The sequence below is a fragment of the Trifolium pratense genome, linkage group LG1 (assembly GCF_020283565.1).
Source record: "Trifolium pratense cultivar HEN17-A07 linkage group LG1, ARS_RC_1.1, whole genome shotgun sequence".
NCBI lineage: Eukaryota > Viridiplantae > Streptophyta > Magnoliopsida > Fabales > Fabaceae > Trifolium > Trifolium pratense.
Window position 1 is genome coordinate 19305304 of NC_060059.1, and position 70458 is coordinate 19375761.

The 70458-nt window shown below is 34.4% G+C and overlaps 8 protein-coding genes across 9 annotated transcripts in view; 6 read left to right on the forward strand and 2 right to left on the reverse strand.

Annotated features, from left to right (window-relative positions):
• LOC123920997 (protein HUA2-LIKE 3-like) overlaps positions 1–12879 on the forward strand; it is a 13177-nt gene extending 298 nt beyond the window's left edge. Inside the window, exons 1-12 of one of the 2 annotated variants that reach the window (XM_045973376.1) lie at positions 1–203; positions 1337–1413; positions 5724–7751; positions 8265–8718; positions 10347–10455; positions 10538–10650; positions 10756–10940; positions 11057–11519; positions 11616–12030; positions 12127–12294; positions 12405–12453; positions 12533–12879. The exon at positions 1–203 is cut by the window's left edge and continues 298 nt beyond it. In XM_045973376.1, the coding sequence (XP_045829332.1) occupies positions 81–203; positions 1337–1413; positions 5724–7751; positions 8265–8718; positions 10347–10455; positions 10538–10650; positions 10756–10940; positions 11057–11519; positions 11616–12030; positions 12127–12294; positions 12405–12430 (4161 nt within the window). In that variant the 5' untranslated portion in view covers positions 1–80 and the 3' untranslated portion in view covers positions 12431–12453; positions 12533–12879. Of the gene's footprint in view, positions 204–1336; positions 1414–5723; positions 7752–8264; positions 8719–10346; positions 10456–10537; positions 10651–10755; positions 10941–11056; positions 11520–11615; positions 12031–12126; positions 12454–12532 lie in introns of both variants that reach the window. The other variant, XR_006813893.1, reaches the window with a different exon arrangement.
• Positions 12880–18328: 5449 nt separating this feature from the next.
• On the forward strand, positions 18329–21542 carry LOC123883610 (probable glutathione peroxidase 4). The gene is made up of 6 exons (XM_045932500.1): positions 18329–18470; positions 18716–18792; positions 18892–18953; positions 19200–19318; positions 19646–19816; positions 21246–21542. Exons 1-6 carry the CDS (start codon positions 18417–18419, stop codon positions 21276–21278), a joined length of 516 nt encoding a protein of 171 aa, XP_045788456.1. The 5' UTR covers positions 18329–18416; the 3' UTR covers positions 21279–21542.
• A 16770-nt stretch (positions 21543–38312) lies between these two features.
• Positions 38313–38937, forward strand: LOC123924882 (small polypeptide DEVIL 4-like). Its single transcript, XM_045930043.1, has one exon. It carries the CDS (start codon positions 38454–38456, stop codon positions 38610–38612), a length of 159 nt encoding a protein of 52 aa, XP_045785999.1. The 5' UTR covers positions 38313–38453; the 3' UTR covers positions 38613–38937.
• Positions 38938–45010: 6073 nt separating this feature from the next.
• Positions 45011–50426, forward strand: LOC123889733. Its single transcript, XM_045939218.1, has 3 exons — positions 45011–45234; positions 49795–50121; positions 50414–50426. Exons 1-3 carry the CDS (start codon positions 45011–45013, stop codon positions 50424–50426), a joined length of 564 nt encoding a protein of 187 aa, XP_045795174.1.
• A 7568-nt stretch (positions 50427–57994) lies between these two features.
• On the reverse strand, positions 57995–63276 carry LOC123922008. The gene is made up of 10 exons (XM_045974755.1): positions 62958–63276; positions 62762–62829; positions 61883–62045; positions 61547–61741; positions 60706–61445; positions 60204–60377; positions 59973–60089; positions 59576–59755; positions 58940–58986; positions 57995–58519 (listed from the first exon to the last, which is right to left on the reverse strand). Exons 2-10 carry the CDS (start codon positions 62807–62809, stop codon positions 58204–58206), a joined length of 1980 nt encoding a protein of 659 aa, XP_045830711.1. The 5' UTR covers positions 62810–62829; positions 62958–63276; the 3' UTR covers positions 57995–58203.
• A 1007-nt stretch (positions 63277–64283) lies between these two features.
• On the forward strand, positions 64284–66385 carry LOC123889740. The gene is made up of 3 exons (XM_045939228.1): positions 64284–64548; positions 64666–65473; positions 65554–66385. Exons 1-3 carry the CDS (start codon positions 64284–64286, stop codon positions 66326–66328), a joined length of 1848 nt encoding a protein of 615 aa, XP_045795184.1. The 3' UTR covers positions 66329–66385.
• Positions 66386–66547: 162 nt separating this feature from the next.
• LOC123889751 lies at positions 66548–67434 on the forward strand. Its single transcript, XM_045939240.1, has 3 exons — positions 66548–66873; positions 67012–67144; positions 67414–67434. Exons 1-3 carry the CDS (start codon positions 66548–66550, stop codon positions 67432–67434), a joined length of 480 nt encoding a protein of 159 aa, XP_045795196.1.
• A 1586-nt stretch (positions 67435–69020) lies between these two features.
• LOC123889760 (uncharacterized mitochondrial protein AtMg00810-like) overlaps positions 69021–70458 on the reverse strand; it is a 1529-nt gene continuing 91 nt past the window's right edge. The window contains exons 1-2 of the mRNA XM_045939251.1: positions 69357–70458; positions 69021–69162 (exon numbers count right to left, since the gene is read on the reverse strand). The exon at positions 69357–70458 is cut by the window's right edge and continues 91 nt beyond it. Coding sequence (XP_045795207.1) covers positions 69021–69162; positions 69357–70458 — 1244 coding nt within the window. The remainder of the gene's footprint in view (positions 69163–69356) is intronic.

A 70458-nucleotide genomic window follows, 5' to 3' on the forward strand; every position in this document is an offset into this window, starting at 1 on the left:
TCACCGCCAAAGTTCCAATCCCTTCATTTCTAAACCGATTTCGGCAATCGATTCACTTCAAATCACTTTAGCGGCCTCCGATGGCCCCTAGCCGTAGAAAGGGAGGCAGCAAAGCAGCGGCTATTGCTGCCGCCGCTCGTCAATGGAAAGTTGGCGATCTCGTTCTTGCTAAAGTTAAAGGGTTTCCTGCATGGCCTGCCACGGTAACTGCTCTTTCATTTTTTTCCAATTTTTTGTTCAAAGATTATATTTTTATGTTGATTTTGTAGTTTTGACTTTGGATTGTCTTTTTTTTTTTTTCACTTGTATTTGAACTGCATGTTGGCGGAGTTTAGAATTATTGGTTCAGCGTGTTTGTTTTTTGTGTGATTTTTCATCATTTTTGTGGATCCTAGTATTAGAATTAGTTTCTTATTCATCGATTTTACAATCTTTTCGATTTCGTGTTAATTATACCAAGTGATTACTGCAAGCTTATAAAGGGTTTTATTTGGAGAAGGTAATTTCTTATCCGTTTGGTAATTGTGATGGATAAGATAGAAACTAGTGACAATAGGCTGAGACCACCCTTTGAATTCCCAATTACATCTAGCCCCTTGTTGCGAAAATAATGATAAATAGTTAACTATATGCTTACTTGGTAATACTTAAAATTTACGGTAAAACTAAAAAAATCTTATTTAAGTTTTTGTTTTGTGATAAGAAAATGACAAAGATGGGTATAAATTTATGGCCGTCCTTGAATTTCGGACTGTTCAGTAGTAAAGGGAATTTGTGATTTATCGAAGCTGTTTCCCATTCTTTTGTGTGCTAGAAGCTAAAATATTGCTATATGTCCTATGCTTGTCTCATAGACAAATTGAAGTGCGAGAAAGATGTAAGCATGAGTGTGACAGAAGAGAGAGTGCATGACATACCTTCAACTTCCGATCTGGCACACTATCAATGTTTGTTTGTATTCATGGTTGAGATGTTAAGAACTGATTTTGCTCCCAAATCTTTGTTTGACTAGAAGTGATAAAAAGTAGTTTGGGTTTGGTTGTCAAATTTGTACAAAGTTTTATGTCAAACTTGCTTTTAGAGTAAAAGTGTCAAAGCACAAATTATGGCACTCCAGATTCCATTTTTGACCAAATCGATTTTACAGAATTAAATTTATTCAAATTCACATTTATCTAATGCAATTCACATTTGTCTAACGCACACCCCAAACACACAATAAAGGTGTAAGAGGAGTTTGGCTTTTGGTTAAAATTCTGATTGGAAGAAATTGCTTTTTTATTTTTTCTCTTTGTTGATACATCATTTGACATTTCATGTTTGTTGCTTGTGGCAGGTCAGTGAGCCGGAGAAGTGGGGTTACTCCACCGATTGGAAGAAAGTGCTTGTTTACTTTTTTGGAACTCAACAAATGTAAGTATGCTTATAACAATTGATATGCAAACATAAAAACTTTTGTAATGAAATATGCCATTTGCAAATTTTGTGACCAAGGCAATTCAAGCTTAGTTTAAGGACATTTGATATCGATAGTATTATTATAACTTATGGATATGCTGTTAGATGGTGTTAATTAAGCTTTCACTTCTTTTCTGACATTATTTCTTGGAGCTTGACTAGGCTGATTTGCATATTATAGCTTATGGTGTTTATATGCAATGCTAATTTCCCGATTTGTGTGCACAATTGTATTATTTGAGAACACATTTTTTGTTGCTTTATCCAAATATGGCAAAAGATTATTCATCAGAAGTTACATTAGAGGCACTGCATGTTTACACGGCACACATGTAGTTTGGATATTTTAATGGTAGAAACAATAAACAAAGATCTATTCTGGTTGTACGAGTCAGCTTGTCAGACAGTTAGACCTGATCGAAATATAATGTCAGTATTATATGAGCGACTATTTTAATATTCATTTTAGCTTATCAATTTTTGGCTTACTTTTATGATGTAGTGGTAGAAAATATGAAGTTTAAAAGTGTCTTACTATTAAACCCCATGTTGTACTGTTACCGACTTATTGTTAATAGTTATGCCTTAGGTTATCGATTGTGTCTTTTACGCTGTGTAGTTGAGCATTTATGAAGAATTTGTCTTTAATCTATGCCTTTTGAGTATTGTTTATTAGAATATGATACTACTTCTAGAGAGCAAAGAAAGAGAGAGAAGCAGAGGAAACTGTTTCTGAATCTATTAGTTATTCTAATGCTACAAGTTTAGTGAACTCATACTTATAGGTACAGCGAGTCAGCCTCAGTAACTAAGAATGCGTAGTTGTATCCTAACTGAACAACTAACAGCTATAATCACATACAACAGAAACCAGAACAAGATGCATAAGTTCACACAGTCTAGTGTTCACTGGAGATGAGTTCGCCAGCTAAGACCCATAGCAAATAGTTAAGAACAGGCTGTCTCACTTCCAGGTGCAGGATGTGAGGAAATTGGATCTGTCTGGATAGGAGGTTGTGATGTAGGAATCTCCATATTTTCCTCCAAAATGGAGGAAATTGTGAAGGAGGATCCAGAGCCATGGAATTTGATACCACAGATTACCGTATTAGAATTTGATACCAGAGAGAAAAGAGTGAGAAACTGAAAAACTGTTAATTGATTATTGTTTTTCTAATTCTAAGAGTTTGTTGAACTTCATTTTTATAAATTATATGGTAAGTTGATTCAGTTGCTAGCTAACAGTGCTGAGTTGTAATAATCCTAACAAAATGTCTAGCAACTGTAATCACATACAAGAGAAACCAGAAGAAGATACATAAAGCTCACAGTTATAAATGTTTTTTTGATTTTATTCTGTTTTTAATGTGCTGGCTGCTATGCACTCTGCTGTACTACTAAATCAGTTTTGACGAGCCACTCCTCTCGACTATATGGTATTAACTAAATTAGATGTTCTTCTCCATTATCTAGTTCTTTATCAATTATCAATTATCATATTGTTGCCTTTGGTGAACTATATGGTATTAACAAGACAAAAACCAAGAAATGAGGCCAACCTCTGGACTTATAAAAATGTTAGGTGGTTCATGTTCTGCAACTTCAATACTCTACCTGAAATTGTCCTTTATAAGCCTGCCCATGAGGGGTTGGTGACTAGCAATTTTTTCGATAGACTAACTTGTGACTTTTCGTAGCTGCTATTTGCCTGTATCTTTGTTTATGCAATAGGAGTTGGGTAGGATTTAGTTCTTTTGTGGACCCAATATGGCATTTTTGGAATTGTAACCAATGTTGTCCAATGGTATCTGTTACTGTACTTTTGCCTTTAATTATAAAACTCCATTCTGAGAGGTCATGGCAGAATGGATTTTACATGGTCATTGCTATTTCCATAGTGACCAGGATGTCCATTGTGGCCATGGAGCAAAATCAAACTTAGGATGAGTCACACAAAACTTATCTGTTTTAAACCTAAATAAACCCAACTAACAGCGCACATCTCCGGTGCATGGCTAACTTATGGCAAGCTCAGTTTTCTTTATGTATTATTTCTTTGGCAAACTGCATTTATCTTGTTTTTATGTTCTTTATTGTCCTATTTATTTATATTTATTTATTCTCATTTTTGTTTTTTATTATATTATTGTCCACATGTTCTTCTGTTTTTCTCTTTGTTCCAAGTTTTTTTCCCCCTATTTTGCTCACTATCGGGAGTGGCATTATGTTTTTGTATGAACCCAATTTTTTTTTATGCAAATTTATATTTCTGAGAAATTTGACGTGAGATGACGTGAGAAGATTATGGGAAGAGAAAGTAAAATGGAGAGAGAAATTGAGAGAAAGTTTTGAATTATAAAGTCTTTGCTTACAACAACTGAGTGACCATGATGTCCATAGTGGCCATGGAGGAACATTAAAATACGGATGAGTCACACAGAACCAACCTGTTTTAAACTTAAATGCCCCCAACTAACAGCGCACGTCTCTTAATCACACATCTCCGGTGCATGGCTAACTTAAGGCAAGCTCAGTTTTCCTTGTGTATTCTTTCCTTGGCAAACTGCATTTTAGTTGTTTTTCTGTTCTTTATTGTCCTATTTTTTATTCTCATTTTTGTTTTTATTATATTATCACTGTCGACATGTTGTTCTGTTTTTCTCTTTGTTGTTCCAATTTCCCACCACCCCCTCCACCCTCCCTATTTTGCTTACTATTTGGAGTGGCATGGCATTTTTTTTAAGGACCCAATATTTTGTTATGCTTATTTATATTTTTGAGAAATTTGATGTGATAAGATTATGGGAAGCGAAAGTGAACTGGAGAGCGAATTTGAGAGAAAGTTTTGAATTCTAAAGTCTTCTCTTACAACAACTGATTACGCGAGTACAATATTTACCAATCAAGATACAGTTAGAACTGTAACTGACAAAAATAACAGTTAGAATTAATCTACATGAAGCTCATCCTACAAAACTAAGTGAAGCTGCTTATAGTAAGTGAATCAATAAACCCAAGGACCATTCTGCTAACAGAAAGGTTTACTTCCCTTCGTGACAAACACACAGTGTTTGACAAGCTAACTCATAGTAATATTACAAGTATATTTATGCGCATTGGTCAGAGTGGAAAATTAACCTTTCTGCATCTTATATGCCTTCCTTAAATGCTATCAACACTGTAATTCCACACACTTCCCCTTTGTTTTCCCTGTGGCATAATATATTTGGCCATCCTAGCTTTAGTACTCTTCAAAATGTACTCATGTTGGGTACGTAATAGAGTAGGCCATCCTTCTCAATTAAGGGCAGATTTATTAGGTATTGAAATGCTACATGATTTGATAACCTTCCTCAATTCTCATGATGGGGCTGGCCTTGTCTATAATTCCACGTGAAGATAAGATGAGGCAGGCGTATGTTCGATTTGTTAATTATTTGCAGAAACTGAATTAAAGGGAACTGAGCTTATTGCAACAAAATTTATTTGAATTCCAAATGGGAGAAATAGTTGTGAAAATTATTTAAAGGAAATTTTTTATAGTGGTAGATAAGTGTTTGGGAGAAAAAATTGTAGTCTTAATTTATTATTCCATCAACTAATTGGTAACAAATAACAATTAGCACTGTTATATTTGTAACTGCATACTGAGTGAGTACTAGTATTGTATTGTTTTGTTCAGTATTTTGTTTATTTATTTATTATGAGTGCGGTGGAGTAGGGTTTCAACAGTTGTATTTGAGTGGACAACTGTGAAGAATAATTATGACATAGCATTGCACAGTCTTGAGCTGATTGTGGGAAGATTGGTCAAGCAAATTTTGATTTTGAAACTAGCAATTTATGTATGTATTTGAGAATTGCTGCTTATAACTTACTTTTGGCCATCAAATGATAAATAAGGTTGGATTTGATTGAATTTGTTCAGTGTTAAATTTGATTAAATGCTCTTTTGGGGGAATGAAGTAATTTAAACCAACCTGATAGGGTAAACAGATAAGTATTGAAAGTCTATTTTTTTCATTGGTGATCTGGTTGAAAAAGTGGCCATAGTTTCTATTAATCTTAAGCCAACTTTGTGGGCCTTATCAAAGACTCTTTATGTGTTGCAATGTAGACTGCTAAGTAATTTGAGTACTGATAAAGCATTTTTTTTTCCTTTTTTTTTTTAATGATAAAAGAATGAAATTATTTTGAAACTTTTGTACTCTTTATCATCTAGTTTTCCACTTGCACATGACACCTTACATCTTTTCTGTGTGCAGTGCTTTCTGTAATCCTGCTGATGTTGAAGCATTTACTGAGGAGAAAAAACAGTCTCTTGTCAAACGTCAAGGAAAGGGTGCTGACTTTGTTCGTGCTGTTAAGGAGATTGTTGATAGTTATGAGAAATTAAAAAAAGAGAGACAACTTGGTGAAGCTAACTGTGGCAATGTTGCTGATGCAAATATTTCAAATTCTGTTATTAACTCAGGAGCATCTGATAACTCGGTTTCTTGTGAGGTAACAGCTACTTTACCTATAAAATCTTCAAATTCTGTTGTTGACAGACATGATTTGGTATGTCCAGCTGAGGATGACTCAGCTGATGTATTGAAAGACGAATCTAATGATAAGGAGGTGTCAAAGATGGAACTTAGTGATAATGCTCCTTCTGTACAATCGCCTAAGCCACTTACTTACTCTTCTCGAAAGAGATCTGCTGGTGACTTATGCCCACAGGGCTTCATAACAGATAGACATATGCCAGTACGAAGGAATAGAAGCACATCACGGGCCCAAAACTTTTTGTTTCCCTGTAATGACAGTGGAAAGAATGCTGGCAGCCAATTAACCAATGCAACACAGGGTGCATCTGTAAGACGGAATCAACGTCTTAGGAAGTCACCTGATCTTGCTGGCCGTAATGATTTAGATTCATCTGCTTCAGTCTTGAATGGTAGTTTGGAGGACAAAGACAACAGCTCTGAAATTCTCACAAATGATTCTGATGAATTTAGCTTGAATGAGGGTAGTGCAATGGATTCAAATTATAAGCACACTGAAACTATTGAATGCCCTGAAGAAGTTGAGCTGAACAAAGGCCTTGATCTTAAAATAAAGGGTGTGGTCAATAAGAAGAAAAGAAACCCAAATAGGAAGAGGGCAACCAATGATTCTTCCAAGTCAACCATTAAACTTGAGGAGGATCTTGGTGTGCGGAATTCCAGTCAAAGTTCCCAGAATATTTGTGGAAATTCTGAAGAGAAATGCTTTGAGCAAGATGGAGATGAACACTTGCCCCTTGTGAAACGAGCGAGAGTCAGAATGGGTAAATCATCTTCCACAGAGGGAGAACTCAATAGCATACCACATGCTCCAGGGAAAAGCTGTAAGGAAGATATTAACTCACCACCGCAGATGATAACATCCTCAAATTGTGAGAATGGAAGCTCTGCTGATGGAGGCTCATCTGTCCTGATTGGAACTGTGGATAATGTTTCTCCTTCAAAGACTGTTGCTCCATGTTTTGAAAATCAGACAGGTAATACTAAGAGAGATCAACCATTTTGCTCCGTGGATGATGAAGCTGCTTTACCTCCATCTAAGCGTCTTCATCGTGCTTTAGAAGCCATGTCAGCTAATGCTGCTGAAGAAGGTCAAGCTCGTATTGAACCATCATCCTCCAGAATGACATCAATTGGTATATCGGCTATCAAGACGAGTCCAGATATAACTATTAATAATCATGAAGGTGGTGGTTTAGAGTTGCAAAAGTCTGATGCCTGCAATGGCAATTCTTCTCATACCATTGTGCATAGTTTGTCAGCCAATTCAAATCCAATGATTTCAACGGAGAATGATTCATCTAAACAAGTGGATAAGCTGTCAACCAGATTCCAAGCACAAGAAACTGGCAAGGTTGTTCTCCCATGTACTGCAGATCATGTTGAAGAACTTGGTGATTTTGTGGTTTGTCATACTACTAATGCAGATTTGAAAATTCAGGCGCATAAGGAAATTTCTCCAAATCTTGATTCAAAATGTTGTGAAGTTGAAAGCAATCAAGATTCACCTCACCTGTCATTACCACCAAATAATGAACACAATATTATAACAATGAATCATTCAAATACATCATCTGATGCATCAGAGGACAATGGAATAAGCCTTCATTCTGAAACAGATGTGGCAAAGAAAGAAATTATTTCCCCTCGAAATAATATTGATCTGCCTCGGAATGAGGTTGTTATTTCTGATGATACGAAGTGTTTGAAACCAGCAATTGATGATGTTAACAGAGCAAATGAAATGTAAGTTTAGTTGTGGCTTTTTATAGTTCTTGGCATTCAATATTTTTCATACAATTCTTCACATAAAAATTAGAAAAAGAATGAACAACAATCTCTATAGTCTTAAACTACTATAATTTTCTGCTTTTCTCCCCTTTCTGTTATGATATTTTGTTAGATCATATTTAGTGGATCTGGCTCCTCTAAAGTTTGCAACTCAATTTAGAGTGTAAAGTGAGTAATATCTACTATTAATTACGAAACTAAAGGTTAGATATTGTAGGTACATCATAACAAATTACATGTTTGCTAAAATAACAATCCTTATTTTCTCACTTAACACTTCACTCATTTTTAGTGGATCCCAATTCATATCTATTTCACTATGGTGGAATCCTTTGGAGTAAATTGTTATTTTTTATTCATGTTTCAGTGATTAGTCAATAATAGTAAATGACATCATTTAATGAGTAAATGTTATTTATACTCCGTTTCTTTTATTCAAGAAAGCTGGTGACTGTTCTTGAATTTCAGGGGTGAGGTCGTAAAAGAGGTAGAACGTGAAGTACCAGAGGAGGATTTGAATTCTGTTTCAACGTCTGACTGTCCAGGTGAAAAGGTTATTTCGGGCATTCGATCAAGTACTTCCTTGACAGATGGGGGAGATTGCATTCCACAAGGTTCACCTCCAAACACATCAATTTGCAATGTTTCTACATCAGACAGTAGTAATATCCTTCACAATGGTAGCTGTAGTCCTGATGTACATTTACACCAGAAACAAAGTTTATCTGGTCCTGTTGATGAAAGTAAGTATGGATCTGAAGCAACTCAACAATCAAGATCAATGGGCAAGTCAACTGAAGCGGCACGTGCTGCTTTGCTGTACTTTGAAGCAATGCTCGGGACGTTGAAAAGAACAAAGGAAAGTATTGGCCGAGCAACACGCATAGCTATTGACTGTGCAAAGTTTGGCATTGCAGATAAGGTAATGCAATTTTTTTTTCCTTTTTGAAAAATTCTCTCTCCTACTTTGAAAAGGTGCTACTGTTGAATCTAAATACTTGTTGATTTATATTAGATCTACTTTTATCCTTGCAATTATGTCTATTTAGGATTTATTTTAGGGGAAGTTTTTCAGACCATTGAGCCCTTGCAATCTGGATTTTCCATGTGCATTATTATTGTCAACAAGTGAAAGATTATGCTGATATGAGACTAGCTTTTATAGTTTATATAGTCTGTATTTAGTCTGCTGGTTCTGTTGTGGCTTCCACTTTGAGGGAAGAGGGCATATTGATAAAAAAAACATGGGTGCAATTCAGCTGTAGTCAGTAGCCGTTGTGAGGTCACTATAGTATAGATGTGTTGTACAGTGTTGGGGGCCCTATCTGTTATTTTGGGACCCCTAGTTGTTTTGTATAACAATGGGTTTTGGTTATTAGTTACAAATATTTCCTTAATTTTTTGCATTCTTCTATTTTTTGAGTTTTTATGAGTGTGGTACTATGGTATAAGTTTCTTCTGTTGTTTCCCTAAACTTTGAGGGTATGCCATCTATGAAGCACAAACACTCCTTGGGTTAGGCGTGTCCTGGTGTTGGACACGCATTGGTGTCCGACACATGATTCTATTGAATTATGTCATTTTCTCAAATTATTATCAGTGTCGACGTGTCCATGTTGTATCCATGCTTCATAGTATGCCCACTATCTGCCATTGGCTTCATGTATCATTGAAAGATGTTTAGTTTCTTGCAAAATTACTACAAGTATAGGTTCTTGGCAAATTGTTTCTATCCTTTGTTACCTTTGTTAGGGCGAACGTTTCATGCATTTTACACCTGGTATGGCTGGAAATGTCATGCATGTGCTTATATCTACTTGTTGGGTACTCCCTTAGACCACAAAAGGGTTTTTAATATTTGATGTTTAAACAACTAAATTTTCAAATTGATGCTGATTTGTTGTTTTTTCCCCCTCAATACTATCACAATAATGGGACCCTTGGTTTTATATTTCAATTCCGCCAAATGCAATTTTTTTTTACCATTACTAAATAGCAGAAACTTGTCATTAAATATTGAATATGCATAGTCATTTAGCCTTTTTCACAAGAGGCTTTTCTCTTAAAGCATTTTTTTTTACTATTTAGTTTCAGATGTTCCATAATAGATTATGATTAGCATTATTTTTTACTATTTAGTTTCAGATGTTCCATAATAGATTATAATTATTTCGCACTGCATTTTTCCTTTACATTTTGTATTCAATTGCTGGTTTTCTTCTACTGTAGAGAAATACACCAAAAGTCATTTGTTTATCATTGATTTACTTGTTGAGTTGGAACCAAAAGTGGCATGTTATAATGTGGGAATCAGGTTGGAATGCTTTGGAGTTCTAACCACATTGGGGTTTCATTGAGTTTGCTTTTCAAAGTGTAACGTAGAATTTGTAGCATGTAATGTTATTATTCTTCTTGAATCCGGGCATCGATGGGAGTATAAATCATTGAATGGTTGTTGCTGTTATTTCCTATGTAAAATTGTTTTATAGAAATTTCCGTATCTTATATTGATACCATATGCATCTTTTGGAACCTTGGCCTGTGTTGCAGGTCATGGAAATTCTTGCCCATAATCTTGAAACTGAATCAAGTCTGCATCGAAGGGTGGATTTGTTTTTTCTTGTCGACTCTATTGCACAGTTTTCTCGAGGTTTAAAAGGTAACCTGTTTATTGCTTTGCTACTCTTTAATCTTGTTGACCAAAAGAGAAGAAAGAATATTTAAGATGTCTTATTTTCCAGGTGATGTTTGTTTAGTATATTCATCCTCTATCCAAGCAGTCCTTCCTCGACTATTATCTGCTGCAGTTCCTCCTGGAAATGCTGCACAAGAGAACCGTAGGCAATGTCTTAAGGTGAGTTAATTAAGTTTCAGTTTTAGTAGAGTTAAATCTGTATGCATTTATTTCTTACTGCTGTGTATAACTATCTTTTTTAACATCATCTTTAACATTGTATAGGTTTTAAGGCTGTGGTTGGAGAGAAGAATCCTACCGGAACCCATGATTCGCCACCATATCCGGGAATTGGATTTATATAGTTCAATTTCTGCAGGTGTTTTTTCACGACGATCATTAAGAACGGAGAGGGCTTTGGACGACCCTATTAGAGAAATGGAGGGTATGCATGTTGACGAATATGGAAGGTTTGATTTAGTTAGTACATCTTTTTTTAATTATTATTGTACACTGTTGGGAGTGTATTTTTTTTTTTGGTAATCAGGGGAGTGTATGTACTTAAATCGTTCATTTGATCTTGTAGCAACTCAAGTTTGCAGCTACCTGGGTTTTGCATGCCCCGGATGCTTAAAGATGAAGATGACAATGAAGGGAGCGATTCCGATGAAGGGAATTTTGAGGCTGTCACACCTGAGCATATTTCTGAAGCACATGAAATGACTTCTACAATTGATAAACACAGGCATATCTTGGAAGATGTTGATGGTGAGCTTGAAATGGAAGATGTGGCTCCCTCTCGTGATGTTGAAATGAATTCATTTTGCAATGTTGATAGAGGAAATACCACAGCGCTTGAGAAGAATCTTTCCCTGTCCTCTGCTCCTCTACCTCAGCTTGCACCTCAATGTTCCGCACCACCAGCATCAGCCCCACCACCACCTCCTCCACCACCACCTCCTCCTCCACCACTTCCCATAACACGCCTTTCAAATTCCTCGGATCCATGTCGTTCTGTATTTAATTCAACAGGTCATACAGAATCACAGGTATGGTTTCACAACTTTCGCTTAAGATTTTACTATTTAAATAACAGTGCACCAAGAAATAACAACTAATGTCCTTTCTACTTGGTTCTTTTGCAGTGTATGAAAGACAACACACTTTGCCCTATGGCTCAGCCCTCGGCTGCACCAAGTAGTAGCCAACCTATTAGTGACTATCATGTCCCAGAATATAGAGAAATGCACGTGCCCGAGTCTAACAGTTTCCCCGTACCACCTCCCATAAATTATCGGCATTCTGATGGTGTTTCTATGCATAATAGAGGGCATTCTATAAGGCCGCCTCGCCATGTGCCGTCAAATCAATTTTCCTTTGTTCACGGGGAACAGCATGTGAGACATCGAAGGGAGGTTCCGCCACCTCCTCCTTACTCCAATAGGCAACACTTTGTGGAAAACATGGAGAGAGAGCACTTCTACCATAATAATCATGAAAGATTTAAACCACCTCCATATGATTACCGAGAGAGATGGGATGTTCCCCCACCTTATCCTGGTAAGATGGTGATATTAGATCCATATTTTGATGGTAGTACTGTATATTCATATTGATTGACCATGTTGAATTTTTTTTTTTTTTGTTGTTGGGTAGGTCCTATGTATCATGACGAAGATATGCCTTCCCCATATGGGTGTCATCCATGTGAACCACCTAGAATACCAGATCATGGGTGGAGATTTCCTCCCCGGTCAATGAATCACAGGAACAACATGCCATTTAGACCACCCTTTGAAGACGCAATTCCAGTTACAAACAGAGGTTCATCCCCCTTACACCACTATTTTTCCTGTATCATGATAACTCTATTAGATGATCTTTTTGGACCCTTTGACTTATGAAATTACTGGAAAATTATGTTTGCATGTCAGGTCCAAACTTTTGGCGGCCTAGGTGATAGCAACCAAGGATCCAAGTCTGGTATGCTTCTGATTAACTGTTGAGCTGTTCTTCAACTATTAGTGTTTGTGGTGCTTATATTTCCCTCCTTGATTGCTAGGTATAACGGCCTGAACTTTTGTTTAGGTGTTTATGGTCCCATCATTCTGTACATGCAGGACTCCTTTGAGGATGATTCAACATAATCTGCACAGGACATGTGAATGATCTGCTAGATTTGTTGTACATATGTATTTAAGCCTGTTCTGCAAAATGCAGGGCAGGAGTCAGTGTAGAGTTGTTGGAAAGGTGTAACTTTAACTTAGGTTGTGTCAAAATTTTCGTCCGCTAAATGTTATAATTTATTTCATGGAAGCCCTTATAGAATTTAGATCAGTACAGTATATATAAATTTCATTGGATATTTCCTGACATTGTTCTCAATATAAGGAAAAACTTCTCTGCCAACTCAAATGTATTCTCCCATTCATTGTTTGCTTTGATATTTGGTATGCCAAGTGCCAACACAAGCTGTGTGCCATGGGCCCTCTTACATAAAACCGTGTGGGGCAGTGGTTTGTTAGTGAAATTCCCTCAAGCATCGGCCAGTTTCAAACCTAAAAATATCAAACCTTTTAAAACCACAACCACTTAATTTAGACCGGCTTTGGTTGTTGGCCCATATGGGTGATCTGTAGAATAGGTCGGGTGATATAGGTTAGATTGAAATTTTATTGTTATATCCAGGATTCTGTTGATTTAGAAATTCTTCATTCTTCAAACAGTCCAATATCTCTATCTCTATCTCTGATACACAATAAAGGGTAGAATAACTAAAGGAACAACAAAGGGAGTGAGAAGTTTCAAGTAGTTACATTGTTTCACATATGTAGAATTAAATCTAGCAAATGAGACGTAAAAATTAAAATAGATTTAGAATGTCTGACATTCTTTCACTTTATCAACAAATTACAAGCTTGCAAATTTTAATATTCCAGTGCTCTCTTAGAGATGTACAAACATAGAGAATAGAGAATAAGAGATTGAGAGAGACAAAAAGTGGTATAAACTGAAGAAAAAAATTGTTTTGCATTTTAATGGTTGTTCGGTTATTAATATATTTTGATGTTAAAAAAAAAAGAAGAAAGAGTTTGCAACGTGTATAATGCATTTGTATTATAGAATACTAGCGGATCAGACAGACGCGTTTCGCGGCGGCTGCCTGTGTTTAATTTGTGTCAAAAAAAGAAAAGAAAAGATGTGTTATGTTTTTGTGAGTTTGTTAATAAAAGATTTTTATTGCTACTAAAAAAATTAAGAGTATTGTTGGTATTATGAAAAGTCCATACTAAAACTATGTATTCTCTTTATATATAGTATAGATATAGATGAGCACTTCATATATATGGTTTGGACGGTGGCTCAAATAATGTTAGTCGATGGCTTGCTTTGATTGGTGTTTGCAAAGGCGATGCCTCTTATCCATATAATCGATTGTCTTGCTCGTGTCTATAAATATTGTCTATTATTCTCCCTATAATTTACATCTTTCGTTCTCTTATCTCAACTAAATATTTCATTCTCCCCGTATTTGATCAGTCATAATGTTATCATTATTTTTTATGATAAGGTGTGAGAACAATAAGTTGATAAATTGAAGACTCTTGGACCATGATGATTGGGAATGTTATGATTGATCATAAAACAAAATCTTCCTAGTTGCTTTAAAATCGGCACACAAATGAGACTTTTCTTGTGGTTGATAGTTTGCTTTGCTACCTTTTTGGGCGTGAACAAGAGTTTTATCCAACCTCAAAAGTGGAAATACTCAGATTTCTATTATTATAGAAACCAAGCAGGATGTTTTGGAATTCTAGGAGGCATAAGAGGATTATAGAATTTGGTTTAATATATGGATTTACACATTAAATTTCACAAAAAGTATTGGTTAAATAAATTAAATTGAAAACATATTCAACATTTAATTTAAACAAAACATGAAGTTGACGAACAAAATTCGAAAGAATATGATTATTTTTTTATCAACCAAGCTAAAAAAGAAGTTTAATTATGTGAGCAAATATATATATCAAACAAAAAAAGTAAAGGAAAAAAGTGTTTATTGCAGTCTCTTATTTTTTTGAGTGGGCTAAATTATTTTTGAGAGAATTTTTAGTGTGTTTCTTAATATATACCTTAGAGAGTGAAGCATATCATTTTTTATTTATTTCTTTTCATATGTTATCCCGATTTTTTTAATATTATTTATGTGTTTATTTTGATATATTATTTAAATAATTTTGTTTAAAATTCTACGATAAATTTGAAATAAATTTGAGATAGAGCAAGATGAAGAATATCATTTTTATTCCTGTTCTACACTATTATGAGATAGATTCTTTCTCTCACATTCATTCCCGAGATTATATAATGACCTTATAAATATAAAATAATTATAAACTCGATTCTCAAATGAACATTTAATTAGTCAAGAAGTATTTTTAATAGTGGGGTAGAAAGTGCACTGCATTTGTCATTCTACAACCGTGAGAGATTATCTCTTCCTCTCTATTTCTATATCTCTCCCATAGGATAATCTTTATTTTTTAATAATATTTATTTTCTTATGTTTTTTTCTTCTTTTGAAGGTTGGTCTATGTCATTTTTCATTTTATCTAATTTTGAATGTTGTATATATTTTTCTTTCAATTGTTTATAAGATTGGTTTAATTTAATTTACTTGAGTATGAAAATACGATATATGTTTAAGAATGTTACAGGGCATAGTGGGGTGGAAAGTACTCCCCCATTCCTCGTTCCACGTTCAACAAAGCTGAGATTTTTTTTCTCTCTCTCTCTCTCTCTCTCTCCCTCTCTCTCTCTCTCACACATCTCCATCTCCCAAGACTCTGTATGGACTCCATCAATAAAAAATGGCAAATGCTAAATAGTGCCTCAGGGGCACTTGTTAAGGATTCAAATTTAGAAAGTTTTACTTGAAAATAGTGTAGTCAATACAACAAAAATCTATATTTTGATGTTTTCCATGCACAACTTTTATTTTATTTCTTTTTTTGGTTCCTTCACTAGTGCCCCCGGGGGCACTGGTTAGCAAGACCCATAAAAAATAACTATAAATTTTATACTATTTTTCAAATGAATATTAACATACTTTGACCATTGTAACATAAAGAAGCAATTTTCACGCGTGAACGCTTAATGGAAAAATCTTTGTATGGATCTCCACTCACCTGATGGAAAACTTAAAATTGGAATTATAAAAAAAATTCCATGGATTATAAAAAAATTAAAATAATTTATTTTAGGTTTCCTATAAATCTCATCAGCCGGATGTAATCTAGTGAAAGTGCAATGACACAAAATTTGGAAAAATTCGCATAGTCGGAATCCAAATTTTAATTAGTCAATTTGTATTTACAATAGTGAAGTGAGAAGTGTTTCTCCGTTTTCCATTCTACACCACTGAGAGATCCCCCCATTCTCTCTATTTCAATCTCTCTCACGTCTCTGTTACAAAACTCTATAGGGGCTCCATCAACCAAACATAATTGTTAATTCTTTATTATGTTTTAGTGAACATCAATAAAATTCTTGGACTCTGTTCTCACTAACATCTACATATACTTTTCATCATGGGGATCATGTGTTATAATGCTAGATAAGATTTTGATTAAGTAATCCCCGTGATAACATATTAAATATGAAAATATGGATAGCTCCCGCAGTCGACATTCAAATTTTAATTATTTACTAGTGGGGTGAGAAATGCTTCTCGTTTCTCATTCTCTCTCTTTATATATATAATATATATATATTGATATTAATTATTTTTTAATGAATATTAATAAATTTCTCATTCTTGGTTCTCCCATTGAAATAAATACACTTATCATCATGGGATCACTATTCATCATGCTAGATGAAATTTTGAATAAGTAATCCCCATGATAAAATATGAAAACAAGGATAACTCTTGCGGTTAGAATTCAAATTTTAATTATTCGATGTATGTTTTTAATATTGGGTTGAGAAATGCTTCCCGTTTTCCATTTTACCCTACCGAATCTCTCTATTTCTATCCATCTTCCGTCTCCATTATAGAACTCTATAACGCTCCATGAACAAAAAATAGTTGTTAATTCTTTATTATTTTTTAATGAATATCAATAAAATTCTCGTGCTTAGTTCTCACTATCAATTATAGACACTTTTCATCATGGGGATCGCTTTTCGTCGTGCTAGATTAAATTTTGAATAAGTGAATCCCCGTGATGAAATATTAAATACGATTTTAATATGATTTGAATTAATTTTACATTAAATCAGCAATATGACATGTAATTGAATTATTGAATAATGGATATATGCCAAACAAATTTTAGCAGAAGTGTTCACCTGATTTTTATATGGAAAATATATAATATTTAATTACAGATTAAATAAATTTATCATCTTAAAAATATTGCGAATTTTGAATTTACTCCCTCATAATAAAAATGAGATGTTTTAGTCCTCTCAAAATCTTCTATTTTTTGTCCCTAACGAACATAATTGTTTCTTCAAAATAAAATAAAAATATTTTTACGTAGATCATATAACTTTGTATAAGCTTATGTATAATAGAACTATAGAACATAACTTATATATAATAGAATTGTCTATATAATAGAACATATATCTTTGTATAAACTTATGTATATCCGATTAATTTAGTTGTTAATAGAACATATATCTGTTGTATAAGCTTATTTATATCCGATTAATTTGTATTTCACAAATAATTTAAACATTCACCTTAGCCAACAAAATTGTGGTGTGCACTGAGGCTGCACAATGAATGAGTTTTGTATATATATATAATAGAACACAACTTTGCATAAGCTTATATATAACCTATTAATTTAATTAGTTGTTTTTTTTTTGTTACAGATTAATTTGTATATATCCAACAAACAATCAAACAAATAAATGAGATACGAAGATCCTTGTTTTTTTGGGATATGAAGATTTTTTTTCCTTTTTTTTTTAAATCTTTTTTTGAGAAGGTTTTTTTTTATTCCTTTTTTTTTAAAATCTTTTGTTGAGAAGATTTTTTTTTTACATAATAGGCTAGAAAAGATTCAATTGAATGTCACGTAAGCAAACTCTTTAATTAAATGATACCTAAGCAATTTATATGAGAATGTACGAGAGAGCTCCATGTAAATCTCACCATAATAGAGATAGAGATAGAGATTTCAGATTAATTTGGAATATATTTATAGTGTCTTCTTAGCTGATTGATAAATTTTAATATTTTCTTTTAATTATTTTTTGTTGTTGCGTACATTAGGTATCCTCGGCGTGCAACTCTCCCTAAGAGTTTTATCATTGCTGAACTTTGTTTAAGCTAGAAGAAACGGCACCATCTTTTCTAATTGCTCTTGAGTTCTTTTATTATTTTTAAATATTATACAATTTTAAAAAATCGTAGCTCCGGATATTACAAAGTTGATGTGGCATATCCAGTCTCTTACTTTTGAAGTATACTTAGAAAACAAAATAAATTAATAAATATCAACTAATTTTGTAAGTAGATTTGTTTCTTCCTAATCCAAAATATAAGATCATGGTAGCCATGTTATGATTACAGGGTGTAAAGCTGACCAATCAATAGTTTTAAAAAGATGAAGTGCGCAACCTTGTTTGTTTCATTGATGAAATAAACATGTTGGTTGTGATCATGTTATTAGAAAAAAAATGAAGTTTTGTTAAAATATTAGTAACTGTTGATGCATGTTAATCAATCAATTGAAAAATGTTGGAACTAAAATTATTTGTTGACTTTATCATAAAAAAGATAGGACTATATATAATGGAAATGTGTGCTATGCAAGACATAAACATAAAACAAAGTTCAACTCTTGCATATAAATTTGGAGAAGAGAAAGAGTACTAATTAATAAGAGTGTTTGTTTGTTTAGCTCTTGAAGACAAAGAGAGTAATGGGTGCTTCACAATCAATCTCAGAAAATTCTATTCATGAATTCAAAGTCAAGGTATGTAGTTGAATTTTCGATAATACACATCTTATTTAAATATGTATCGGTACACCGCTGAAGTGCATAATTCTAATAAATTCGCAAATAATATTTATTAATTTTTGGATCTATTAGAATTATCTATATCAGCAGTGTACTAGTATATATCCAAATAAAATGTATACCGAGTGTTCATCATATATATATATATATTATGCTTTTCTTCATATACATAAGTATAATATTTTACTCCGTCAATCCAGGATGCAAGGGGCAAAGATGTGGACCTTGGCAAGTACAGGGGGAAAGTTCTTCTTGTAGTTAATGTTGCTTCAAAATGGTAATTATTTTCATTTTCTAACTCTACTTTCTTTTTGTTTTTTCTCCTTCTTCAGTGGCTAACTAATTCATGCATTTTTTTTGTTAAAAAATAAAACAGTAACTTTGCAGATGCCAATTACACTCAGTTAACTCAGCTTTACACCAAATACAAGGAGATAGGTATGTTCTTTATTATCTATTATATTAATTGATGTGTTCATGGGAAATGGTTATAATGCTATTAGTAGTATCAGTAGTTTCACATAGTTACGGTGTTATTGACAGTCAATCTTGATTGAATGACTTTAAATTATTGAAATTAAATTAAAACTGTCTGATCTTAATCGGACAGAGACCAATTCCGTGCAAGAAAGAAATTTATTTAAGTTGAGAATATTAATTGTGTTAGTATGTTGATGTGATCAGGTCTTGAGATATTGGGATTTCCATGCAACCAATTTTTGAGGAAAGAGCCAGGGACTAGTCAAGAGGCACAAGATTTTGCCTGTGACAAATATAAGGCTGAGTATCCCATTCTTGGGAAGGTATTATATCTATATAAGATTCTTATTGTTTGTTTGTTTGTCTAAGCATTTTCATGTTCCTGTTTAACATAAATAGATCGATGTTAAACAATGATTAACTCAATAACATTAGTTGCATTAGATAAAATATGGTTCTAAATTGTGGTTGAAGTTACGCAACCAACTTTAATATTGGAACAAATATGACCTCAATTGCCGTTGCGATACTTTTGCAGACTTTTTTATATTGCAGTTGTAATTGTAATTACGGACTGCAATTTAAATTATGATAAATTACATAACACATTAACTCATTAATTTTAGTGACTAAATTTGTTTTATATTTAGATACGTGTGAATGGAAAAGATACAGCACCTGTTTATAAATACCTCAAAGCACAAAAAAGTGGAAGTTTGGGATCAAGGAGAATAAAGTGGAATTTCACTAAGTTTTTAGTTGATGAGAATGGTCATGTCATCCAGCGTTATAGTCCAACCACCCAACCATTGGCCATTGAGGTACTTTTTCTCTTGACTATTCGATAGATCAGTTATTCAGTTAACCTAAAAAATGAATCTTTGATTATATATGAGACTAGAGGTAGATGGAGTATATATTTTAATTTAAGGTAACTAGAATATTTTTTTATTAGTTTCGGTAAGTTGTTTGTCCAAATTCAGTCTTTACTAATTTAAAAATTATTTCTTACTCCTTAATGTTAGTTTACTATATCGTGTGCCGTGATTATATTGAATCGCGTATGACATCAAAGACTAAAAAATCAACAGTTTTTTGAATTTGAATTAACTGAAACGAGTTAAGATCCTCTCCATTTCCAATTATTTCCATTTCTTCCATTATTATATAGTTTTGGGAATATGAGTAATGCTACGGACAAACGTTTAGACACACGCTTTTCGTCACACATTCAATTAGTGGTCCACGTTGCTAATCACTCACCTGCCGACCGGTTTTGTGTGTGAACCTTTTTATATTTTCTTTTTCGTTTTTATACTTCCTTCCTTTGATCTTCAAAATTTTCAATATTGAAAAAAAAAAAAAACTACATCACCCATCTCATCCAACATATCTCCATAGCACCCAACCTCCTCCGTCAATGTCCTTCATCAATTTTATTTTTTCTCTTCTCTACACTAATCTCTTCCCCTCTAATTTTAAACTTGTTGTTCTTCTACTTACATTAATTATGGTCACTGAGAACGACCCCCCGCTCTCTCTCTTTAAAGTTTGTCACTTCTCTCTAAATTTTTGACCGCCACAATCATCGGTTACACAATTAAAACTCAGATCTGAGGACTCCACTGTGACAGACTCCATCTCTCACAAGCATTTTTCAACAATTGTTCGCACTATAAAAAATCACGTTTTTAAGACCAAAAAAAAAAACCACGTTTTCTACACCACTGGCGAAAACTGAAAACCAGATTTCGAAAGTAAAAATAAGTTTTACCAAAGATCTGTTATGCTTGCCTGGTGGGATGGTGCCATGGTGGTAACTGGTTTGAGAGAGAAAGCTGAAAAGGTGGACAATGTTGAAACCGGTTGTACAGGTTGCCAATTAAACCATTTAGTGAAAATAATGATGTGGCAGCAAAACAATGGGTGTGTTGATAGGCGAGTGTTTAAATGTGTGACGCTAGCGGTGCTCTTGGGAATATAAATGCAAAAATGTGACATCAAGTGGGTTCAAATGTCATTTATACACCCCAAAATATTTAAAAACTTTGGTAATGGAAGAAATGGAAAACATAAGAAATGGAGAGGATCTCAACTCAACCGAAACTAAAATAATTTACAAAGACTAAAAAAAAAGTATAATTACAAGACTAAAATTGTATTTAAGTCTGTTTTAGTTATTCATTACGCATATTTAGAAATAGTTGAGAAGTTAAATTAATTCACATGTTACTTTGTCATCTTTGACAGGATGATATCAAGAAGGCATTGAGAGTGGCTTGAGAGACTCTCTACAATTGCTTGTGTTGAAGATATACACATCTTATAACCCTCCAAGAAAGAAAAAAATGTTTATTTTAATTTGTGTATTTATTGCATATATTCACGTCTAAAGTTTAATATTGTTTGGTTGTTTGAATGTATTCTTTATATGTTGAGGTGGATGCCAGTAGGGAAATTTATTCAATTTGTTTATTTTGTAAACTAAACATCACCATGACCATGCTTGGTTGAGGTAGTGGAATCATTTACAAGTTATTGCAATAAAATGTGTTTCATTTCACTTTTAAAAATAATTGTGTACTAAGTAATCCCTCCGTCCCATTTTATAAGAGATAATTTGACTAAATGATACTATTCACTTATTTTGCTTTGACCATATTTTTTTTAATAATACTAGTTTAAAGACTCGTGCATTCGCACGGGTCCATTGACTTTTATTCGATATATAAATTTGTCATTATATTAAGGTAGAAAATTTATTTAGAATTAAATATTTAAAAAATTATTGTAGAATATTGTTAAAATATAAGTGAAATTATTGTGTTTTTTCTTATAAACTTATTTATTCAATTTTTATATTTCATTGATGAATAATGATCCCTGTATATTTTTAATGAAAAATTATAAATGTTATCAGAAATATTTAGGGTAATTTAGTAAGTTTGATATTAATTAAATTTGTTTATATTATTATTATTATTATTAGTGGTTAGTAGTAAACTTGGTAGTAATATTGTTTATGTTTAATTTTTTTATGAAAAATATTCTTTATTTTTTTTATAGAGCATTGTTTTTTAATTATTTCTAAAAAATAAAAGTCAATGTATCTTTAAAAAAATTTATTTGTTATGAATAATTTGGTGGATGTCCATTAAGCATTGGCCCATTCCACTGGCCCATTATATTGTCCTATAAATAGGATTTGTATTGTCATGTAAACTGACACCTTGATGAGAATAATACAATCTCTATTCTTTCTCTCTTCTCTTCTTCTCTCCTCTATACTTATATATTATTACTATTACTTATATTTCATAACACGTTATCAGCACGATGCTCTAACCAACTGAGGTACGCAATTCTTATTCTATGAAATCACAAGTAGTTTTTATTTTTGATTATTATATGATTATGAATCGTTTGAACCTTGTATAGTTATAAAGATCAAATAATAATAATTAAAATTAAATAAATAAATAAGCATCATTTCTTTATGTATTTAATTGATTCAATGTTGTTTACGCTTCGTGATATCCGACATTTGTATGGTAAAGCATAACACTTTGATCATTAATATTACATAAAATGTTGATCAACTATTTATTTATTTATAATATGTATCTTGGATGTTTGATATTGTTTGAGTTTCGTGACCGACAATAGTCTGGTGAAACAACATTATGCTTCGTGACCGACACCTGTATGGTGAAACATCGACACTTCGATCATCCAAAAGAACATAAACATATTTAAGAATTCATAATCTTGGTTCCTGAAGAACCTAGAAAGTTAATACATGAATTCCCGAAGAATTCATAATCTTGGTTCCTAAAGAACCTATTCTTAGTTCCTGAAGAACTTAGACATTTAATACATGAATTCCCGAAGAATTCATAATCTTAGTTCCCGAAGAACTTAGAAAAAATTAATTTTGTTCCTGAAGAACTTACGAAATATCACCATTTATCACCATGCATCCCTAATGGATTGCACATCAAAAATATTTTTATGTGTTATATAGTTCCTGAAGAACTAATAAAACAACTTCCTTTTTCTCTTCAATGAATTCTAGATGAATTCAATATTCCTACATCCTTGAAGGATTGTAAATTGATAGTGATTTATTATATAGTTCCTGAAGAACTCAATAGATAAAATTGTAAAATTCAATTGCTAAGTAAATTTCACAGAAAGCATGTAGCATGAATCACACCGTTTGTTTTTACGGCCTGCAGTAATATAACCTTAAAAACAAAGGTCAATGGCCATATTGATTTTTCCGTTAAAAATTCTAAATTATGACAAATCTTCATATTTAATATTGTTTCCAAATATAACTATCAATGTTTTATTTTTTAAAAAAAAAATATATATATATATATTCCTTATGGATTGTTTTTTTTTATATAATTGATTTTGTTTCCATATACCAATTGTCATACTTATAATAAAAGAGATAGAAACTAATTAACTTACCTACTATTAAGGCAATTTAACAAAAGAGGAACACAAGTGTGCAATTTTTTTTTCGGATACCAACTTATTCACTAATATTTTGGTACTTTAAACCAACTTTTCTAAACTTAAGGCCCATCCAAACAAAGTTAGATCTTCATTAATATACGCAAATTAAAGAAATAATTTTTTTGAGTATGTTGAAAAATCAGTCAAATTTGTGATTGAACAAAAGAAAAAATTGTTGGATATATTTTGAATTTTGCAATATTTTACTATATTTATTTTATCTCCTTTTGTTGCTATTAATTTTAGCATCGATTTTTCTATGGCATCACCTGCATTTTTAGGCTGATTTATGATTTATTATGATTACTTATCCTGAGCATAATTTTTTTTATATGGTGTTGTTCAATTTTATACTAAGGATTATACATGCACAAATAATTTTTTTTTAGCCTATTTTCTTTGTGTAAAGAATTGTACATGATCTGAAATTTTCTCAAATGATTAAGTGAGATATGTTAAAGAGAAGAAAAATGAAGTTTTGTGATGTGGTTAAATCACCTTAATTGTTAATTAATGGATATTAGTATTATAATTTTGATTTGACATTCATATCTATTTTTAGTTACTGTCTTAATTACTTTGAAATTAACCTTCCTTTCTTTATATGCAATGATCATGTCTTTGTAACTTATATTTTTATATGACATTATTTTTCAATATGAATAGTACAACTATTTTCCCCTTGATTAATATTATATGATCATATCTCAATTATTTTAATTGTATTCAAGGTATGCAATCGTTTATCGAAATCTTTTAATTATTTGGCAATAATATCTCTTAACTAGTTGCCAATCAATTTTTTTATAACCTTTCTCATATTTTAAACGCAGAATATTATAGAGAAAGTAATTAATGTTGTGGTTACATAAAATATAAAATAGGTCAATTATGTACATTTGGGTATAGTATATATTGTTATATGAAGGTGCAAAATTATACTTATATGACACCTATTTTGAAACAAATGAAGAGATGTTGAATATCTCTATGACACATATTTTGAAGGAAATAAGTCTAATGAGAAAGATATAAACGAGAAGTTTATATACTACACTTATAAATATATTAGTGCAATCGAAGCACAAATTATTGTAAATCAGAAGTTTACAAATCATATTAAATTTATTGTTGGCAATACCGGTTGGGTCATCCCGGATTTATTATGATGCGAAAAAAAAAACTATAAATATATATTGAAGGGCCCGAAGTTCCTTCATTCTAATAATTTTTATCGGTTACTAATTCCCAAAAGAAATTGATAATTTGAGATTTTTGACCATTTAGATATTTTGTGACTTGAATTGATGCATCAACTAAATTGGTCACATGCATGTTTACTCACAACCAGAAGTTTGTGAGTTTGTTTTCTCAAATAGTTTTGCTAAGATCTCATTTTCTGAATTCTTAGAAAATATTTGATAAGTATCGTATGTCAATTGAAATCGATATCGAATAGAATATGATCATACAAAAATGGACTAGAAGATCCATTCTTTAGACGTCTAAAGTAAGCACATGACTGATACTTATGAGATCATAACTTCTAATTTATATTTTGGGAACATTCAAACATATATATTGAGATACTAATTCGTATCAAGCCAACAAGTTATTATAAGTTCTCTCCTAATTTACAATTTGAACTTTGTTTATAAACATGATTCCCGTATAAGCATTTTTGGATGTGTTGTGTATGTGCAATTGCTCCAATAGAATGCATTTAAACGATTCTTAAAGAATATTGGGAAAATGTATTTGATATGAATCTCCATCTATTATAAATCATCTTGAGCCAAAAATTGGAGAATTATTTACAGCCCTGTAGGCTGATTTTCAAGTGATGAATTAATTTTCTCAATATTAGGGGGGAGAATAAGCAGCTGAAAAATATGAACCAGAAGTTCAAATGAATCACTTGAAATAAATTAATGTTATTATCTCACATTGATCCTCATAGTTTAAATCAAATGTTCAAAAGATAAATCATTTGCAAAATTTATGAAATCAACTATTAGCTGCTAATGCTCCAAATCAAAATGGATGTCCCTGATGGACAGTCTTATATTGCAAATGAATTTTAACCACCCTGAAGCGTGGTAGATCAGTCGGTTCCAATGAAAAAAAAAATCCTCAAATAAGAAAAGGAGCTAAAAAGAAAGATGACCCAAGTGAGGATATGAAACTGTCAAAAGAGTATTTGACATAATTGAGTTATAAGTTCCAGAAGAACTTCTCAGGTACCTAAAATTTATGATAATAAAGAGATCTCGTCGAATTATGTCATGAATGAAAATTATGTCACGAATGGAATATGATGGAACCGAAAGGAAGTCAACGTTGACGATATTTTATATATAATATAGCGCTATTTGTGAAAGGAGTTAATGAGGATCATGAACTAAATTCTATTGAGAATTATAGACAATGATTGTCTAAATGAAAACGCAATTGCTACGTAATTAAAGTCACTTTGCAAAGTGAAGATTTTTGGACCAGCAGTCCATACACCTAAAGATGTAAAACATGATAGATACGAATTAATTTTCGTGTGAATAGAAAATGTTGACATACAAACATTAAAAGCTTGATTTTTTATTCAAGCATATTGGTAAAAGTTTGCCATTGAATGTGAAGAGAAATATTCACCTGAAGTGAAATCAAAATCCTTCTCTTACTTAATTAAGTCTTACTTGATTAAGTTTATTAACACATGGAAAATTCAATTTATTTGAAAAATGTGTCACGGTATATTTGTATGGCTCACTTGTTAGTGTGAATTATATAAAACTCCTTGAAGGATTTAATTTCCACGAGACATGCATTTCAAACTATTTGAGAAAAGGAAATATACAAATATTTAAAGTTTGACTCATTATTAAAGAATAATGATAAACGTCTATCATTAATTTTCAAGAGGCATATTCACCTGAAGTGAATTCAGAACTTCTTTATAATTGATTAAGTTTAGTATATGTATTTGAATGACTCACTTAATAATGATGATTACATGAAAATCATCTCACTTGATAATTATATGAAAATCCCAACAGGATTTAATTTTCGTGAGACACATATATCAAACTATTGGAAAGGTGACTTAATAAACATGAATAAGTCTCCTTAAATACTCGAGCAATATATATGCATGTTGTATAATATTCTTGTTGAATATTTCCAAGTGAGAAATATGAAAATGATAATTTGTTCATTTTAAGAAAATATTTGGCAATGAATTTTTTTTATCTATCTATGTTGATGATAAAAATATCATCAAGAGACTCCTTAAGAGCTTGAAATATTGTCATTTCTTACAAAATAAGTATTTGAAGAATATTTTAGAGTTCGAGTAAATGATGAAGAACTAATTGGTCCTGAAGTACCACATTTTAGTTCAATTGGGGCCAAATACATTATGGACCTATTATTTGTTGTCAATATATCATCAAGTATATATTTTGTTATTTTAGATATGCAGGTAATTTGTTTAATCCTCGTAAAGGTATAGATCACAAACAAACTATATGTTCACATGAAGAAGTACAATTACTCATGGAGATCTATGAAACAAACAACAATAACAATATCATGAAGAGAAAAAAAAAATGACGAGGAAAGTTGAGCACTATAGAAGATAAATCAAGAATGTGATTTGGTCGAAGTGTGTGATTCATCAGATACAAGAATTTGTGAGTTTTCTTCTAAAGGGTTCTTGCAACGATTCAACATGAAGATAATGTCGCACAAACTACATATTTGGAGAAGATTATATGATAAAGAAGATAAGACATGTCTTTCTACAAAGTCAGCTTCAAGTTAAACTTTTGAGCAACTACTACAACTACATAAGATTATTTGATTTTCTTCGTCTCATATATAATTGTCTTTATGAGGGGGAGATATAAATATGTTCTGCACTCTTTTTCCCTTAACCATGGTTTTGTCCCACTGGGTTTTTCTTGGTAAGGTTTTTAATGAGGCAGTTCACACACAAAGGATGATGTACTCTTTTTCCTTCACTAGGATTTTTTCCCAATGGGTTTTCTCTAGTAAGGTTTTAACGAGGCATATCCTCGATGGACATCAAAGGGGGAGTGTTATGAATAATTTGGTGGATGTCCATTAAGCATTGGCCCATTCCACTGGCCCATTATATTGTCCTATAAATAGGATTTGTATTGTCATGTAAACTGACACCTTGATGAGAATAATACAATCTCTATTCTTTCTCTCTTCTCTTCTTCTCTCCTCTATACTTATATATTATTACTATTACTTATATTTCATAACATTATTTATTTATTCAATGTTACGAATTATTATAAAACTGATACCTAGAAATGTATCACCCAAAAAACAAACATTGTGAGTACAAAATTCGTAATATTGAATAAATAAAACGATTAAATATGCTTTCAGCTACGACAATGTGTTAAGCATGGAAAAATTCTCTTAAAAATAATCTTAATTAATGGTATTCTGCTATTAAAGATATAATCAAATTGACTTTTAAGTCAATTTAATTGAAAACTCAAGTTCATGTTACCCAAGTGTTTTACCATTTTTAATTCACGTGAGTAGTAGAGTTTGGACATAATATATGAGTCATGTGTAAGGCTAGACATAATATATGAGTCATGTAAGTGGAGCGGATTAAACATAATATGAGTCCTAGGACATAATATGTGAGTCCTATGAGTATTGGCCACTTACACTCCTTACCTATACATTTCCGTTACTAACCTAGCTAGGGTGATTAGATTGGAAATAATATATGAGTGACATAATATTTTATTTGAGTCCCATAAGTAGAGCTGGACATACATGTTAGTTTGCTCCATTTAATTCGTCCCGCATAAACCTGCATTTTAAATGAGGCACTAACTCATCTACAAATTAAAATGGGCTATGATAAATTGACACGAGTTCGGTCTGCATTGACCCGTATATCCAACTCTACCCATAAATTAGGAATCATAAAATTATCATGAATTTCTCACACACAATTAAAGTGTACCCATATAAATTAGGAATCATAAAATTATCATGAATTTTTTCTTTTGATAATAAAATTATGATGAATTCTATAGAAGAATGTTAATGCATTCATATAGCATACTATAAAACTGGTATTAGACTGCGATAATATTGATGGAGGTTTTTTGCGTTTTAATATTTTGAAATTTGGTGGGATTTATATTATTATATGGAAAATACTCGCATATATTTTTTTTATTATTATTATTATTCATAATTATATGACTCTCTATATATATATATAGAGTTACTAAAAAAATAAATCTCCTACATTTTCTAAACAAATTCTAAATCATAAATAATACGAGTAATATATATTATTTTATTTTAAATATAAATATAAAATCTTCAAAAAATATTTAAGTTGGATTTTTATTTTTTGTTCTAAAAACTCCTCTTTGACTGAATATCTTTTCTGCATCCAATCTGAGATTCTAGTTGAGTTTTTTTTGTTCATCCATATCCTTCACAATGAGTTGTTGTTCTTCCACAAATGAGTATGATTCTTGTAATAATAGGTTGTCAGCTATGATTTTTTTTTTTTTTGCCAAGTAATCTAGTGACTAGATTTTCACCTTTTAAAATGAATAAATGGGAGGGTTCGAACTCCGGTCCTGCATATAAAATGCAATGTTCCTACCAACCGAGCTATGCTCACGGGGACTTTTTTTTCTCATTACAGTATTATCCATAGTTATATGACTCTACATATAGAGCTAATAAAATAAAAAAAATCAAATCATATCTTTAATTAACAAATTAATCCTAAAATTTCTAAACAAATCATAAATCCTAATATTATCTTATTTTAATATAAATATAAACTATATTTAAATATAAAAATTTCAAAAGATATTTAGGCATATATTATTCTCAATGATAATATTTTGAGCAAACGACCACTTTTTGAAAAGCTCATGATATCTAATTTCTGAATAAAATGTTTATTTTACCATATATTTATCTAATCAACCAGTACATTTTTCTAAAAGAATACATTGAGTACCAAAAATAATCATACTATTTTTCCCCAATTTGTAATGCAGTTTTAATACTCGATATTGAGTCAAATCCAACAAAATGAATGCCCAAACCGAAGGAGGTCTAGATAAAGAGTTATGAGCAAAATACCTAACATATGTCCGAATTTTAAGTTGGCAGCAACAAAACTCAACCAAAATCTTACAGGTACCAACAAGAACAAGAAAATGCTTAAAACATATTAACAGCAACAGTATCGACATCCTATATCTCATTCATTTACATCATCAATTTTCGATCCATTTTCGATCCAAATCACAATTCATCACTTTTTGGAAAGTGATATTTCAAATTTCAAAAAAAAAAAATTATATTCAAAATTTAAATTCTCAGTTTCAAAATTTGTGTTCATGTTATTTAGTACTTTGTAAAACCTCATCGAATTCGAACTATTTTTAATTCATCAATTGAATGATGTAAAAAGGAATTAACCCTAAAAACACATAGGAAATTCTATGTTTAATCTTTTATACAGAGTAATTGGATGTTGGATCTTTACTAAAATGTCCCTAGTCGGTGTAGCAATTCCATCTAAATTTTATTCTTAGTTTAGACTACTTGAAAGTTGGGCTTAGGTTTAAGTATTTTCTTAATTCTACCTCAAAATTATCTAGATTTTTAAACGAAGTATCATATTAATTTTTTATTGGTACCTAACATATTAAATTTATTTAAAAGAGAAAATGTGTGCCAAAAAAATATGAACTTATTGGTTGATTAACATGAGGATATATATAATAGAAAAGAAAAAAAAATACATTTCGCTACTTTACTATTTTAAAACGAGAAGGAATATATATTAAGACTACATTGTTTTTTCTCTATCTTATTAGGGATCATGTCTTTAACTTCTTTAATCACAATTCAACTACAATACACGGATTTGAGTTTCTTCCGTTTGTTATCTCTCTATTTATTCTCCATTTGGAGAGAGATAAACACATTAAAGATTAGTGGGATCCGTTAAAAGTGGGTCCAATAATTTGTGGACCCTACTAATCTTCACATGTATCTATCTCTCTCTAAATGAAGAATAAATGAAGGGATAACAAATGGAGGAAACTCAAACTCACAATACACATGTTCATATAGACCACATCACCTCGAACCATATTATGACAAAGTCAACAAATCCACTCAACAATTTGATCGATTGAATTTGAACACCTTATAATAGGTCTGGGTAAAAAACTGAGGCCCGTCCGAACCTAACAAAACCCGCACATAAATTAGAGATTTGGGCGTTTATAATGGGTCGTGGGTTAGCTGGTTGAAAAAGTCGGTTTAAACTGGGTTGGTACGGGTGAGTCCGGGTAGAGGAAACTGGACCGATGGTTCCCGAAACCCGCCCACATTAGTAAATCAAAACGCTGAATCTAGACTCTTCTCACGTCTCCTCTTCACACTTTCTCACTTCACCTCAAACCCACGGAGACTGAAACATTTTGAAACCCAAAACTTGATCATAATTCATCTTGTTTGTTTAACTTCGTTGAAATCAAATGTTATATTTTAATTTTATTTGTGATTTTAATTTTTTTTCTTACTTTTTATGTCGATTTAGGGTTTCTAAGACTTTCCTTTTGTATTTGTTTCGTGATTCTCTCATCTCTGCTATGTTGCATAGGTGTGGGTACGGTATGTGGTACGACATTTTTTAAAAAACTAAGGTACGGGTACGCTTGTATAATTTTTTTTAAATATAGTTATATAATTAAAATAATAAAATTATATTCCTAAAACAAATAATTAACATAAAGAATAATTTTTAATATAGTAATATAATTAAACTTTAAAAGTAGTTATATTGTGGTTTACACGTTTAGGAAATTAGGAGTAGTAGTAAGACAATGCAACTGATCTGTTTTTTAAAATAAATAAAAAGGAAATGATACTGAATCGATTCTAATTCTAAAATAAAGTGAATCTTTATTAAAAAAATAAACAAATAAAAAAAAGAATGAGATTGGGAAGTGTTGCAAAAAAAAAAAAACGAATGAGAATGGTTTTTTATGAAATATGTACCACGTGTGTACCTTGAGAGTACCACGCGCGTACCATGGGAGTACCACGCGTGTACCTGCATAAAAAAAAAATCGCAACATAGCATCTCTGGTTGCATATTTTCTGGATATAAACTCCAATTGTTGGGTTTATTATTGTTTTTATTTTTTTATGTCTAACCGCTTCAAACCGTCCGACAACCCGCTTAAACCGCAAATCCGAACCCCTTGAAAACCGTTCTTCATTTTTCGGGTGAATTAGGCATTATTTTTCGACTCTGCAATTTAAACCGGATGACAATTTTGAGCCCGAACCCGTCCATATCTGCCCACCGTCCACCCCTACCTTATAATAAGGGGCAGGTTCGATTTCGTTGTCAAAAATTATCATGTAATGAATAGCATGTCTTATCATTATTTGAGATAATATTATATTCCTTCTCCTTATTCTAATTTAATTTTTAAGACTTCTCCATTATTCTAACTAATTTTTTTCTTCTAGTAATCTAGTGGCTAGAAATTTCACCTTAAAAGTAAGTAGAGTATCTGAAGTTCGTACCCCGGCTCCTGCATAATATATATGATGTCCCTATCAATTGAGTTGAGCTCACGGGCAGGGACAAAGCTAGTACGGGGACAACAGAGGCCACGGTCCCTCCTAAATTTTTATATTTTTTTTATACTAGTATGTCATTATATTATTAGTTTAATTTTTTTTTGATCTTCAAATTTTATTAAACTCACAAAAATTGTGTCCCTTTCTATAATTTAATTTTGTAAGCTCTATTTATACTTTGTAAATTTATTTGATCTCAATAAATGTTTCTCTCCTAAAAATGGTACGGTATTTTTTATACCAAAAAAAGTGATTTATATTGTTCCAATATTGAATTTAATGGCAAGTATATTTTTTAAGACTAAAATTCACATTATTTTATGCAAAAAGTTACAATTTTTACGACAATACGCATGAATTGAAAGCAAAATTACAATAAATGCGAAAATAGAGTGGCCTAAAAATTTGACTTAAAAAAAGTCGCTCTTGGTAAACTTAACCACACTAAGTCGTCTACAATCTTACGGCTGAAGGTGATTTGGTTAAAAGCTAAGCTACCTTTCGAGTTGTGGCTCGACCAATGCTGTCCCGCCGACCCTTATTTAAAAGGTTGATTGATCTAGAGGCTTCAACAAGCTTCATAAAATGCAGAATCATAATATTAACTTTTGACTTATCTTACAATTGCTTCTATATATTATGTTTTAAAAACATAATTTTTTCTTTACTAAACTGCACTTTTAAATTCGGCCCCCTAAATTTTATTCCTGACTTCATCCCTCTGGGACAACTAAATTATTTTTTAAGAGATAGTTATCAAATCATGGCCGCTAATAAAACCTAGTCCTAATTAAAATCAATGCCCCATAAGGTGTGAAGGGATGGATATACTACCCCTGATATATTGGGTTGGTAGGTATAATCAAAGGGAATGTTGGGTGACCCCCCTTATAAGTGCTTCATTGTGAATTGGTGTTTAAAATCATAAAAAGTTTTTAATGAGGGTAGATAATACTGTTTAAAAATAAAAAAATCATGACTCTGGTTTTTGTGGTTAAAAAATGATAGGATTGATATCAGTTTAATGCGAGTTAATCTTTATTTTCTGTTATTTTAATTAAACAGATATCAACTAAGTCATTATTTCAATTGTAAAAATGACAATGACTATTAATTTATACTTCAAAATAATAATATATCTTGTCGATAAAATTTTAAACACCAATCTATGATAAATTACTCGTAAAAATAATTAACATTAAAAATTTTCTAAAACGAATAATATTTTAATCTCGAGTCTATGGCGACAAATAGTCTAGTTTTTTTCTCTTTTTATTGACAATACCTCACTACCATATATCTTTTAGTTTTTTGTGAAGACAAACAACTTTTGATTTTCTTTTGTGTGTGTGAGGACATATTGAACAAATTTCAAACTTTAGACCAACATTAAAGCTTCATCCGGCATATGGGGTATACTAACAACGTAGTTGCACCACAAACATCTTATCTCTTCAATTTGTTACACATATCCATTCATTGTATGCATGGGAAAAGGACATGAAACTTCTTCTACCCAAAAGTTATTATCATTTTTATTGAATGTTACACTAGGTCAAATATATTGGCAATACACAAAAAAAAAAAAAAAAAACTCAACAATGCAAGTATTATTGATGATTGATTAACAAAATTATCATTAACCGATTGTTTTAGTTATCAATATTTTAAAACATTTCTCTTAACTCTTGTCAAAAAAAAAAAACCTCTTAACTTTTCGATAGAGGATTATTTTTCTTGAAATTAATATTTGTAATCAGAATGAAAAATTTACTAATTAAATTTTATTTTAACAACGAAAAGTTAATCCAATTGATAAAGATGGTGTTCATATCTTGAGTCAGATTCTTCAATTTTAGAACGTTTTTACAAGATTGTAATTCGGATAGACCAAATCCCGCCAATCAAATAAAGTTTTTGATAAATACGAGACATTTTAGTCATACAAATAAAGCGTTTTATTCCCTGGTAAGAAGAAAAAGAAGAAAAAAAAATTTGAATAGTGATTCTTCAATTTTAGAAATATTTTGATTCGATGGTCTCTAGGTATATTTTTCTTTCTATCATATTTAAGTAATTAATTTTATAAGTGTCCATGGTGTATTGATCGGTTTACCGATCGATGAAAATCTGACTTTGTACACGGAGATTGAAATCTAATAAAACTTATTTTGATAAGTTGATTAAATTAGCTCAAAACTTATAGATTATTTTTTTTTCTCAATTTTACTAATCTTTTTATTTTTTAAAAATTAAATATTAATTAAAGTACTAAATATAATATTTATATTTGTTTCATATTTATAAACTAATTTTAACGGTTAATTTTATCAAACACTATCAATTCAATCAACTTATTTATCTGCTATAAATTATAAATTATTCGCTATAAATTCACCTATTATAATCTATTTAATCAGTTATCACCTATCCACAAAACATAATTTAAATGGTGATGATGAACCTTCTTGGAACCAAGTAAAGTAAAGTTTTTTCAGCCCCATAGACAAAGTTGTAGGTGAAATAGATAGATAGAAACAACACATTACTCAAGCCTAATATAGGGTGGCCCAATTATACATGGTCACAATGTCTACCTTCACAATAACAAGCAAACCCATGTGGGACTTATCTTATAAGATATGATCAATCTTTAGGGTAGTTGAATTTCACCATTAAGTGAATATGAAGGAATTGTGCGTGTGTTATGGCTTTCCGGCAATGATAACCGTCCTTCATTTAAGGTCGACAAAGATAACGACTATGTTATGTTTTGAAACAACAGAGTACATGTGATCATGGAAGACATTGTTGTAGTTTTCACTTAGGACACATTATTATTAGTATGCTATATATGACCTCGTGTGGAAAAGCATGTTCTATATTAAGTGTATTCAACATCATTGTGTGGTTCAATTCATGAAAGTTTCTCACACCACAAATTCATGTCAAGTATCAAGGATTTTTTTTCTTTCTTTGGGGTGATATGCGGTTAGGGTTGGAAATAAGCTAGATCGGCTTACAGGGACTTACAGTCTAATCTACATATATAGACTACCATAAACTAGTTTCATGCAAGATCGTTCTCAAGTCTATCTATTTTTTATGTCTTACATTCTTTTTAGGCTATTCTAACCTGGTTATATCTCAAGTTTGAGAGTGATATATTAACTGAATTTTTCACCATATATTAATACTTAAAATAACACATTCCAATTTTTCTAAAGTTTAATACTATATATTTTTTTTTTACAGAATCAAATTTAATTCATAATAACAGTTTCAACATAAAATAAAAAAAAAAAAAAAAAAAATTGATGCCTAACAAAAAATCGAGTCACTTGAACTAACTCACGAAGCCACTTAACGCATCCTAATATAACTAACATTTCACTTGTGATCTAAATTCAACAAAGACTATGATGTATAATACTCTATAGTGATCCCAAATTCAGGAACATTATGCTTTTGCTATGCCTTTCACTATTTGCAGACAATCTAGCTCAACTACATGTTGGATTGGATCCACTCAAAAGTCCCTTCACTTCCCTAACACATATGAAATATTTAAAAGACCTCATTATAAAAGTTACTTTAAGCCTACAAATATTTTGAGCCGGCCTAGATTAAAGTCGGTATTTGACTAATGTTAACTGTTAAGTGAAAAAATTGAGTGATGACGGTGTTCATTAGTTACTAATAAAGAATTATGTTAAATTGTACACCAAATATATATATGTTAAATACTTAAATATGATAATGGAATGAGGTCAGTTGATCTTATTATTGAATTTGCATATATATATGAACAAAAGACAATATCGTCCATATTCTATATGTATGTATGTATGTCGTGTATCTGAGTCAGCTTGCTCAATAAGGTTTGTCATTGGAATCATATATCAACCATGGCTTGGAAATAGAAGGATTGAAACCCCCAACTCGATCTTCACTGTAATTAATATGTCTTGCTGAAAAAATTGTATACCCTCATAGAGTTTCTTACTCCTAAAAGGAATTGGCTAAGGTATAATAATAGAGGAAGAAATGTAAAGTGTGCATTTTTTTTAAGGTCAGAAGACTCGCCAAAATCAACGGAACTAGATTTCCTGCTACGTCACGCAGTTACAGCTCTCAGTCATTCAATTGATGATTGAGATTATTTTACTGTGTAATTTAACTATACGATCTAAATCGTTCGATCTCAAATCAACAGTTGAGATTCAATACTGCATCGAACTGCGTAAAAACTCAACAGCAATCAATCATAATCCAAAATCCAATTATCTAAAACACGTCTCAAGGCTCAAATAATGTTTACAATCGGATCAACTAACAATAAAAAGTAGCAACTAAAATATATTACTTTAATAAAAAGGTTAATATCTGGCTATATGATGAACCAAAGTATAATTCAAAATGAAAGAGATGTTCATAATTTGTTAAATTTTTATATTGGGTCTAACTCATTCTTAAAAAAATCGACTTGTAATATCAAGTGGAAGGCAACTATAAAAATCAAAATAACAAACAAAATTTCATAATTTTCTTGTACTGTATATAATATAAAAAGTATAATTTCTCAATATTATATACGTCATTTACTAGTGGAAGTGGTGGTGGTTTATACAGATACACGACAAAAGAAATTCCAATACCGTGTCATCTTGTTGCACTATTTGTTTAATTTACCAAATGACGTACGCGATACATGCCTCTTGTAAGAAAAGTCATGTATATTATTTAGTCAATATGTCATCTAAAATACCTTATCCACCGTCTGGATTAATATTTAATTTGGTCTATATATGATTAAATAGGCAGAAGAAAAAATGTCTGGTATAACTGTCTTTAAGAATATGTCTTTATTTGCAATTGCAACAACATAAAAATACAAAAAAATGAGCACATTTATTGGTTGTTCATTTTATTTTATTTGGAGTTTGTATGGACTATAAGAAATGGCCCATGCCCTTTGATTTTATTATGTTATGATTTAATAAGTTAAAGAAAATAAAAACAAATTAGAACGCACGCATTGTAGCTAAGTAGATGCAGAGTCATCCACCCCACAAAATCAAAAGGATAGGCATCAACAAATACTATGACCAAGTAATTAGTTTAACTGATAAAAGTTTCTGTCTCCTAAGTATGTAGTTAAGAGTTTAATTTCTAACTTTTGTTTATAGAGAAAATTCGGTGAAAGGAAAAAACTCATCTTGCATTTCCCAAAAACTTTTCGACATAAATTAATCATTAATAATTGCACTAAAAATTTCGTACTAATATAATGCTAAAAAGACAAATACTATGATCATCTTTAAATATATCTTGAGTTTTCATTGTATTTATTGTATTGTATAACATCTTTCAAATTTTCAACTACATTAATTTGTTTTTTTACAAGAATTACATTAATTATTGTATATAAACTATTTCTAATTATTTTCTTGGGTTAAAACTTAAAACTCTGATTTCCACTCAAGAGCTATTATATGAGATGGCGTAGGCTTCAGAATTAGTTTCTGCAGTTGCCTGTAGATGATATCTAGTTTATGCCACACAAAAAAAATCTCGTTTCCATGAAGAATTGTTCCTGCTAAGAATCAAACTCTGATTCTCTCAAATAATTTTGTCATAAGAAAAATTTATTAAACTCTCGAGCCTAATATCTTTGTTAACATTTTTTTTTCTTGGTTTGATCATATTTCTAATTTTGTTAATATATACTTTTGCAACATAATAGAAATAGTGAAATAGTACTATAAAAACTTAAATCAACAAAATACTATTTATAAAATAGTATCAATTATCAATATACTATTTTTAAAATTTTTTTTTGGTGTTTTAATGAACAAAATTTAATATTTAGAGACGGACAGTAGCGGCTACAATGAGGGGACAAAGATGAGATGGTCCTTCCTTGGTTAATGGTTAGTAGTGGATGAGTAGTCACTGTCTCAATTGGGTTAGGCAAAGCAAATAAGTTCATAGGTGGATGGATAGTGGGACATATATGTCTTTGTTTAATTTCTTCAACCATATGGCCCATTCAATGTCATATATCCACCACAAATTTTCTCCATTCATATCTCCACTCTTCAACTATATATATGTGCTTAATTACTCTCTTCTTGAGTATTCAAATAACAAAATAAATACAACTTCATTTTCTATATTCTTGATTCATAACTTGTTCACACAACAAAGTTTGAAGTATAAAAAAGAATTAATATGGCTGCTACTGCTACTGCTACTGCTAGTGCATTTTCGATGAAGGGCTCGAAGGTTCGATCATTAGGACGGTATAGTTCGAAGCAAATTCGGCAGCAAAGGGGAAGGCTTTACATAATATGGAGATGTACTGTTTTACTATTGTGTTGGAATGATTAAAATTAGTAAGTATTGAAGAGTTCTGTATTTCAAGAAGAATTTGGGTTTTCAACTAACACATAATCAAGAGAGGGAGATGAATATTAATTTGAGAATTTTATTGTTTGTAATTTTAGTTGTACACATGGGAACTTTGGGGTGTGAAATTATTAACACTCAAAAGTGATGTAGTTTTTGACTTGTTACTAGGTAGGTAAATAAAATAATTTTTAGGAGCTAGATTAAACAGGAGTTTCTGCTTGAAATGTAAATTACATTAATCTAGCACTCTACCATGTATAAAGATAGTGATGATAATAATATATTTCAAGTTGAATTTTATCAACAACTTTGGCTTATGTTATTTATACCATATGGAGAGAGGGGGAGGGTTAATTTGGACTTTAGAGTGAGATATTACATTCCTACAGCTGCAATGTCCCTTTTGAAGCTTATGGACTCGATAATCATATAATTGATCATGCCTTTTTTATTTTTTATTTTTTTTGGTACAAAAGAGGGCCTAAGCACAACAGAAAACAAAGTTAAAGATTTATTCTAACATTTCTAAGCATGCAAGCCTCAGATAAATCATCAAAAAGCAAACTACGGAGTTCACTCGGAGGAGACTCAATTATCGAACAATTAAAGGAACTCATTGAAATGCTATAGTTAGCAAGCCAGTCAGCACTTATGTTTCCCTCCCGCCATGTATGACGAATTTGGACCTGCCAATCCAAAGCCAAAAGATTGGGAATACGCCTAATCAAAATGGGAGTCACCCCTCCAATATTGCAGTTTCCCGTAATCATGTCAATCAAGAGTTTTGAGTCACTCTCAACAATGAGATACGAAATATGATCTCTCCAAGCCATATCCAAGCCCAGATATAGACCCCACATTTCTGCGTGAAAAGAATCGCACGATCCGATCTTCTTTGCATAACCTTTGATCCACCTCCCATCTGAATTGCGAAAGAGGCCTCCACACCCTGAAATGTTGTTATTTCCCTTGCAAGCACCATCACTATTAAGCTTGATCCATCCTTCAGGAGGTTTCTTCCAACCAATATAAATTGTCTCGTTTCGTTGAGGGATCTGAAGGACACGTCGAAATGTACACTGATCGATGTCCATAGAGTATTTCTGAATGACGCGAATCGGGTCGTGAGGCCGCTGAAAATTGTCCTCAAAAATTGATTTATTTCTCCACGTCCAAAGTAGCCAACATGTAGTCATGAAGGTAGTTTGCCATCCATCCTTGGAAGCTCCAAATCCCTTCTTGTTGATGTTGTCAAAAATCCATTCCCTGCAATTAAAAGAGAAAAAATTAGTAATATAATTAGATGGAACAAGCCGAATCCAAACTCGGGTTGCATGCACACAATCGCGCAACACATGGAGGGTAGTTTCATCTTCCCTCATACAACTGACGCATGTAGGAGAAATTCTCACTCCCCACTTGCTTCTGCGAGCATTGGTGAGAATACGCTCATGGGCAGCTAACCACATAAAAGTTTGGATACAGTGGGGTCCTTTCCAACCCCATAAAGTTTTCCAATCACCCTCAGCCACAAGCGGCATAGCAATAACATGTTGCAATGTGTAAGCACTTCGAACAGTAAACTGGTGTGTGTTGGTTCCAGCCCACCCTAAAGTATCAGGACCGTCAACGTCGGTAGGGGCCGGAAGGGCCATCACTTGACTCACAATGTCATTCGAAAGGTTCTCACTAATAAATCTCACATCCCAATCTCCATCCTGGTTCAAAACATCTCTAACAGAAAGAGTAGTGTCAATGTGATCCCTTGAAGCTGAGTGGAGAAGCTCTACATTATTCGAAACCTATTTATCCAACCAAAAATTTGTATTTCGACCATTTCCAATTTGTCTCACCACATGTCGCTGAAAGCTATGCCACACCTTCGAAAGAGCTTTCCATAACTGAGTCATAGGGTTGCGAGATGCAAGATGAAACGATGTCATTATTCCTCCCATATTTTCTAAGAAGCACTTTACACCGTAGATCATTCGGTTTGTGAATAAGATTCCAAAGAATTTTCATGAGAAAGGCCTCATTCATAATATGGGGTTTCTTTATTCCTAATCCACCATGTATCTTTTGTTGGCAGCACATATCCCAACCAATAAGGTGGGCCTTGCGACCTTGCTCGGTATCTCCCCACACAAAATTTCGTTGGATTTTCTCAATTTCATCACAAATAGATTTTGGAATGCTCGCATATTGCATATGATAATATGGAATGGTGTTGAGCACAGAGTTAGAGAGAGACACTCTACCAGCCAAACATAAGCACTGTTGCTTCCAACCACTTAGTCTTGTTTGAATTTTTTTAATAATATGATTGAAATGACATCTATTAGTTCTTCCCGAAGATAAATTAGCCCCTAAATATTTTCCCAAGCTATTAATTTGAGAGAAACCAGTGTGTTGCAAAATATCATCCCGAAGTTTTTCGTCCACATTCTTGGAAAAGAATATCTGAGTTTTTTGAGTGTTAATCTTCTGGCCAGACGCTTGACAGAAAAGATCAAGGCAGTGCATAACACAATGCGCTTGGTCAATTGAAGCCTCTGCAAAAAGAAGAAGATCGCCAACAAAAAGAAGATGAGAGATTTGTGGACCATACCTGCCAGCACGCATAGGTTTCCAATAATTTGCCTCAACTTGATCTGCTATAATATGAGAAAGTCTCTCCATACATATGACAAACATGTATGGAGATAACGGGTCTCCCTGTCTTATACCTCTCGTGGGAATAAAAGTTTCAGTTTTATCTCCATTCCACATGATTTTGTAGGTAGTAGAAGTAATGCAATGGTGAATAATCTGAATAAGTTTTTCTGGAAACTTGCATTTCTCTAAACAGTTGATGAATAATCCGAATATGTTTCATTTTTGTTTATACCATATTGAGAGAGGGGGAGGGTTAATTTGGACTTTAGAGTGAAATATTACATTCCTACAGCTACAATGTCCCTTTTGAAGCTTATGGACTCGATAATCATATAATTGATCATGCCTTTTTTATTCTTATGTACCTGAAATAATAAATTAATGCCTTAACCAACCATTCATTATTATTATGAGCAGCCACCAAATTGGGTAGTAGTGTACTAGTGTTAAAGTCAATGTACTTCCCACACATTTTCTTTCTTCTTTCTATGTATTTGCTACTCCGTCCCAAGATATAAGTAAAAGTTAGCCAACAAAAATGAATGTATTTGGTCCAAATCTTTAACCAAATATATCAAATTTCTTTGATTCATTTTTGCTTATATTTTAGGACGGAGGTAGTATAACTTAGCGTTTCTGATTTTTTTTAACCAATTAATGACTAGTCACTAGGAAGGTATTTGCAAAAAATAAATATCTTCGATATATATATATATATATATAGTAAAATATGTTTTCAGTCCCTACTTTTATATTGAGTTTTGGTTTGTCCCTATACTTTAAATTAATCACTCGTTTTCGTTCTCAATTAATTGTCAGTTTTTGTTTTAGTCCCAAATGTTAAGTCAACTAACTGTTGACTAACGAAAGTCCATGTGGCGCTGCCATGTTGGATTATGTTGACATGTTGCATAATTTTTCGTGTAATTGTTGGATATAGATTTGGGATTTATCAATTAACTATAATTGGTGGGTCCAATACTTATTTGGAGGGGATATTGCCAAAATAAAACTTTCAAAGTTGGCGTCGAAAGCCAACTAGGTCGAAGCCAAAGAGCGCTTCGAGAGATATGGATAACGCGTCCAGTTTTGGTTTTGCCAGGAAGCTATCGAAAGCGCGAAATCGAACCGATAGAGAGTTGGGCCAAGCCCAAAGAAGAAGCAACGAACGGCCCAAGAGGCCTTGGCGCGCGCTGAAGGAATGAAAGATGAAAGTGGAGAACGTGGTCGACGTGGCAGATCGAGGAGCGTCCAGATGATCAAGAAACAGTTACCACTTTGTAGTAATATTTATAGCAGTTTTTTATTCAGAACAAGGGTCACAAAATTTTATACAAACACACTCTCTAAAATTTTAAGTATTCAGCGATCGAACGAACGGAATTCAGAGGAGAAATGTATGTTTTGTGAACCATCTTTATTTGTAATTGCTTTCCATTCAATGCAATTTGCTTTCCAGTAATTTTCTTTAAGTTTGATTTCAAATACTTGTTCGAGAAACTGCTGCTTCGAGGCGATTCGAATTAGTTTCTCTTGTTCGTTTTAGAAACGTTTTAATTCCTAAGTGTTTGTTTCCTTGTTAAAACGAACATTCAAACAGTTTTCTTAAAACGAATAAACACAAAATTGTCCTGAGATTTACTAGTTGATCTCGCGAGTTTAAATACTTAAACTAGCGGTTGTTTACCAAATTCTCACGTAAACAAATTGGCACGCCCAGTGGGACTGGTTTTGTGTTTATTAAAGTTTTTTTTTTTTTTGTGGAATAAAAACTTGTTACATGCATATAACTGATGATAAGTTAGGTTATGGTTAAAACTACTCAGAGATTTAATCCTAGTAAAACTCCAAATTCTAGTGCGATGAGTAGCGAAGCAAGTTCGAGTGGTGGAGTCGATCCACCTCCACAAAGTTTGGTAACATCTGAGTTGGTGAATGTTCCAATATTCTCCAGTCCAACCATTTCGACTGTGCATGATGTTATTCCAACTCTGCCAATACCAACTATGGCAATTCCGTCCGCGACTGCTGGTTTTGGACGTTCGAAACCACCATCAGGTCAGGGTTTTATGTATGGGCCTCCCCCTACACTTGGCTTAGGGATGCCAAGTTTCGAATCTGAGAGGTATACTTCGTCAAGGGTAACTCCCACACCCTTAACGACTGCGTCTGTGTTGTCTTTGAGGCAGCAAATGGATGAGAGCAACCATGAAATGGTTAATCTCTTAACACAACAAATTGGTACTGTGTTTAATCCATTAATTCAAAATACCAACGAGAGTTATCAAATGTTGGCATTTCAAATGAGTCGAATTGCAGATTTTTTTGGGACACCCCCACCACCTCCTAGAGTAAATCCTGTTACTCCACAAGTAATATTACCTGCAATGTCTTCGACTCCAGTGCAGCAAAGGCCAACTTATGTGGCTACTGAAACAGTTCCTAACCCAACACCCACGCCAGTTGTACAAGAGGAAACCTATTATCCTCACGAGGTTAATCAAATGCCTCAAGTAGTAAATCAAAACCCTCCTGTTGTCAACCCAAATCCACAAGTGGTACATCAGAACCCCCCAGTGGTAATGGTTAGGAGGAACCAGGATCCTGACGAGGTAGTGCGAGAGGTGCAGAACAATAACTTGCTTGGCCAACACAATTTGGCCAACATGGTCGAAACGATTTTGGCCCAAAACGGCCTAAACACGGGTTGTCGAAGGCCAAATTTTGTATCTGCCTTCACTGAATACGTGTTGCAAACAGAGTTACCAAGGGGTTGGAAAGTCCCAAAATACACTAAGTTTGCTGGGGACACTAATGAGTCAACCGTAGAACATATTGCTAGGTATTTAGCTGAATCTGGGAACTTGGCGAATAATGAAAATTTGCGAATGAAGTATTTTCCTAATTCGCTCACCAAGAATGCATTTACTTGGTTTACAACTTTGCCTCCCAATTCGATTCATAGTTGGGCCCAATTGGAAAGGACTTTCCATGAGCAATTTTATATGGGCCAAACTAAGATAAGTCTGAAAGAGTTAGCCAGTGTAAAAAGAAAAAACTAAGAGTCAATTGATGACTATCTAAATAGGTTTCGTTTGCTGAAGTCCAGGTGCTTTACTCAAGTGCCTGAACACGAGCTAGTGGAAATGGCTGCTGGTGGGTTAGATTATTCAATTCGAAAGAAGTTAGATACCCAATACCTTCGAGACATGTCACAGTTGGCTGACAGGGTGAGACAAATCGAAAGGTTAAAAGCTGAAAAAGTTAGAAATTCTAAGTTTCAGAAAAAGAAAGAAATAGGTTTTGTTGATTCCTATGATAACGAAATTGATTATGAAATTAGTGATGAGTACTTAGATTTCGATGATAGTGATATTAATGTGGCTGAATTGAAGCCTGGGCCTCCTTATACTTGCAAATTGTTGAGGCCGTCGAATGGAAAAAATCCAATCGAACCAAAAAATGATAAGTTTGTTACGAAGACTTATACTTTCGACATTACTAAATGTGATGAAATTTTTGATTTATTGGTGACTGACGGCCAAATTATTGTGCCAAAAGATATGAAAATACCACCAATAGAACAAAGAAAGAAAAGAGGTTATTGTAAGTTTCATAACTATTTGGGACATAAAACTTATCAATGTGTTGTTTTCAGGGATTTGGTGCAAAAAGCGCTGAATGAAGGAAGGCTGAAGTATGCTGATAAGGCAAAGCCTCCAATGAAGGTAGATTCAGACCCCTTGCCACCTGCTGACGCTACCTATGTTGAAGTCTATGACTGCAACATGGTTGAAGTGATAGATGCTGCTGCTCCAATCAAGGCTGTGCCTGAAGAGGAGTACGAAAAGAGGGTGCGTGAGGTGTACCCCAATGCTGAGGAAGAACTGGTGGACTTCCTGAATAGGTGCAAGCTGAAGAATGCTGAAGTGATGCTTTGCCCTAGGTGCAGTGTTGTGTGCGACAAAGAGGCTACTACAGGTCTTCAAAATGTTGTACCTTATGCTGAAAACAAGAGAAAATGGCCAAAATCTAGGCCAAATCAAAAAGCTTGGCCTTACAAAGGGGCCAATTGGGGAAAACCTATTACCAAAGGCCTTTCGATCCAGCAAAGGCTAGGCCCCCAAAACACTTTCAAACCATCTGGGAGAGCACCTGTTAACCAATGGGTGAGTGATGATGGAAAATGGAAGCTCTAGCAATGTTAACGTGAACATTGTAGCTGAACCCAAGGGTTCAAAAGTGGTAGCTGGAAAGGAAACAGTGAATGCTGCCACTGAAGTCAACAAATACTCTTATAGGAATAACTATAAGGGAAAAAATCCTATGACTCGCACTCAGTGGCGAAGGTTTCAGAGGAAACAAAAGTTGACAGCAAAAGAGGCTGAGGCTGGGGGCAAGGTTGTTGCAACCCAGAAGGCTGAAAAGGTTGAAATGGCCAAGAGGCCAGTAAAGGAGAGGCTTTCCATAATATTGGAAGAGCCAATAGCTGAAAATGCCCAAGGAGGGGCAGAAGATGAGGATGACATGGAGGATGATGATCTCTTGGATGAGGGGTCTGATTTTGACGTCATGGTCAATGTGGTGTCTATTCTGCCACTGGAATATGATGTGCCTACTGAAGTCAATGAGTTAGAAGAAGACTTCGAGGCCCTCAATTTGGCTGATCATAAGCCAATGTGTTACTATGTTATGCAAAATGGTTGTGTCGAAGAGCAAAAAGCTGTCTTCGAAAAGCCAGACCTGGGAATGCAGAACCACTTGAAGGCTTTGTTCATTAGGGCAAAAGTCAATAATGTGGGAATCAATAAAGTCTTAGTGGATGGAGGAGCTGTGGTGAATATTATGCCTCACTTTATGTTGAAGAAATTAGGTCTCTATGACACAGACCTTCATTCCCACAATGTGGTGCTGGCCAACTATGAAGGAAAAACTGGCCATTCCCTAGGGGCAGTGCAATTGGAAGTTTGTGTTGGTAGTACAGTTCGAAAGACCTTGTTTATGGTCATAGCTGCCAAACCTAATTACAATCTGCTATTAGGCAGAGAATGGATACATGGTGTTGGAGCTGTTCCCTCAACCATGCACCAAAGATTAATTATCTGGAGAGAAGATGGTTTAGTCGAGAATGTAGAAGCAGATCAAAGTGCATATGTCTCAGAGACAGGCACTGTGACTTTACAGAACTTCGACAAAAACCTGGCTTTGATTGCTCCTTGTGGTGAGCAAGATGCTGCCTTCGATCCAAATGAAGTGGTATCAAAAAAATGTATATCACTCAGTTAAGTTGCATTTAACCCATGCCTTTTGTTGGGAAAGGGAAGACATAGAGAAACCCTTGTGTGAGGATGCATACCCACCAGTGTCTGGATGGGTCAACCATGATGAGTTTGATGATTGAGTCCCCAGCATGGGATCGAATTACGGCTTACGCAGCCGAAAATAGAATCAAAATGGCTCTTTAGGCCATTAATGTTCAAGAAAATATGGCTGTCGAAGCCAATGATAACTTAAGAGACAAACTGGCCTTGGAGGCTAGTGAAGTAAATGATGGCAAAAAGCAAGGGTTGGATTGTATCTATGATGATGAGCCTTTGGGTTTTGAGAAAGATCCACATAGTTCGATTCAAAGAATGCAAGCCCAAGATCCTTTGCAGGAAGTTGATATTGGAGATGGCTCTGCTAAAAGGCCAACTTATATTAGTGCCAATATAGACCCAATCTTAAAAGAAAGAACGGTCGAGTTGCTTAAGAAATACAGAGATTGCTTTGCATGAGACTATAACGAAATGCCTGGGTTAAACAGAGATCTCGTGGAGCATAGGCTACCCCTTCGACCAGACAAGAAACCTGTAAAGCAGCTTCCAAGGAGGTTTGCACCAGAAATCATGACAAAGATCAAAGCAGAAATTGAAAGGTTGCTCAAATGCAAATTCATTCGAACAACCAGGTATGTGGAATGGTTAGCTAATATTGTTCCTGTTATTAAGAAAAATGGATCACTTAGGGTTTGCATAGACTTTAGAGATTTGAATAATGCTACACCTAAAGATGAATATTCCATGCCTGTAGCCGAAATGCTAGTCGACTCAGCAGCCGGGCATGAATATTTGAGTATGTTATATGGCTATTCAGGTTATAATCAAATCTTTATTGACGAAGATGATGTGCCAAAAACCGCATTCCGTTGCCCTGGTGCTTTAGGCACCTATGAGTGGGTAGTGATGCCTTTTGGATTGAAGAATGCTGGAGCAACATACCAAAGAGCCATGAACTTAATTTTTCATGATTTTATCGAAATATTTATGCAGGTTTATATTGATGATATTGTTGTGAAATCCTCTTCTTAGGATGAACATATCGAACATCTTAAAAAATCGTTCGAAAGAATGAGAAAATGTGGATTAAAGATGAATCCACTAAAGTGTGCTTTTTGTGTACGTGCAGGAGATTTCCTCGGCTTTGTTGTGCATAAAAAGGGCATAGAAATTAACCAAAATAAGACAAAGGCTATCATGGAGACAAAACTTCCAGGAACGAAGAAACAGCTTCAATCTTTGCTAGGAAAGATCAATTTCTTGAGAAGGTTTATATCAAACCTAAGTGGCAAAGCTCAACCTTTTTCTCCACTGCTGAGGCTCAAGAAAGGTGATGTATTCGAATGGGGAACGGAACAACAAAAGGCATTTGATGATATCAAAGCATACTTATCGAAGCCTCCAACTTTAATGCCTCCTATTCGAAACAAAGCAATGAAGTTGTACATCGCAGCATCAGATTCGACTATTGGAAGCATGCTCGCACAAGAGGATGAAAATGGCGTAGAAAAGGCTATTTACTACCTAAGTAGGATCTTGAATGATGCCGAGACTAGATATAGTCCAATTGAAAAGCTTTGTCTATGTTTGTATTTCTCTTGTACCAAACTTAAGCAATATATTAAACCAGTTCATGTTTATGTTTATTCTCATTTTGACATCATTAAGCATATGTTGTTAAAACCAATCTTGCATAGTCGAATTGGGAAGTGGGCCTTAGCTTTAACTGAATATTCATTGACTTACCAACCCCTGAGGGCTGTAAAAGGTCAAATAGTGGCTGACTTCCTTGTTGATCACTCAGTGGCTGAAATTCCAATAACATATGTAGAACTTGAACCTTGGATGCTATACTTTGATGGCTCAAAGCACAAATATGGTACAGGAATTGGGATCTTAATCATTTCTCCTTTAAAGATTCCAACAAAGTTTAAGTATAAGATTAATGGAACATGCTCTAATAATGAAGCCGAGTACGAGGCTTTGATTTCAGGTCTAAAGATTCTTTTAGACTTGGGGGCAAAACATGTTAAAATCAGAGGAGACTCTGAGTTAGTAATAAAACAATTGGCAAAGGAGTACAAATGCATTCAAGAACATTTGATGAAATACTTTGTCATTGCCTTCTCGTTACTAAAACGATTTGATTCATGTGACATTCAACACGTGCCTCGGATCGAGAACCAAGAAGCAAATGACTTAGCCCAAATTGCTTCTTGTTATAAGGTAACAGGGAAAAAATTAGATGAGATAGTTGAAATTAAAGAAAAACTAATCTCATGTGAGGTAATACCCCACCAGCTGGGGGCAAATGAACTAAGTGTCGAAATGGAGTTAGAAATGGCGGATGCACACTTTGACGAAGTGATGACTGAGGTCTTTGTGATTGATAATTTGGCTGACAATGATTGGAGACAACCCATTGTTAAATACATAGAAAATCCAACAGGTACAGCCGATAGGAAGGTTAAGTATAGAGCCTTGAATTACACAATCATGGGAAATGAGCTATTTAAGAAGACTCCTGAGGGAGTTTTGTTGAAGTGCCTCAATGAAAGTGAGGCGTATATAGCGATTTCAAATGCCCATAGTGGGGCCTGTGGCGCCCATCAAGCAGGCCACAAAATAAAATGGCTTTTGTTTCGACAAGGTTTGTATTGGCCTTCCATGCTCAAGGATTGCATAGAATATGCGAAAGGCTGTCAAGAGTGTCAAAAACACGCAGGGATACAACACGTCCCTGCCAGTGAGTTGCATTTGATTATCAAACCTTGGCCCTTTAGAGGCTGGGATTTAGAGTTAATTGGCGAAATTAGGCCTGCGTCATCCAAGAACCAACGTTATATACTAGTTGGGATAGATTATTTTACCAAATGGATAGAGGTTGTTGCCCTAACAAACGTGGATCAAGAAACAGTGATCAATTTTATCCAAGACCATATTATTTATAGGTTTGGGCTTCCTGAGACGATTACTACAGACCAAGGAACAGTGTTTGTTGGTCGAAAGATGCAAGATTTTGCCGAACAATCAGGTTTTAAGCTAATGACCTCGACGCCTTATTATGCTCAAGCAAATGGCCAAGTTGAAGCGGCCAACAAGGTTATAATTAGTCTAATTAAGAAACACGTTGCTCAAAAGCCAAAGAATTGGCATAAGACCTTGGACCAAGTCCTATGGGCATGTAGGAATTCTCCTAAAGAGTCAACAGGGTCAACACCTTTTCGACTAACATATGGTCACGATGCTGTGCTACCTGTCGAAATAATGATGCAGTCAATTCGAGTGCAAAGGCAATGGGAGCTACCTCCTGATCACTATGGGAACATAATGTTAGATGAATTAACAGACGTGGATGAGGAGAGGTTGCAAGCGTTAGATGCTTTGATTCGACAAAAGGAACGAATTGCTAGAGCATATAATAAAAGGGTTAAATCCAAACTCTTTGGTGTAGGAGATTTGGTTTGGAAAGTTATCCTTCCCATGGACAGACGAGATCGAGTCTTTGGAAAGTGGTCACCCAATTGGGAAGGGCCATTTAAGATTTCTCAAGTTTTGTCAAATGGAGCCTATGAGATTGAAGAGTTAACTCCTGAGAAACGTTCAGTCAACATGAATGGCAAATATTTAAAGAAATACAAGCCAATGTTGCAAGAAATAAGCATAAAAAATGAATAACGCAAGAATAAAATTTGCGAAATGGTAAAAGAAAATGCCAAGAATCAATTTTTATTCATACAAGATCAACAATACAACCAATCATTCAAGAATGTTCAAGAAAATACAAGAATTGGTTGAATGTTGAAGGGTAACCATTTAAGGTTTACCCTGGGCTCGAGCTCCTTCATCCTTTGAGTCAGAACTGGAAAGTTCTGAGATCTGAGAGTCTTCATCCTCAGAAGAAGGAGTCGGAGTTCCTGGGTATTCTTCGTCAGGCTCTAGGGTGCTGAGGAACTCAAGGTAATCTTCATCTTCGTCATCTGAACTAGAGCTTGAGGAATCAGAAGAGAGAATGATGGTTTCTACTACCTTAGCCGATGCCGGCCTAGGGCGAAGGATTCTAGTGCGTGGAGGTTTGGAAGCTGGAACCTTGGTTCGTCCCCTTCCAAGAGGACGTGGCGTGCTTGAACCCGGGGTAGAAGAAGGAGGATTTTTCTTGTTATCCATTATGTGTGGAGAGGTGTTGATGCGTTAATTTGTATAAAGTGATGAGCAAAAAGAGTTGCAAGGCGTGGGTATTTATAGAAGAATTAAGACGCGTTAATGGCCATGCAGTTACAACTAACCATGGTCGGTTTGCATAGGGAAATGCCATGGCATTAATGCCCAAAGCCGTGTAGTTAGTTATGTTGACTGCTTTGGAAACATGTTCGCTTCACTCCTTACAAAATGCCATTAATAAGGCTTGGGATAATCACCCAAAAGAAGGAAAGCAAGCAACAATAAAGGAATAAAATACTCAGCCAATATATGAACATGCAGCATGAAAAAGCCAAAAAGGGCATACATTCAAAAGGCATGTACGAAATTGTTTGACAGTTGCTAGTGTTAAGAGAGTTACAATTATGACATCCAAAAGAAAAAAAACTTAAGACTAAAAGGAAAATTTATAAAGTTAAGGTTGTGGTTGAGATGTCGAAGGAGGCTTTCGATTGGCCGCTTGAAATTGATAATACTGAGTTCGAATGGACGCCAGTTTACGTTGTAGCATTTCTTTATCACTAGCAAGGTGCTCAACTCGCTTTTGGACAGCTAGACCATCACTGTAATGTTGGATACCTTCACGTGCTAGCTCATCAAGCTTAACCTTCTGTGCTTCGATAGCTACTGCAGCTAGTTTTTCCATCTTAGCCTCTTCTTGTCGAACCTTTTCCTTTAGCGCTTCGATTTCAGATTGCCATTGAGCAATATTGTTCTCACAAGCCACAAGTTGCTCAAGAGCTTCATCAGAGGCAGCTTTGATAGTTGTGACCTCTGCATTGCAATTATTAGCTTGCTCAAAATGGTGTTGCTGGGTTGCGAGCAGAGATGTCAGAAGGCTGCTAGTCCTGGTTAGGAGTTGAGATTGACTAACGAACTGTTCCAAAAAGGTTTCAGCCTGAGTCACTAGAAGGAACATTGCTTCGTCAGTCCTTGGGTTCTGCAGCTTGCGAAAAAGGGCTTTGATGTTGTAATATATAGAAGAATCACGCTCAAGCAGGCCCAACATATCCCCATCAAGAATTTCTCGCCTGAACCTGACTTCATGCTCAAACTGTTCTTGCTCAAGTACATCTTCCTTCCCCTCTGCGTTCTCAACAACGGAGCTAGAGGTGCCATGGCTTGATAAAAGCTTGATAAGTGCATCTACTGGAGTTAAATCTTTTAACTCTTTGGCAAGTTCAGCTGGCAGGACAACAGTAGGAAGTGGCTTCGACACGGAAGTTCCCTCTTCACCAAGTGAATCACCAATATAGGAGTTCCCGTCATCAGAGTCGAAAGTGTCAGCGTTAGGTGAACTAGACTCATGGTTTGATCTACTTGGTTGTGGTTGATTGGTAGTGGAGTGTTCGCCATCAACTGTTGGCCTTTGTTCAGTATTAGCAATAGGGTCAGCTTGAAAATTGGTTGGAGGATCATTATCAGCCAATACTTGGGCAGGGTTTGTCAAAGGATTCTGTTGCGGTAGACCTTGATCAAGCTGGTCTGCGCCAGTGTTGGGCTGAAGGGTATCATCTTCGAAAGCACGGTGAGGCGAGCCAGGAGCCTTGGGTGATGATGAGGTTTCAGTAAGAATGGCCGTTTCGAAAGGCTGAGGAGATGGGATTTTTTCTACAACATCTTCAGGATGCGCATCACTTGGTCCTTCGACCACCCCCTCAGCCGCTTTACTAGGAGCAGGCTCATCCTGGGGGATAACTTGAGCAGAGTTTTGTGGCTGAAACAAATAACCGTGAAAGAATAAGTAACATAGTTAAGAGCTGGAGAAGTAACAAGAAGTAAGAATGGCTTACTTGGGCTGGAGGGGTAGCAGAAGCTTCAGGCGGTGAAGTCGTTTCTTTTGCAGTAGCAGAAGCCTCGACAACAGTAGCTGCAGCAGGAGATTTTTTCTGCTTCTTTTTCTTTTTCTTCTTCCTCTCCGATTGCTCTAGAGGAGGGTCCTCAGGTGATGCCAGAGTATCAGGTTGTGCCTCAATCTCAGAGGACTTGCGCTCAGGAGTACTTTCTTGGTTGGGTTGGTGTTCTTTCTTCTTCTTCTTCTTTTTCTTTTTCTCATCAGTAACGGGTTCAGCATTAGGAGAGAGATCTTGAGTGGTGGCAATGTAAGTCTGCTCAGGGATGGTCAAGAGAACAGGAATATCCTACAGGCCACAGTTCAGTAAGTTCGCATGTAAGACAAAAGGAAAAGGAGTCTTTTGCTAAATAGGTACCTTATCTGGAGCATTCGAACAAGTGGCTGGAATAGGCCTTTGTTTCTTCGAAACAGAAGGAGTTTCAGTTGAAGGAGGCCTTTTGCGTGAAGCAATCTGGAAAGGGCATATCAAAGTTAATATGGAAATCCTACAAGAGCGTAAGAAGCCACAAAAAGGCAAAGGCTTACCTTTAGTTCAACCTTAGGTGGTGGAGGAAGAGGCTTGCTAGAATTGCTGGAACCTGCCTTCGACTTACTCCCTGCATTGGAAAAGTGCGCATAAGAGAAAAGCACGCAAGGTAAAAGATTATGCAAGAAAAAGTAGAACCAAAAGAATACCTCTGGCGTTCAGTTTCGATTTAATCTTGTTCAAAATAGATGAGTCGAACCCATTAGAGATAGCAGTAAGCAAAGCAGCCTTGTCAACCAGGCGTCCTTCATAGTGTCGAGACCACCAGATAAAAAATTCCCTAGTACAGGCATGTGAGGGAGCGAAGTCGAATGAGGTAAGCTCATAAGAAGGCTGATTGAAATGGTTCAAGAACGAATGGAACTGTGGTTCTGTCATGCCATGCTTGCCTAAACAGACCTCCCTCTCTTCCAAGTATATGCTCTTAGGGAGTATTTGAGTTAAGCCAAATTGGCGAGACACCAGGTTTGGGAAGTAGCCAACTAACCCAAAATCTCCAGAAGTCAAGCCAATTCGACAAGACAAGACTGTAGGCATCAGGTAAGCATTCCAAATGTTGTTGGTTACCGTCTCAAATTCCGGTGGAGAAGGAAATCTGTGAGTGAACCAAGGAGGACCAAGTGGCCTATCCACAAAAGGAGCAAAGCTAGGCTTGAACTTCTTCAGGCTGAGAAAAGTATTAAAATACTGTTGGAAAGCCACATCATAACCAAGCCCTCTTTCCCTAGGAACCATCGTGCCAGCCTGGTGCCTTCGATTTGGCGCGTTCTTGATTCCTCATAGTATGGCTCAGGCAAGAAAAGGTCAAGTTCAGCATGAAAAGTGGCAGTTAGCCATAATTGCAGCAACCAAAAGGGGCCAGCACCTAAAAAGGTAGATCCATCGCCTGTTCTCTTAAGATGTTCACAAGCATCCCTCATGGATTCATAAAGACATCCAAGAATAAGTCGAGCGAAGTTGAATTGTTGACATTCGTGTAGTTGAATAGCCATATGGATGAATTTCTTGGCTACTTGGAGAGATTGAGTGCAAAAGACATACTGCGATAGCCATAAGGTTAGGAAAGCAACGTGTTCTTCGTCACTCACTTCATCGCTAGTTTTTCGATTTTCCACAATGTATTTGGAATAAGACTTGTTTCGAAAATCGAATTTGATGGTGTCGGAAGCTTTGCAAGGATCATAAGTGTCGCCAAGAGGCGATAGGCCAGTAATGGCAGCAACATCTAGCAGTGTAGGAGTCATCATGCCACATTCGAAGTGAAAAGTGTTGGTAGAAGACTCAAAGAAGTGTAAAGCAGCAATAATCATCTCTTGCTGGTATTTAAGGCCTGTCCGAGAGAGTTGAATAAGGTCATAAATACCACAGGCTTGCCAAATATCAGCTTTATCACGTTGTACCCTGTCTAACCAGCCAAGGTATTGGTCATTCAAAGAAGGAGCCGATCGAAACACTCTGTTAGGCGCCTTGATATAGCTAAAGTTATAGGGTTCACTGATAAAAACCCTAGGAGCACAAGGTTTATAAACAGGAAAAATGGACAGAACCTTAGAATTCCTACTTTTATCACTTGGTTTGGGTCCCCCAAACGCATGCACAAGATTATCAACGGAATAAGGAAAGATCAATTGATTTTCCCAAAACTTTTGCAAGTCCAGACGCAACGATGGTTCTGGAACCACATCCGTATCGTAAGAAGAAAGAGTGGCGGCGGTCCACCTACCGGCGTAAGGAAGGATTTTTCCAACATCTGAACCTGACGCCATTGATGAAGGTGTAAAGATGGTGTAAAAGAACAGATTAGGGTTAAATTTGGGAATCACGGGTTGTTTGAGATAGTTGAGGAAAATCCAAGTGAAAAGAAAGTTGATGACTTGGTGATAAACAGAATGGTGAGAATAGGAAGTCTTTTGGAAGCAAGAATTCAAGAAAGAATCACGGAAGATGAAGAAGAAGATGAACAGTTGACAGAGCGAAAATTGGAGAAAACGCAATAAAGGGAGGATCTAGCTATTTATAGAGGCACGCGGTCTGTTGAAAATAACAAATTTTTCAACTTCCTCTTTTGACAAGTGTCCAACCCCCTTGACAGGTGGAAAGAAAAAAAAAAACAAGTTTTGGAGCCAATCCAAAGTTTTGAATGGCAACCTAAACGATAGGAGAGATAAATGGAAAAGAAAGATATCCATTAGTACTTTCAAAAACGCCACTTCCTCTTTCGATAGACACAGTCGAAAATGGCATTTTTGGGGGGCAATTTGTTGGATATAGATTTGGGATTTATCAATTAACTATAATTGGTGGGTCCAATACTTATTTGGAGGGGATATTGCCAAAATAAAACTTTCAAAGTTGGCGTCGAAAGCCAACTAGGTCGAAGCCAAAGAGCGCTTCGAGAGATATGGATAACGCGTCCAGTTTTGGTTTTGCCAGGAAGCTATCGAAAGCGCGAAATCGAACCGATAGAGAGTTGGGCCAAGCCCAAAGAAGAAGCAACGAACGGCCCAAGAGGCCTTGGCGCGCGCTGAAGGAATGAAAGATGAAAGTGGAGAACGTGGTCGACGTGGCAGATCGAGGAGCGTCCAGATGATCAAGAAACAGTTACCACTTTGTAGTAATATTTATAGCAGTTTTTTATTCAGAACAAGGGTCACAAAATTTTATACAGACACTCTCTCTAAAATTCTAAGTATTCAGCGATCGAACGAACGGAATTCAGAGGACAAATGTATGTTTTGTGAACCATCTTTATTTGTAATTGCTTTCCATTCAATGCAATTTGCTTTCCAGTAATTTTCTTTAAGTTTGATTTCAAATACTTGTTCGAGAAACTGCTGCTTCGAGGCGTTCAAATTAGTTTCTCTTGTTCGTTTTAGAAACGTTTTAATTCCTAAGTGTTTGTTTCCTTGTTAAAACGAACATTCAAACAGTTTTCTTAAAACGAATAAACACAAAATTGTCCTGAGATTTACTAGTTGATCTCGCGAGTTTAAATACTTAAACTAGCGGTTGTTTACCAAATTCTCACGTAAACAGTAATACTACGTGCATTTCAGGAGTGATATTTAATAGACGAGAATGAGGAAATTGGTTGTGCATGTTCTTACTCATTTATATGTATATCATATTTAACACATGAAAATGAGGGAAAATAAATTGTATATTATTTATCTAATATTACAAAAATCAAAAGGGGAAGGATCAAATTACATCCGTGTAACATTAGAGTAATGTTACACTGCTCAATAACGCTTCAACGAATACAAATTTTACAAAATCCACCGTTGGATTGAAAGTTTATATCATTTAGATCATCCATGTTCAATTTTACAAAAATATAAAATCGTTTGATATGTTATTGAGACCGATCAAGATTAACGCTTTATGTGTTTTTATTGAATACCGTTAAGCTTGATCAATCTCAATAACATATCAAATTATTTTAGATTTTTATAGAATTGAACATGAATGATCTATATGATATAAATTTTCAATTCAACGGTGAATTTTATAAAATTTGTATTCGTTAAAGCGTTATGTTACACCGGCGTAATTTGATACTTCCCAAAATCAAAATGTTATGATATATTATTTGTGTTTTCATCATATCTTACCCTCCGAGTCAGCGATAGCATGCAATCACAAAGTCATATGGGCTGTGACAAAATTAACAAACAAAATAAATGAAGAATAGGTTCTCTAATCAACTAATCTCTTCATTCTTTTCTAAATGTCGCTTTTGACCACACACGTTTCAATATATAATAATTCTAACTACTAATATATTTATTTATCTATTATAAAAAAAATTATATTTTGAAAATGCTCATCAAGATAAATTGACCATCTTATATGCTAATATTTGATTCTATATATGAATAAAAAAAATGATCAAAATAGATTATATAAATAGCGTACATGGTCAAAATGCAACACTTAAAAATAATAGAGCAGGTAGTAGTATTTTACAAAAAATTTAAAAAACGAGAAGAAGAACTTCCAAGTTTAGAAACAAATCAAAAAGGAATTTCTCAAGAAAATAAATTAAAAAAAAGAGTATACAAGAAAATTAAAGAATCGAAGAGATTCTCTTTGATGATTTGAATTCAGTCTCAATGATTCTCTTTGATGGGATTGTTTAGGGTAAACCCTTCATTTTGTCACTCAATTATCTCTCTCACCTATTTAGTGTATGTTTGGTTTCAATTCTGGAGTAGCCAGAATTGATTCTGGACATGTAGAATAGATTCTGACTTGTTTGGTTCCTCAAAAGTAGAATTGATTCTGCCTCCAGAATGGATTCTACTTGAAGCTAGAAATTGTAGCTTCTCATTCTAGAATTGATTTTTACACTCAAATTCTTTGTTCAAATCACTTTTGTATGAATATATCCAAACATAAATCAATTCTATCAAACTCAATTCTATTAAAATCAATTATGTCAAACTCAATTCTGTCAAAATCAATTCTGTCCACCGCAAAACCAAACACATACTTACTCCTTAAAAAAGATAATAAAATAATAATGAATACTCTATAAATAGCTCATACTGTTGAATTTGAGCATAGATTGGGAAGCAGCAACACAGGGGAATTCTAAGGAGAGTGTTAAAGATTGGATTGGTGAAGAGGATAAGGAAATCAAGGGAATTTTGGCATGTCCTAAACCAAATGAAAATATATACACAAAACATAAAAAACAACAAAAAAATATAGATAATTAAGGCTAAACAAACCAGAAACAAAACTAAAAGCTATTCCCTAATATTTTTTGTACAAAATTTGGAAATAAGCAACCAACCAAAAATGGAGTAAAATAAGGTTGTTTGATCATATATGCATGCTATTATACCCTTGTACTACCGCTTTATAATGCAACATTAAAGCATGTATCTAGCTCACTGTCAATTAATAACATCAAAGGCATTCTAAGGTTTATTTTGAAGTTTAACAGTAGCATGAATCTATTAAAAGAAAAGCAGTACCACAAACTTATTTTCTATCTTTCTCAAAAAGTTAGCAAGCTCCAGAATCCAGTTCTGCATCTTTGTCGAAAATATCCCAGTCATCATCAAGAAGAGCATTCTGTTCAGCTTTAGACTTCTCTTCTTCACTTTCGTAAACAATTGGGGCTGCCTGGGTGATCTTGAGTATTTCAGATGAATCACTATGATCAGAACCCGCATTAGATGCCGACGTTTTGTTAGAGGAACCTGACGAAGCTAAGATGCAAGTGGTCTGACTTGATGTAAATGATTTACTCAAAGGAAGATTTGCATCAAATTTCTCTTTTAGAAGCCTAATATCCTGGCAAATAACAGAAATTTCTCCTCTGCAAAATTAAATAAAAAGGAAGTATATCAAATTAGGAATTATGAAGACATTAATTACAAAAGAAACTACTCATTCATAACATGATATAATTCGTGTACGCCTCAGAGAAGAGAAAATAATCATGTCCAAGTTATATACTGAAACAGGATTTCAAGAAAATGAACTACTAGCGAACACTAGCAATGAGAGAAGTAACCCAAAACCCTAATTTCAAAAAAATGGAAAAAATAGCGAACACTAGCAATGAGAGAAGTAACTTCATGACCATAATCAAAATTACACTAAAAAGAGTCCAAGTATATTAACATAATAATATGAAGCCAATAGAATGTTGCAGACAAAGTCAAAGTATTGATAGTTCAATGTCAGAAAGAGGGAGAAATTGCATATATATATATAAAGAGATAAAACAACTTACTGCAATGTATCAACGACCTGCCCACGGTCCATCAGGAACTCCCTTAACTGTAGAGATGAGAAGGAATCAATAAAAATCATAAAACATTAGGAAAAAGCTTCTCAAGTGCATTTGCCTCTAGGTTTAGTAAATACAGTGCATAAATCATGAACTAATCTACAGTCCTTGTTTGGGAGTTAGGAAAAGGGAGGGAAGAGAATTTATCACCTTATTTTGAAGAAAATTTTTAAAGAGAAGGTGAGGAGAATGCTTAGAAGTGATTTTTTTTCTATTGATATAAGGTGATGAATTTGTCAAATTCAATCAAAATCCTTATCCAAAGAATTATCTTAGTTCACCAATAAATAAGAGGATTTTAGCTTTATGGAGAAGAATAAAGCTTCTATTCAAAGTAAGATCTATCATCCCTAGCTTCCCTTTCCTCCTTTTTCCTCAAAGTCCTCCCTTATATTTATTTATCTCATAACTCCCAATCAAAGCCTCGGGGTATCATGATATTAACCCACTAAAGATTAGAGAATCAAATATGGTGATCTTACTTGCACAATTTTAAAATAAACTCTTTTGTAGTGCATTATACGCATATTAAATGAAATACTAATGAAATGGTATTAAAGCAGAGGAAACACTAGAAACCTTGGAATTTTCTTCAGCATCCTGCTTTAGTCTACGTGCTTCCTGTACTACCTTCTCCATCATTGCTTCTTGCTCAAGCAGTGCCGTTCTTGCTGAACTCTCTTTTTCCAGCTTTTCAAGCTCTGCTGATTTCCTCAACATTTCAGCTGCAGCTAATCGGGATTCAAGACTTTGACGCATCTGCAAGCACGAGAATAATAAAATTAATAAAGACGATTTTTATTCATGAACTGTGTTTTGAAACTTAAATCATGTGTCCTTATTAAGTTATAGCATGAAATGATTATGATCTGTATAATCTAAGTGAGAGTCAGAAAGATGCTCAAAGCTTCTGAAATTACAAAACTTATACACAAGATAATCGTGAAAACAATTCCGATGAACACAAGTTGAGCACCTCATCAAGAATTGCAAGAGAGTTATCCCTTTCATTAGACAAGCTGGCCAAGCGAGATTGAAGTTCCTTTAGTTCAGTTGCTAGAATTGCTTTTTCTCCATAAATTTCCCCAGCATGCTACAAAGAAAAAGTTGAGGTTAAATTATTTTTGTTCATCACATCTAAAACAGCATCATCAAATACATAGTAGCTTCGACATCTATAATATTTGTGATTTATTTCATTCCAAACCATGTCATTTGCTTCTTTGGCGTGCACCAGCATGGCTTTATACTCTTCTACCCTATCCAGAATATCAGACCCTCCTCTAGCAACTTCCATATTGGCCTGCTCTGCAGCTTTCTCCTGAAGTTCCACTTCTCTCATCAAACTGATGAGAGATTCCATTGAAGAAAACAAGGTTGCCTGCATCAGGGTAAAATAATAAGCATATGATGTCAGAAGTTTTAAGATCATATTATATTTCAATAACAAGACTGTAATTACATATTTTATAGTGACAAAAAATACATGCACATTGCTATGCTAATTACTATTTAAGTTTAAAATAATCAATAAGACGGCAATTTCCTTATTCAATATAGTAACATGGTCTCAATGGCAATTTCACAACTACCATGTGTCGTTATTCAATTTAGTAACAATAGTTTCAACACAACTACCATGATCTTTATAAGGCTAGTAAATCTTGTACTCACAACATCCAAATATAATAAACTAGGACTGACAATACCTTGTTAGTTTTTGCTTCATCAATGGTCTCCTCAAGCATGTCAATACTGCATGCTGGATTATATTGGCCAGGTGCCTTATTGCTATCAATCTCATCTTCAACATGACTGGTTTCCCCAACAACAGTGGAAGGACTAGCATTGAAGTCTGTTTGAAGATAATCTTTAGCATTTGGTGCATGCCCCTGAACTTCAGATATTGTTTGCATTTCAGAGCCTTCTAAGTCAACAAAGGCAGTTTCACATTTTTCCAATCTGTTAATTGTATCGCATGTAGTGGCATCATAATCTTCAGCTGTAGGAACAAAATCTACCCAATCTTCATTCAAACCGTTTGCATTTCTATTGCCAGCATTACTCATGGAAGCAGACTCCTCTGTAAGAGAATTCTGCCAGGTATTCGACACATCAAATACACCTAAAGATGCCAAAATTTCACCGTTGACATCATTATTAAGTCGTAATTGATCCCAAGAAATTTCTTTTGTGATCCCTCTATTTAGGTAACCTTCACCGTTTATCCCAGGAAATGTATGGGTTCCGTCATTTACATCAGTGAAATTTGACAGTGCAAGTTCATTAAGAGACACATTCAGATCCAGTCCAGACGAAGAATCAGAAGAATTTATGATCTGTACAGGTGTAGAACAAGATGGTGATGATGACGATGAAGACCCAATGACAGCGACAGTATTTTCAACAAGTTGATGTTGCGCCAACCTCGCTTCCTCTTCACTTTCATCTGAAAGTTCAACATGTCATTAGAAATATATTGTAAACCATTTCAATGGAAGCAACATATAGACTGATATGGAATTGCATCTGTGGAGTAAGTGAACAAACCTTCAAGGTCTATTACCACTATCGGTCTCTTATCCTGTGGCGAATTTACTAAAACATTCAGAACTTGTCCAGAAGAAAAATCTTCAGCCTTGATCTCTTCAGGTACATAAGGTGAAGAAGAAGAAGAAGATCCCACATATGTGCCTTTAACAAGCGGATGGTGCATCAACCTCTCCCCTTCGTCCTCACTTTCATCTAAAAGTTCAGCAAATCAGGAACTAATATAAGTAAACAAGCTAAAAGTTCAACATATCAGATAATAATATAAGTAAACCATTTTAATGCACGCTAAGAAGAGAGTGGTATGGAATGCATGTATACAATAAGTAGACACACCTTCCAAGTTCACTAGAACTCTAGGGCTCGTTTCATGCGGAGGAGTTACAGGAAGTAACTTTTTGGCAATCGATGGGATGATTTCCGTAAGAACAACTTCAGCAGCCAAATCAGCATCCTTTGGGTGTTCAATAGCAACAGCCCTCAACAGCCTGGAATCAACCTGTTCATGAAAATAAAAAAATAAAAACAGGCATCAGCGAGAAGCAACTATGGATGACAAACCATCAGTTTTCCAAGAGTAACATGTCCTTAATTTATTCGCACTGAATTAATATTCTGAATTTTGGATTTCGGAAGCCTTATTAATGGTTAAATATTAGCATTGAATAAGTATTCATATATCAAATACAAACTTGGATTTACTGCAATCATTGAAAAATAATGCAAACACTAGAGTCAGCAGTAGAACAGAACCGTTGAATTGTCCACATTCTAATCTAAGCAAATAAAATTTAAAGCACAAACTATGAATGTGAGTCATCTGATCTTTATCTAACAACTCCAATATATTAACTAAAGTGACTACATATTTTTTTAACCACTGCAGAAAAATCAACTACAATTAGAGGTTCCTTAAAAATCAGAATAATCAGTTATTGATCTAACCACACCACGTAAAATAAGTAAATAGTTAAGTTAGAATATAATTTAGCAGTATACAACAAAAAAAAGGGAAATTGGGTTGAAAATAGAAAGATGAAAAGCATAAACATTTTAGTTTTATATATCCTAAAAACGATTAAAATTCACAAATTCAGAACTAGCATACAAATAAAACATGATCCCATAGCATCAAAAAGTGTTAATAATAATTAAAATCAATCAAAAACGATTATTCTGCAATCATATTAAAAAAGCGAAATTGAAAAACTTTACCTGTGGAAATATATCCTGCAAGGACTTATAGACAGAATTGAAACCCATGATCACGATTATTCACGTATCTGCAAAAAGAATAGAAAATGATTAAACCCTAATTTGAATATGCATGATTATAAAAAACCATGGATTTAATAATGATAAATTGAAAAACCCTTCGTATTACGACATGCAAAAAAGAAGAAAATTGTACCTTAATTTGAACTATGGAATACGGTATGATGAGAATGGGAAATTTGGGAACAAGAATAGAAAAATAGTGAAAAAAGAAACAAAAATATGATTTTTATTTATAATAATGTGAAATATGATTTGAGAAGGTGAAACGATTATAGAAGTACTGTATAGTGTGATGAGTGGGATTGACCTAGTGAAAATAGGATTTGTATTGGATTGAAGCACACGAAATTATGATTATTAATTAAGAATTAATTACGTTGTTTTTATTAATTGTGACGTTGTTTACCGATGCAAGGTGCTTCGAAATTATGGGAGAGAGAAAGAGAGTGACCAAGTTAAGTTATTGGATAATATTGTCAATATCTATAAGAATGGAGGGTGTTTTTGGGAATATATATAATGCATGGCCGAAATTTTACGTGATCACAGGACTTTAGTTTTGATCCCATAAAATTGAAAAAAAACAAACAAATTTTTTTTATACAAAACGGGCTGCAGCTCAAAGGAAAAAGAGACTACAGAGATATGATTCTAGAGGTAGTTATCCGCATAATATCAGCTAATAACAAAGAGTTCAGACTCGGAGGACATTGCTCATACACTCGTATCTCTAGCTCATGATCACACCCCAAATTAACAAGAGCACCGGCACAAGTATTGGATTCACGATAAGAGTGACAAATCTTAACTTTCCAATTCATAGCAACTAAACGACGAATTTCCTAAATAATTCTCCGACCAACAATACTACCATCATTGTCACATTGCATAAAAGACGATGTTCTATTTACCCATAATACCAAGATTGCAAAGGTTGTATGCATCGATGCAAACTGCCAGTAAAATGACATGGCATCGTGAAAACTATGAAAGGAGAAAAATGTCAGGTGAGTTGCGACATCCTTCTGATGGAATGGCTTGGAAGCATTTTGATCAAGTTTATCCCGACTTTGCTTCGGAGCCACGGAATGTCCGACTTGGGTTATGCTCAGATGGATTTACACCATATACTCAAGTATCAGCCACTCCATATTCATGTTGGCCTGTTCTGGTTACCCCGTACAATCTTCCTCCTGATATGTGCATGTCAAAACCTTACATGTTTTTAGCCGCTGTAATACCAGGCTCATCTAGTCCAACTGTTGGTATTGATATCTATTTACAACCTTTGATTGATGATTTGAAGAGATTGTGGAACGGTGTTGCGACGTATGATATCAACCAAAAACGAAATTTCAATATGAGAGGAGCTTTGATGTGGACCATTAATGATTTTCCTGCATATGGGATGTTGTCTGGATGGGGGACACATGGTAAACTAGGATGTCCTATTTGAATGATGGACACCAAAGCGTTTTGGTTACACAACGGTGGGAAGGCTACTTGGTTTGACTGTCATCGTCGGTTCTTGCCTACTGATCATCCGTTTAGAAGAAATAAAAATGCTTTTGTTCATGGTGAGACCGAGACTCGTGATCCACCAGATTATTTGACATCCCGACAAGTCTTGAACAAAGTGAAAGATATTCCAAAGGTTGAGGTTGTAGGTGGTGTTGCCTCTAAACCGCGTGGTTATGGACAAACGCACAACTGGACAAAAAGAAGTATCTTTTGGGATCTGCCGTATTGGAAAGACAACCTTTTACGTCACAACCTTGATGTTATGCATATTGAGAAAAATGTGTTTGAAAATATATTTAACACTGTCATGAATGTCAAAGGAAAAACGAAAGATAATGACAACGCGAGGAGAGACATAGAGTTATATTGCAAACGTAACGAACTGTTGTTGGTGGAGACATCTAACGGTAAACTTCTTAAACCTCGTGCAAACTATACTTTATCTCCTGACGAAACAAAATCTGTTTGTCGATGGGTAAAAGAAGTGAAGATGCCAGACGGTTATTCGTTGAATTTGGCGAGATGCGCTGATGTTGACCACGGAAGGATGCGTGGGATGAAAAGTCATGATTGTCATGTTTTTTTCCAGACTTTACTTCCGATTGCATTTAGTTCTTTACCCCAACATGTATTGAATCCGCTTATTAAAATCAGTCAATTTTTCAAGAATTTGTGTTCGACAACGCTAAGAGAGGCTGATCTCATCAAGATGGAAAATGACATTCCACTGATCTTGTGTAAGTTGGAGAGAATATTTCCTCCTGCCTTGTTTGATTCTATGGAGCATGTTGTGGTGCATCTTGCATACGAGGCTAGACTTGGTGGGCCGGTTCAATATAGATGGATGTACCCGTTCGAAAGGTTCATGGGTTATGCAAAACGTGCCGTGAAAAACAAAGCTAGGGTCGAAGGCTCAATTTGTGCAACATACTTACACCGCGAAACAATTTACTTTTGTTCGCATTACTTCAAAGACACGTTGTCATCAAGCCATATTCGCAATGAAACTGAAACATCTCGGCCTGTGAGAATTCACCCATTAAACATGTCAATATTCAGCTTGCCTGGTCAATATTCGGCGCATGTTCACTTGCTGATTAATTGCAATGAAGTCGAGCCATATTTACAGTGAGTATTTTTAATTAGTTAATAAATAATTATTTATTCCAATTAAGTTCGCTTATAACTAACGATATTTAATAACTTAGGATGTTTTTAACACAACATACTTCTGCTCAAATCAATTCGCAATTTCCAGCATGGTTCAAAGAATACATGTACCAACAAACACCCGCAACTCGTATCATACAACACTTGAGAAACTTATCTGATGGCCCAAAGTCAACCGTTAAACAATGGCACACCTACTTTGTCAATGGTTACAGATTTGAGACACACAGTTGGAGTGAAGGAAAAACAACAGTAAACAGTGGAGTGTGTATGAAAGGTGTGACTGAAAATGGTGAAGGAGATTTTTACGGTGTCATTGAGAACATATTTGAAATCGAATACAATTACCTTGATTACAAGAAAACAGTCGTGTTGTTTTACTGTAAATGGTTTGATCCTTCAAATAGAGGTACCAGATATGATTCAAAGACTAATACCGTGGACATAAAAATGAACAAACATTATTCATTGTATGATCCGTTTGCTATGGCTCATAACGTCAGACAAGTTCACTATGTCCCTTATCCATCGACTACAAGGGATAAGCGAGGTTGGTGTGCCGCAATAACATCAAAACCAAGGGGTCTGATTGAAAAAAATGAGATAGATGAACGTGAAGATGAACCATATCAGGAAGATGAGATGTCCAATGTTGATGATGTCATTGCAGTTGAAACTTTTAATCAACTTTGTGTACAAGAAGAAGCCGAAGAAGTACCTTCTGATGGTGATGTTGATGAAGAGGACGTCGAAGCTAATGGTGATGATGAAGGCAGTGATGATGAAGATGTATCAGATTGGGATGACAATTAATTTTATAATATAGTTATCCGCGTTGTAATAATATTAATCGTTGTACTTGAATATTTGTTTTTGGTTGCATTTGTTTATCGTTTAATGATGATGAATTATAAAACAATATATATATTTGTCATGTATTTCTTAATTATTTATATATATATATATATATATATATTTGTCATGTATTTCTTAATTATTTAAATATATTTGTCATATATTTTTTTAATATAGATGAATCCAGATGAAGAAAATTTCGATGATGACAATGTCGATGATGACATTGATGATATTCCACCACCACCGGGTGTCGGACGCGGAGGACGCGGACGCGGTGGACGTAGACGTGCTTTACCCCGCCGCGTTGTTCGGAATCGATGGTTGGAGGGTATGCCCAAGTCTCGAACCGTAGATGGTGTGGAAGAGGAGTACGACTCCTACGACGACGATGATGACCACGAGGACGAGGAAATTGCCGATATTGCACTTCTAGCTCCTCAAAATGAATTGTTGGTTGACCGGTATGGTAGACCCATCATCATGCCATATACCGCCACAGAGTAAGTTAATTATTATTAAGAATTTGTGTTTAATAAATTAATTGGATATATATGATTATTATTCTTAACTAATATATATATATATATATATATATATATATATATATATATATATATATATATATATATATTGTGCAGTTTGCAACCCCAAAATCCGGCGAATAAGGCAATCAATAATGCATTGAAATCCAAATTCCAGGCTCCATATCTCAACTGGACGGAGGTCAGGGCAGATGAGCGTGGATATCAACAATTTTGGAATTGCTTCAGGGTACGTTTTTATTTATAATTACTTTTTTATCCAATCAATTTTGTTACTAAACATATATTTACTAATTTATTAACAATTTTTCTTTATTTTTCGTAGTCGCAAGTAACTTGGCTAAATCACCACACAGCGGCTATTGAGGCTATATTCAACAAAAAAGCCACCAAGCGTCTGTCGACCTTACTTTTTGAAGCGCGGAAAAAGATTAAAAAGGATCCTTCAAAACCACCACTTTGGCTCGCTGGTAATTCATACCCTATGTTGTGCCTCAGATGGGAAGAGGAAGAGTATAAGGCAAAGTGTATAAAGAACAAAGCCAACAGAAATACCGATGAAGCCAATCGTGCGTGCGTACACTCTGGAGGGTCGAAATCTGCCGGAACGCTTCGTCTTGAGTTCATTCAACAATTTGGTCGTCCACCCACCTTTATGGAAATGAATGACATGATGCACAAGTATGCAGATTCCGGTGAATGGACGGGGGCAAGGGCACAAGAAGTTTCGGTAAGTATTTATATATATTATTTATTATTTATTTCTTATAACATTATTTTTTAAACATTATAATTATATTTAAACATTATAATTAATTAATTATAATTATTTTTTAATTTATTGTAGAGGTTGACGCAAATTTGGGCTGAAGAATATAATGCAAGCCAACTACGACTACCACCTCATAGGCGAGATAATGAGGAGGTTCGTCGAAACAAGATGTCGTTGGCTTTTGTTAAGAATGCTGGTGGTGCGACTCGAGGTCGCAAATTCGCTGCTGGGTGTACATCTTCTTTATATGCAAGTGACCCAACTGGTTTGAGAGATGTCACTTACACATCTTCATCTAGTACAGGACGCTCTCGTCCAGCTCAAAGACAGGAAACCGATGATGAGTATGAAGCGCGAATGAGGGCCACGTATCGAGAAGAATTCCGCGATGAGTACGAAGCAACATTTAATGAGCGGGTGGACCAACGGGTCCAACATCTATTGCAGGAATTCTTTGCGCAGCAGAGGGCGCCGGCGCCGGCGGGGGTTGGATCATCATCTCAGGGATCGGCACGACAAAATCAAAATGCCGGTGAACAAGAATATCGACCGGATTTGAATAGCATGGTCAATTTGAATCAGCTGCCGGAGTACCGAGAGGGTGATCCAATACTGAGTATGAGCATAGAGGATATGAGTCAAATGCTTAATAATGAACCAATTCATTTACAATTTGTTGATTCTGTTGGGCAAACAAGTGGAAGCAGTAGTGGCGGAAGCGGTAGAAATAATCAACAAACTGCTTTCACCGAATACCATCGACAGAGATCATCAAATCCATATCAACAAGACTTCATAATCCCACATGACAACCCCAATCAACCCCAAGACAACTTCTTCCCGAATCAAGCCAGCTTTGATCCCAATCAAGCCCCATACAGTGGCAAGGTAGAGGCCGAGGCCGAGGAAGGTCGCGTCAGCCAACATACAGTGGCAAGGGGAAGCGACCACTATATCAGCCGCCTGACCAACCTTGATGTGTAATTTTAATTATCTGTTGTTGATTTAATTATTTGTATAACATAACGACAATTTATATTATGTTTAATTGTTTTCTTTTTGTAATGACAATATTATTATTATGTTTAATTATGCTTATGTTAATGTTAAGTATTTTTATTATGCTTTTTATTAAATTTTAATATTTTTTTATAAAAATAAAATTATATTTAATATTTTTTAATTATTTATTATGCAGTATATTTTTTTAAAAAAATTAAATTATTAAAACTAGAATTTTAAAAAAAAATTAATAATTTAATTATTTAAAAATCAATATTAATATTGATTTTTAAATAATTAAATTATTAATTTTTTTTTAATCCGTTTAACATTACTGCGGCTGCAGGCCGTCACAATTTTCAAACTGGCAAGCATTACTGACGGCTGCAGGCCGTCGTAAATGAGAAGTTCTTTTGATATGACCGTTGGGCATTATTGACGGCTCCAAGCCGTCAGTAACGTTATTGACGGTCCTGGGCCGTCAGTAAACATTACTGGCGAGCTATTTGCAGAGGGCCCAAGGCCGTCAGTAATGCATGCATTTTAGACGAAATTTGTGCATTATTGAGGGCTTTTGGCCGCCAGTAAATGCTTGTTTTCTTGTAGTGAAAACACAGAAGCTGGATTTGAAAATATTATCTTGAAGTCTTGAAAGATGTATTGTAACCATTGAATTTCATAAGTTAATGAGGCCAAGGCTCTATATTCGGCCTCTGTTGAAGATCTAGAAACAGTATTTTGCTTCTTAGACTTCCAAGAAATTAAAGAAGAACCGAGTAATACACAAAATCCTGTTATAGACTTTCTAGTTTCAGGGCACCTTGCCCAATCATAATCAACAAAAGCACTAATCTTCAAAGAACTAGAAGCGGATAAAAAAATGCCTTTGGCCAGATCAGATTTGAGATATTTAAGAATATGCATGGCTGCATTGTAGTGAGGGACCAAAGGTTTAGAAACAAACTGACTCAAATGCTGGACAGAGAAACTAATGTCTGGGCGAGTGTGTGTCAAATAGAGAAGCCTTCCTATAAGTCTTCTATAAGAAGATGGGTCATCCAAAGGAGCACCATCAGTGCTGGAAAGTTTAGTAGTAGGATGCAAAGGAAGAGAGGAAGGCTTAGTTCCTAGTAAACCGGCATCTTCAAGGAGTTCAAGTGTGTATTTTCTTTGATTGACAAAGATCCCAGTGTCGGATCTTGCAATTTCCAAACCTAAGAAGTATCTTAATTTTCCAAGATCTTTAATCTTGAATTTCTGATCCAAAAACATTTTGACAGTTTGTATCTCATGGATAGAGTTGCCAGCAAGAACAATATCATCAACATATACCAAGAGTGCAGTAAAGCTGTTGGCCGTAGATTTTATATATAAAGAATGATCAGATTGTGAAGGAGTATATCCCAAAGAGATTAAAGAGGAAGAGAGTTTGGAGTACCATTGCCTACTAGCTTGTTTCAAACCATAAATGGATTTGTGTAATTTACAGACTTTGTTGGGTTCATTAGTGACAGGAAAGCCAGGAGGGAGGGACATATAAACATCTTCATTTAAATCACCATGCAATAAAGCATTATTCACATCCAATTGTTCAAGATGCCATCCCTTGATGGAAGCCAAAGCTAATAAGACCCTAACAGTGGTGATTTTGGCAACAGGAGAAAAAGTATCAAAATAATCAACTCCCTCTAACTGAGTATACCATTTAGCTACAAGTCTAGCCTTGTAACGCTCAATTGAACCATTAGCATGATATTTAACCTTATACA

Bases quoted from the DNA above. Each gene is read 5' to 3' on its own strand.
- LOC123883610 (XM_045932500.1), top strand. From the start codon at position 18,417: ATGGGTGCTTCACAATCAATCTCAGAAAATTCTATTCATGAATTCAAA. The intron at 18,954-19,199 runs GTATGTTCTTTA...TGATGTGATCAG, and splicing joins CACCAAATACAAGGAGATAG to GTCTTGAGATATTGGGATTT. The intron at 19,319-19,645 runs GTATTATATCTA...TTTTATATTTAG, and splicing joins AGTATCCCATTCTTGGGAAG to ATACGTGTGAATGGAAAAGA.
- LOC123924882 (XM_045930043.1), top strand. From the start codon at position 38,454: ATGGCTGCTACTGCTACTGCTACTGCTAGTGCATTTTCGATGAAGGGC.
- LOC123889733 (XM_045939218.1), top strand. From the start codon at position 45,011: ATGAAGGTAGATTCAGACCCCTTGCCACCTGCTGACGCTACCTATGTT. The intron at 45,235-49,794 runs GTGCAGTGTTGT...ATGGGCATGTAG, and splicing joins GAAGTGATGCTTTGCCCTAG to GAATTCTCCTAAAGAGTCAA.
- LOC123922008 (XM_045974755.1), bottom strand. From the start codon at position 62,809: ATGGGTTTCAATTCTGTCTATAAGTCCTTGCAGGATATATTTCCACAG. The intron at 62,046-62,761 runs GTAAAGTTTTTC...TTTCATGAACAG, and splicing joins TGCAGGATATATTTCCACAG to GTTGATTCCAGGCTGTTGAG. The intron at 60,090-60,203 runs GTTTGGAATGAA...TTTTCTTTGTAG, and splicing joins CCAAAGAAGCAAATGACATG to CATGCTGGGGAAATTTATGG.
- LOC123889740 (XM_045939228.1), top strand. From the start codon at position 64,284: ATGGACACCAAAGCGTTTTGGTTACACAACGGTGGGAAGGCTACTTGG. The intron at 64,549-64,665 runs GTATCTTTTGGG...TGAATGTCAAAG, and splicing joins GCACAACTGGACAAAAAGAA to GAAAAACGAAAGATAATGAC. The intron at 65,474-65,553 runs GTGAGTATTTTT...TTAATAACTTAG, and splicing joins GAAGTCGAGCCATATTTACA to GATGTTTTTAACACAACATA.
- LOC123889751 (XM_045939240.1), top strand. From the start codon at position 66,548: ATGAATCCAGATGAAGAAAATTTCGATGATGACAATGTCGATGATGAC. The intron at 66,874-67,011 runs GTAAGTTAATTA...TATATTGTGCAG, and splicing joins ATGCCATATACCGCCACAGA to TTTGCAACCCCAAAATCCGG. The intron at 67,145-67,413 runs GTACGTTTTTAT...GTTGTGCCTCAG, and splicing joins AATTTTGGAATTGCTTCAGG to ATGGGAAGAGGAAGAGTATA.